Source organism: Eschscholzia californica, unplaced genomic scaffold (assembly GCF_041429995.1).
Source record: "Eschscholzia californica isolate CP2 unplaced genomic scaffold, dmEscCali1.0.p SCAF_1, whole genome shotgun sequence".
Lineage (NCBI taxonomy): Eukaryota > Viridiplantae > Streptophyta > Magnoliopsida > Ranunculales > Papaveraceae > Eschscholzia > Eschscholzia californica.
The window spans coordinates 73311690-73381257 of record NW_028238198.1 but is presented as its reverse complement, the minus strand read 5'-3'; the positions used below and the strand labels follow the sequence as shown (position 1 = coordinate 73381257).

Below are 69568 nucleotides of genomic sequence, written 5' to 3'. Positions count from 1 at the left end.
CTAGTAATTTTAGGATTTTTCTTCTACTGATTTCAGGGTTTAGGATTTTTCACATTGAAACCCATAACACATTTTGAAGAAATGGCTAGCTAGGTTTGAGTTGGTCATTTTATAGTTTTTTTTTTTTTTTTTTGTTGAGAATGGTCATTTTATAGTTGACTAAGTGACTGATTTGATCATGTGAGTTGTATGCTTAGTATTTTAATTTTTGAGATTTTATTATGAACTTTGAATGAGAAAAGAAATTGAATCTGATTTGAGCATTTTTTTTTTTTTTTTGTTGAGGGAATCTGATTTGAGCTTGTGAGATGTTATTATGAACGTTGAATTTGAAAAAAAAAACGGAATCTGAATTTCACCATTGCATTGTTGAAAGGAAGTTTTTGCAGCTAGGAATGAATCCGATAACTCTCCTCACGTCCCTCCGAGGCCCTCTCTCTCTCTAAAATCCCACCGGACAAAGTGGGGATGAAGGAGATGACGTGGTATGGAAAGAAGAATGGAATCTGTGCCTTTCATGTATGATCCGCCCAGATTTAATCAAATATTCAAACAAAGTGATTGTCATGGTATTCCGTAATAAGATTTCGTCAAATTGCTACTTTTTTTTTTGTTGAGGGTCAAATTGCTACTTGAACGTAGCATTCCTGTTTTTTTTTTAATACAAAAAATGGTGATGTTCAAATTGAGTTTCTCAAAGAGGGTCTCAAATAATGAGTTGATTTTGAGACATCTCAAATCAAACGTTGTCACATCATTTTAAGATCCAAATCAAATTTTGTGATGGAGGGAGATTCTTTTTTTAACTCTGAAAATACTAGGTAAATTGAGTCTTGCATTGGAGATGTTCTTATCTCGGCCACCATTCTAACTCCCTTTCTCTTTTTTATTTTTTTGTTAAGATTTCTATCTTCCTTTCTCAATCTTGATACATTCATTCAACCCAACCAACTACCTCATTTAATTTAGGGCAGGAATCACCAGACTTTTTGTGTGTCTTTGGACATGCACTGTTATATAGGGCTTTATGATTGAAGGAGACAGGTTTGGTGTAATAGTCAAGTACTCAAGTAGGATTTCAACAAAAAAAAAAGTACTCAAGTAGGACTTTTCATTTTTTTTTTAGAATTGACATCGATGTACGATCAGGGCCGACCCTGATTTTATGGTGGCTCGAAGCGAAATTCAAAAATGTGGCCCTCTGCGTTATACACGAATTCAGATTTCCTCTTACGCTCTTCTGAACCTAACATTCGACACTAAGCTCATCCGGTGAAAATATGTTTGTTTTACATCTTCCAGACTCCATTTCAAAATGCATATATAATGTCATTCCGGTATCTAATTTTGGATAAATTTATCACAATAATTTGCCAGGGAAATTTGGATTCACTTTTTGTGATGCAAAAACAAGATTAGGGCATATTTGGTCCTTTATGTATTTTGTTTTCCAAACCCCTTGGTTTAAGCACCATAACATTAGGGCTTCATTTAACGACTTGAAGTAAAGAGGTAATTATAGTTCTCATACTGTAACATCATTGTGTATAAAACATTAGTTTTACGTTTTTCTGTCCGAGAAAGGACCAATTCTTTTTTGCTACTAGCCCTTCAAATTTTCAAACCTCATATTATGAGAAAGTTTTGATTGTTCTTAAAGGGTTTTTTGTATTTAAAAGTGTTGAAAACATAATTTATTACTACTCTAATTTGACTGAACTTGAACATAACAAAAGTAACTTAAACACAACAAACAATCATCTATCCATCTAAACATGAAACTAAGTTTATTTTACTTCGACAGTGCAATATAATTGAATTCAAATTATAATAACCTCAAACAATAACAAATAATGAAATAAATTTTAGTTATAAAATAGAAAAAAGAATAAAGCTAGATGTATGTCAAATAGTCATTTTATTTTATTTTTCAAACAATGGTAGTGAACTTTTTTTTTTTTTTTCTTTGATGAAGAACAATGGTAGTGAACTAATATTGTAATACACAACATTATAAAATAAATACCAATGTTTTAAAGGGGGAGAGAGATGGCTGGGGTGAAAGCCAGACACCAGTGGGCTAGCAACATGAATTAGAGTCGGGTGATGGGTGAGAACCGAGTAGGGAGTAAAAGGAGACATATTCAGATATAGGGTTAATTTGTTGATATGTACAAAGTTTTGATGGGGCCCACTCTTTTAAGACAGTGAAAGGAATGAGAGGTAAGCATTTAAATATGGGCCCGACCGTTAATTACTACTGGGCCTAAAGTTGAAAAGCTCAACTACTAAAAATCCTATAGGCAGCCTACATAATATGTGGCCCCAAAATTTGGTGGCCCAAAGCGAGCACAGGCTTTGCTCGCTTTGGGTCAGGGTCGGCCCTGTGTACGATAGTCATTACAATGGCATTGATACATCAAAGATGCGATAAGCACGATAACTTGCCAGATTAAACAAGATCAGGCCTAAAGGCCAACTAAATTATGGCCTAAAACCCAAGTAACTATTGCCTAAAGACCATCCACATTATTTATACCCTAATAACCCCAAATTCAATAATCCTCCTCTTCTGGGATAGAACTCGGGACCTCCAGAAATTTTTAGAGTATATGTCAACACTTTAACCACTTGAGCAACCAAGTGTTGACCGAACTTCACATATTGTTTCAACATTCAACAATTACCAAATACCGTTTTTAGAAATGGTTTTTCATCGCTCAATCCTTTCTGACCAACGATCTGTGACGAATTGACGTTGTAACTATGAGTTGTGTTTAGAGCATCTTTAGTGAGGAACTGAGTCCACTAAGAATTCTTAGGATTTACATTAAAAAGCTAATAGGTTCCCTTCTCCACTAAGGATACCAAGTTTCAAACTTTACCATATTAAAAAATTGTAATCAACATTGTGGTACATCATTACATCAAAGAAAAAAGCCGGTTAATTGCAAAGTCATAACTCATAACTAATCTAAATAACTCATACAGTTATTTTGTTTTAAAATACTATTTTAGTCATTTTATAATTAACCCGAGTAACGCATAGAACACAATATTTAATGGCCACTGTTTTGGGGAAAGCATTAAAATTTTCGGGGAAGACGGTGGAAAACAAAAAAAAGTTAAACCAAACACCCCTTTTATGTCGTCGAAAAAAAGACGCCGGCAACATCCGGTCGGCGACTTCATCATCTTCTCTCTCTTCTCTTTCTCTTTCTCTTTCTCTTTCTCTTTCTTCTCCCTCTCTTTCTTCTCAATGTCTCCTGCGAAGGGGAGGAGCCCCTTCGCCGGAGCTCGTCTGGTTGAAGAACAAACCAGACCTCGTCTGGTTTGTTTCTTCAAACCAGACGGGATCTGGTTTGAAGAAACAAACCAAAACTCGTCTGGTTTGTTCTTCAAGCCAGACCTCCGGCGAAGGGGCTCCTCCCCTTCGTTGGAGATGGAGAAAAAAAAAAGTTCGCCGGAGATGGTGTAGTCGTCGGAGATGGTGGAGTCGTCGGAGAAAGGAAGAAGAAGCTGAAAAGGATTTGGTTGTTTGGGGGAAATAAAAAAATCTAATTTTTTTTGTTTCCACCCAAAACTTCACACCCCGGAAACTATTTAGCTTTCCCCAAAGCGCTGGCCTATTTAATCTACTTTAGTTTTTAGGAATGTAAAGGCAATTAGAGAAAGTCCAGTAAAGGAGTCCCGACTCCCAATTCTAGGAGTCCTTGAATTTTGAAAGTCTCTTAATCTTTTTAATTTTAATGTCGGACTCCTGACAAGTACTTCCTTACCAAATTATGTACGTGTATAAGACTGATTTTAAATTTTAGTTATAAATTAGTTTCAAATATAAAAATTAAATTTGATATTATTCTCGAACAAGAGAGAATTTTAAAAAGAAAAAAAATGGAAAAAGAATTCAAAAAAGAAAAGACTAAAAATAACAAAAAAGTCAAATTTTAGGGCTAGAAGACCGTTAACCGAGTTCCCAAACGAGAGCCCAGCCCTAGACTCCACAGTTGGAGTGCAATGAGCCAAATTTAAATTAAGAGTCCGAACCCTAACACATTAGACTTACTCTTACTGAATTCTGACTTATATAGTGAAGTAAAAAAATTTATAGTGTGTTTGGATGACGGATTCATGAATCTGCGGATTCATGAGTCATTGGAATTCATGATTCCACGGATTCATGAATCCAAGTAATACTTTTTGGTTTGTTTGGCAACTAATAAGAATCTTATGATTTATTATTATTTGAGTATTTTTAAACGCTTCTTTAGAAAAAATATTGAATAAACCTTGTTCTCGAAACTCGTTTTTGCAAATATCGTTTCATTCGAGGAAATATCAGATTTTGGAGAAAAACAATTTTTTGAAGAAAAAATGATTTTCGAGAAAAAAATTATCTTTCGGGGAAAAAATAATTTTTGAAAAAATAATATTTTAAAGAAGAAATGATTTTCGGAGAAAAAATTATTTCCGATAAAAAAATGATTTTCGGGAAAAAAATGATTTTCAGAGAAAAAATTGATTTTTGAAAAAAAATAATATTTTTAAAATAATTATTTTGTCGAAGGAAATATTTTTTTGTTGATTTTAGGTTTGTATTTTGAATAAATTAATCCAAAATCCTAGCAAATCCTAGGGGGTAGGTAGGGTGAGATTTTGGTCCAATACAAATTTTAGAATTAGGAATCTTTAAGATTAAATAGTCCTAGGATTCTTGGTTGTCAAATAGACCACGGATTCATGATTCCTATCAAATTCCACTTTTTATAGAAATCCTACTTAAAAATCCTGCAACCAAAACTATTATTGCTTTCAACCATAAAATGATAGAAAGCAGCATGAAAGTGGAGGTGAACATTTTGGAAAGTTATTAGTTAGCTTCATTTCATGGTGGACTATTAAGGACCACATATATGAGCCCTCTGCCCTTGTATTTTAGTGTGTCTTTCTCACACATTTTGAATCATAACTTCTGTATTTTTATTTTATGTATATTAGAGTTTAATATTTTTTCTGATTGTACCCACCAAAATTCTGTAGTTCTTAAATTCCTAGTTGAACTAAGAAAGCTGATGAACTAAAAGTGACTGTTGTATAGTCCAGTACGATGCTAAGGAAACATTTGATTATAGGTTCTTTGAGTAGGGTAGAGGGACAGAGAGCAACATCAGGAGAGAGTAGAAGAGAGAAGACATGAGGAGACGAAAATTAAAAGACTAAAAACAATCACATGAATTTTTGGACTAAAGTGATGATACAATAACTCCAAAATAACTGCATTTCTCTGAATTGGTAAAGAAAAATGGTTATGATGAATGAATTACAAAGGGAGACCAAGAATGATAATAGTGAAAAAGATTTTCATGATTTGCACTCTCAGCTCGAGGATACATACTTTGTCTGACGCGGTGTGCCACGTAAGCACACTAGAATTGTCGGGAAAACCGTCAGTCACAATATCATTTTTGCTACTAATATTATTTAAAACAAAATTTAACTTAATGTTGCTATAGAGGAGGATGAGGAGCACGTTTGACACACCTTACACGACGACTGTCGTGACAGGATTTTTTGGAGCATTTCTGAGTGGTATTATTATTGTGAGTGTGGAACACCATGGGGATGGTGGGTCTTTCTCGTCCGCATTTCGATGGATTCCAGCTATTTATAGTGTAAGTTTTCTTACATTTAGATAATAATAAATTTTCTACCACTTATTCTTATATGGAAACTCATGACTCCTATTTAAACAAATGTAGGAGCTGTAGGATCAACTTTTGTCATTTACTCTGATGACTTGGTGCATCAGAGAAAAGGGCGGACTTTATTTATCCATATTTATTCCCGTTATGTTCTTGTTGGTTGCCATTCTTAGATGGTTCCTACAAAATGAACTAATATTCCATGGTAAGTAAGTAAAGAAGACTTCAGAGTCCCCTCTTAAATTATAGCTTTTTAATCTATAACTAAGCACTAACGGCTAATAAATGTTATTTTCAGTTTGTTAATAGCAGTATTGATTTTATTGAGTTTTTCATTAGTCTAGTGGATGTTGTTGAGGGAGCAACGACAACGTGCCAGTGAAGAAGAAGGACATCTCCGACGCATGGAATATATCATATATATATATATATATATATATATATATATATATCATATATCACATATCATATATCAAACTTATTTAATAGTTTTAAGTGAAACAATAAAAATATTTGCCGTTCTTACAATAAAGTTAATTTTTTTGTCCTTCTTAACTTAATTTTTTTTTGTTTCCACAATTGCCCTACTTATTCGTTTAATGTTGACCTGGTTGACGAATAGATTAAGTTAAAGATATAAAGAAACCATACTTAACTTAATAGAAAATAATAATAAAACTATTTTTTGTTTGTTTCTGTAATATCATTTTCGCTACTAATATTATTTAAAGCAAAATTTAACTTAATGTTGCTATAGGGGAGGGTGAGGAACACGTTTGACGGACCGTACACGACAACTGCCATGACCGAATTTTTTGGAATATTTCTGACTAGTATTATTGTTGTGAGTGTGGAGCACCATGGGGATGGTTGGTATTTGTCGTCCGTATTTCGATGGATTCCGGCTAGGGCTGGGAAAACGGTCCGAGACCTCGGGGTCCGGCCCGTTCGGCCTGGACCGTTAGAGCCCGCTGCCCGTAGCCAACCCGAGCCTGGCTACCCCGCCCCATGAATCGGGGTTATTGGGCCGGGACTCGGACATAACCTCAAATCCGAGTCCCGTCCCGTTATACACGTCCGTTACCCGAGCCCGACGAAGTCCGCCCGCTACCCGAGCCCGAGTGCCCGCGATCCGTGTGAATTCATTTAGATCCAACGGCTGAGATAAGGCGTCTCTTCAAATTCATTCTCAGCCGTTGGATATATCTAACCCTTCAACTCTATCTCTTTTTGCCTCTCTCTCTCTCTCTCCACGAATCCAACTCTCTCTCTCTCCCTGCCTCCATCAATGATCAAACCATGGTAACAAAACTCCATTAAACCATGATCTCTACCTGTGGGTTGAAGATAAGATGAAAACCGAAGCCTTATTTCGATTTGTGGTGTTATTTGTATGATCTAGTGATTCCAGTTTACTGTTTACAACTATGATCTCTACATGTGGGTTGAAGATAAAAGATCGTTAATGGGTATACGCAGATGATCTAACGATCAAATGACGCGGTTAAGCCTTTAACTCATCTTAGAAAATAATTAAAAATATTTATATTATGTAGTTGTTGTTTTTTTGAAGGTTTTATAATAGATCTTGACTCTTACGAGTCAAATTTGTTTTTATAATAGATCTAGGTTTTACAATAATGTTGTAGTTTTGCTATTTTCTTTATGTGTTCTTGTTTGATAAACCAAACATTTGAGATGTTTTTGTTTATTATTTTGTTGTAATTTTGTTTAGTGTATGTTTAGTTTAGTTGGTCCTGTTTAGTAATGTTTATGATTTGTTATTGTTAGTTGATTTGTTGCTAGGGTTAGTAATGTTTCATTTAGATGGTATAATAAATTAGGGTTTCATATTTACAGAGAAGATTTGTTGCTAGGTTTGTAACTTGTTGCTAGGTTTAACCTCCACTGTAATTTTTGTTATTATTTGTTATTGTTAGTATGATTTGTTGCTAAGTTTAGTAATGTTTCATTTAGATGGTATAATAAATTAGGAATTCATATTTACAGGAAAAATTTGTTACTAGGTTTGTAATTTGTTGCTAGGTTTAACCTCTATACTTTTCTGATTTGTTATTGTTAGTAGGATTTGTTGTTAGGTTTTGTTAATTAATTCTATGTTTATGTTTTTTATGTTTCTTGCAGGTGAAAGGATGAAGATTTGGAAAGTTGGGACTTAAGATTTGGAAAATTCACCCATTAATTAAATCAATGTATTATTTTTTTTTATTTATGTAACTTTTTTTGTTTATTGTTTTTGTAAATTTTGTTTTGTACAGTTACTAGTATTATAAATGAGATTAAATCAAATACTTTTTTTTTAACAATATTATCCGAGCCCGTCCGGCCCGAGCCCGTTGGGACTTGCTCGGGCAGCCGGGCTCGGACGGGCTACGGGCACCTATACTGAGTGTTTGGTCCGGCCCGATCCGCCCGACTCCCTATCGCGGGCTCGGCTTAACCGAGCCCGATCCGCCCGAGCCCGGCTCATAGTTGCCCGAGCCCGTCCGCACCCGCCCCAATCCCACCCCTAATTCCGGCTATTTATAGTGTAAGTTTTCTTACATCTGCTACATTTTAGATACTAACAAATTTTCTACCCCTTATTCCGATGTGAAAATTGATGATACCTATTTAAATAAAGGTAGGGAGCTGTAGAATCAAATTTGGCCGTTACTCTGATGACTTATGCATAAGAGAAAATGGCGGACTTTATGTATGTATATTCCTGTGATGCTCCTACTGGCCGCCCTTCTTAGATGGTTCCTGCAAAATGAATTAATATCCTTTGACAAGTAAGTAAATAAGACTTCAAGTTCCCTCTTTATAGCTTTTTTTATTTAAAACTAAACACAAACTACTTATAAATGTTGTTTTCGGTTTGCTAATAGCAGTATGGATCTTATTGAGCTTTTCATTAGTCTAGTGGGCGTTAATGAGGGAGCAACGACAAGGTGCCCTTAAACAAGAAGAACGTCTCCGACACATGAAATATCATATATCGCATATCACATATCATATATCAGACTTATCTAAAAGTTTTAATTGAAAAAATAAATTTTGATGCCCTTCGTATAATAAAGTTAATTATATATCATATATCACATATCACATATCAAACTTATTTAATACTTTTAAGTAAAAAAATAAATTTTTTTGGTCTTCTAAGTTCTTATAATACAAACGGGTTCAGCCCCTTGTCGAGTGCCACCTTGTTGTCAATCTGCATTACGGCATGCAGTATTTGTACTCTAATCATGAACAAGAAATAGCGACTCAAACTCAATGGACCAGCGTGCTGGACAAGTAGCTGAATAAACGTCTTAAGTTGAATAAGACGTTGTTGAAAAGCGGTCATAAGTGCACTACAAGATGGAGAATGGTGGCCCCCATTACAGTGAGATGTTGCACTGTCACTCTTCTTGGTGGATCAGAGAAAAGGGTGGACTTTATGTATTCAGTCTTGTTATGCTCCTACTGGTCGTCTTTCTTAGATGGTTCCTGCAAAATGAACTAATATTCCTTCGCGAGTAAGTAAATAAGACATCAGAGTTCCCTCTTTATAATTTTTTAATCTAAAACTAAGCACTAACTACTTATAAATGTTGTTTTCAGTTTGTTAATAGCAGTATAGGTTTTATTGGGCTTTTCATTTGTCTAGTGGGCGTTGTTGAGGGATCAACGACAACGTGCCCTTGAATGCGAAGAACGTCTCTGACGCATGTAATATATATCACATATCATATATCAGACTTATTTAATAGTTTTAAGTGAAAAAATAATTTTTGTTGTCCTTCTTATAATAAAGTTAATTATATATCATATATTGTATATCATATATCACATATCAGACTTATTTAATAGTTTTAAGTAAAACATAATTTTTTTCTCTTCTAATCAGGGACGCAACTACAGCTTGGTCTGGGGGGGCCATGACCCCCTCGACCTAGCCGTAGTGATATGAAGTACATCCGTAGTTTATAAGGTTTATAGTATTAGTCCAAGGAATACGTTAAAAATAACAAGAAAGTGTTGGAGTTTCTTTGGTCGGATTGTGTTGTTATAACCTAAGTGACCCGAGTTCAACTTCCCAGATAACTTATATTTTAAATTTTAAGACTTCTCTGTTTCTTTTTGAGTTTGGCCCCCCTTGGTCTTTACTCCTGGTTCCGTCCCTGCTTCTTATAACACAAACGGGTTCAGCCCCTTGTCGAGTGCCACTTTGTTGCCAATCTGCATTGCGGCATGCAGTATTTGTACTCCAATCATGAATAGGAAATAGCGATTCAGACTCAATGGATCATCGTGCTGTACAAGTAGCTGAATAAACGTCTTAAGTTGAATAAGACCTTGTTGAAAAGCGGTCATAAGTGCACTAACAAGATGGAGAATGGTGGCCCCCATTGCAGTGGGACGTTGCAGTATCGCTCTTCTTGGTGGATTAGAGAAAAGGGCGGACTTTATGTATATCCAGTCTTGTGATGCTCCTACTGGTCGCTTTTCTTAGATGGTTCCTGCAAAATGAACTGATATTCATATGCAAGTAAGTAAATAAGACTTCAGAGTTCCCTCTTTATAATTTTTTAATCTAAAACTAAGCACTAACTACTTATAAATGTCGTTTTCAGTTTGTTAATAGCAGTATTGATTTTATTTGGTTTTTCATTAGTCGGCGTTGTTGAGGGAGCAACGATAAGTGCCCTTGAACGCGAAGAACGTCTCCGACGCGTTGAATATATCATATATCACATATCATACATCACATATCATATATCAGACTTATTTAATAGTTTTAACTGAAAAAATATTTTTTTTGCCCTTCTTATAATAAAATTAAATTGTTTGTCCTTCTTATCTTAATTTATTTGTTTCTACAATTGCCCTACTTATTCGGTTAATGTTAACTTGGTTGTCGAATAAATTACGTTAAAGATAGAAAAAAAACCATACTTAACTTAATAAAATAATAATAAAGTTAATTTTTTTTTGTTTTCGCAACATCATTTTTTATATTAATATTATTTAAAGCAAAATTGAACGTAATGTTGTTATTAGTGAGGATGAAAAACACGTTTGACAGACCGTACACGAAGTCTGACGTGACAGAATCTTTGAAAGCATTTCTGACTGGTATTACTGTTGGGAGTGTGGAGCACCATGGGGATGGTGGGTCCATGTCGTCCACATTTCGATGGATTCCGACTATTTGTAGTGTAAGTTTTCTTACATTCTGCTATATTTTAGATATTAATAAATTTTTTACCACTTATTCCTATATGGAATCTGAAGATACCTATTTAAATAAATTTCAGGAGCTGTAGGATCAGCTTTAGTCTTTACTCTAATGATTTGGTGCATCAGAGAAAAAGACGGACTTTATGTATCCATATTTAGTCATGTGATGCTCTTGTTGGTCGCCTTTCTTAGGTGGCTCTTGCAAAATGAATTAATATTCCTTGGCAAGTAAGTAAATAAGGCTTTAGAATTTCCTCTTTGGAGCTTTTTAATCTAAAATTAAGCACTAAGGGCAAGTCCAATGTGGGGCTCGGACTCCCAATTTTGGGAGCCCCTGAATTTTGGGAGCCCCAGGCTTTGCCTCAATTCCAACGTCAGGGCTCCCAAATCCAAAATATTCAATTATTATGATTAAAATTCATTAAAATTTAATAAATAATTAAAATTCATACATAATTAAAATTTGTACATAATTAAAAGGATCTAATTGAAATAACTAAAATGTATCCCCATTCGCCTTCATCCAATTTGAGACCAATATCCTATGCATAACAAGTTGTTCGGGAGTCATGTTCGAAGTATCTTTGCCCACCAAGTCTATCCCCATTTGCATCACTTTAGCCTTTAATTCTTTTTCTTTCACGACTAATTCTTTTGCTTTCATTTCTAATTGTTTCTTTTGAAGTAGTCGACTTTCTTTTTCCGAATTAATGGCGTCATTGAAAAGTTTATCTCTACTCTCCTGATTCGCATTTATCTCTTTCCAAAACTCAATCGTTGCAGAACTTTCAGTACTTCTGGATTTATCTCTAGCCTCCTTGCTTGCTTTTCTTTCAAGTGGTCTTTGTTGGATTGTAGAGGGAGTTCCTTCGTCTTGGTCCAAAGAAGTTTGACGAAGATTGAAATAAGTTTGATGACCATTTGGGATGGTCTTTCAAAATTTTATAACAATGTTCGAATATAAAATCTTTGTTCCTATTGTATTGTTTAAACAGTAGTTTGCGGAGTTTAACTGCAAAAATAAAAATTTTAATTTCAAATTTGTGTAAAAAAAAAAACCATAATGTTGTCAACATGTAATAGTAGTAATTACCCGACCATTATCATTTTCTCCGTTTTTTAGGTTCCTTTGCAACAATGACAAATACCCACAAAACTTCGCGCATTGCTTGTTAGATTCGCTCCAACGACATTTACGACCCTTTGCTACACGATTTTGATTTGTACGCTCGTTGAAGTGTTCGGTAATCTTGTACCAAAAAGTACCTGCTCTTTGATTATTGCCAATAATCGCATCGGTGACAATATGTAAATAACCATTAACGAGCACATTATCATCTACTTGAGTATAACGCTTAGGATTTACAGACGACGTTGGCGTTTCGTTACAATCAAAATTTTCTTCAACCACATCATTCGATAAATTAACTTCATCATAAATGAAATCGGAGTTTAACATTTCTACATAGCCAAAATTATTGAAATCGGGATTTAGACTATCCATGGAAGAAAAAAAAATGAATTGAGGAAGAGAGATTGAGAGAACTTGCAAGAAATTGAGAAAGAAAGATGAAAAATTGAGAGAGAAAGATGATGTTGAGTATTGGGGTGGATCCCCTTTAATAAGGGATCGACCCCAATAGTTGGGGTGGATCCCCTTTAATAGGGGATCGACCCCAATAGTTGGGGACTCCCAACAGTAAATTTTTGGGACTGGAAGCCCACCAGCCCCACCGGGAGTCCGGGGCTCCCGGGTGTGCGCTGGTGTCTGGGGGCTGGGCTCCCAAAATTTGAATTTTGGGAGCCCAACCCCCATACATTGGATTTGCCCTATCCACTCTAAATCTGACTGTTGGAGAGTCGCAACAGTCAAATTTTAGGGATGGGAGACCCTCAACCGAGTTTCCAAACGAGAACCCAACCCTATACTCCCCCGGCTGGAGAGCAATGGGCCAAATTTAAATTAAGAGTTTGAACCCTAACACATTGGACTTGCTATTACTGAATTCTGATTTATATAGTGAAGTAAAAGAATTTATTGCTTTCAACCATAAAATGATAGAAAGCAGCATAAAAGTGGAGGTGAACATTTTGGAAAGTTATTAGTTAGCTTCATTTCATGGTGGACTATTAAGGCCCACATATATGAGCCCTTCTGCCCTTGTATTTTAATGTCTCTTTCTCACACATTTTGAATCATAACTTTTCTATTTTTATTTTTAGTATATTAGAATTTAATATTTTTACTCATTATACCCACCCACACATTTTTCTAGGTGATTACCAACTCTCGTTTTCTAATTTGAAAATAAGGAACTTAATATGCCATGATTGGAAACCCTCTGTATTGTAGAATACGAGGTCTAAGGCCGATAAAAGTTTTTGATTGTTATCACGTTGATATGTGGTAGCTATGTTTTTTTTTTATGATATGTGGTAGCTATGTTGATCAGTGATATAAAATTGCATTAAATCGATCTCATACCGGTGGTGAGACAAAGTGTTGCGTTCCTCTTAAAAAGTTAAATACTCTTTCCTAAGGAGACCTTATAAAACTGTGAGACAGAAGTAACAAATTTGACAATATCGCTAGCATCCCAGAAGATTGGTTTGAATCATCATATAACACTTTACCAACACAATTCACTCTACTGTGATGTGATCTTGGGAGGATGTATTGTAAAGCAATCTCACATCAGTAGTGAGACGGATTGTGGTGCTTTTCTTAGAGGTTAAACACCCTTCCTTAGTGAGACCCTTTAAAACCGTGAAGACTAGAATTGCTAAAACGGACAATATCACTAGTTGTCTAGAAGGCTGGTCCGCATCTTTTTAAAACATAATATAATTTTTGTTGATGTGGTAGATTATAAATGATGATCATATATTCTAAATGATAAACACGCTTGGTTGTTGGTTTATGAGGAGCTATTTGTGCATTTACTTTTCTTAATTGACCCTACTTATCAATGGTATTTGATAATCCCCCTCAGGGTCGGCCCTAAGTTTTGGAGAGAGAAACAACCCTTCTGACTTGATGGTAATTTTGGGCGAGAGTTCGGGGAAGGATACATGGATTATTTTTTAGTAAAACAAGGGGTAAAGAAGTACTTTCGTTGAGTGGGTTTTTTGTGAAATAATATTCAAGATTGGGTCTTGATTTCTAATACCACCCATATTTTGGGCTTAACAATTACGGGCCCTAGAAAACCAACGGGTGTCTTAAAGAAATTGGGAAGTCTAATACCATTGACCAAAGTCCAAGTTAGATTAGTTTTTGGCCTGCCTATAGATATACTAAGAGCATCTCCAATTCTAGTCTGTTTTAGGCCGAAAAAACCATTTTTTCACCTAAAATTATTGGCCTCAGCTTAGCCTCTAAAATTCAGCTCCAGCCCCAGCCTCTCTTGAGGCCGAAAATTTGAATTTGAAATTTCTCAATTTACTAATAAAATTCAATTAAAAAAACATCGATTACAACTAATATTTGATTAAAAATTTAAAACTACTTAAATACGACTAAACAACACTAGAAAAATTAATTAAAAATAACTAGAAGGGGGTTCTTGGGTCTCGTGGTGCACCGTTGAACCAAGCGTCTCGCGCCGCTAAAAGCATTCGTTGAGCATGTTCGTCGAGAGACCTAATATCAATCTTCATTAAGTTCATCCCATATTGTCGGTTCGCCAACTCCGTTTGCACCCGTAGAAAATCTTGTTGCACCTTTAGGGTCTCTTGTTGAACCCGTACTGCTTCACTCAAACTTGTTGATCTTTGTTGGGATTCTTCATCTCTTTTTTCCCAATATCCCTCATTGGGAGTTTTTGAAGCGGTAGAATGTGTGGATGGTTCGCCAACTCTTGCATTTGCTTTGGCTTGTTTACGGCCAATTGGTCTTTCTTCCGATGGATTGGTATTAGAATCTCTTTTGCCGGATGTTGACTCTCTTGGCATGTCTGCCATCCACTTGTTGTGTGTCATCAAAATTTTGTAAGCATGTAGGAACCTAAACCCTTTACCTTGATGATTTTTTTTATACAATTCGATAGCTCTTTGTAACTGAAATAAACAAAATATATATAAGTGTATATTATGAATGAAGTGAAAAGATAGAAAAAAGAAATTAAAAAGTTAGAAACAATTACCCGGTCATAATCGTTTTCTCCGCTTTTTGGAACTTTATTTATTATCCTCAAAGTCGATATAAAACTTTGACATTCCGAGCTTATCTCACTGAAACGAGATTTACAACTTCTAAGTGTGCGTTGAAACTTTGCACTCGCATTATATTCATCCGATATTTTTTGCCAAAATACTTTATATTTTTGGCTATTTCTGACAACCGCATCAAATGTGATTCTCAAATAACAATTAGCAAGTAAAATATCTTCATCCGGCTTATACGGTTCTCGTTTAGTTATCTTTGTCGAAGTCGTCCCTCCTTGCACGCAAGAATCCTCACATACTTCATAATCATCAACTCCTAATTGAGCCGACGGGTAAGTAGAATTAGGGGACAACATTTCCATATAACTTTGGTTATCGAATTCGTTGATGTCTAATAGATCCATTGACGAACAAATGAAAAGATCAAAAAAAAAAATTGAAAGAAAGAGAGATAGAAATGAAATGGAGAAGATGGAAGTTGCAAGAATGAGAGAAAGAAAGTGAGAGATGATAATGGGTCCAACCCCTATTTGTAGGGGTTGGATCCATTTCTAGCCGTTGGAGCAAATCCAACGGCTAGGGAAATTCCCCAAGTGACCATTGGGGCCCCAACGGTCACTTGGGGCCTCCCTTCAGTCGCCCCTAACATCAGGGGCAACTGAAGAAGGAGTCCCAGCTTCCGCTCCAGCCTCCAAGCTGGTGGGCTTGGAGCGACTGGCTGAGGTCAAAATTATGGCCTCAGCCTGGCTGGGGCTCGACATGCTCTAAGAGCCTATAGTAAAGTAATTTCCACGTCAAAATGGATAAGATTGTATCAGAAGGGTATTTCGTGTAAATTAGGTAACATTTCAGGAAATTTGCTGTAATTTTGCCACAAGAGACAATCTTGCCTTCCCTTATACACCACCTTCTCTCTCTCTCACTACTAACCACAACGAAAAGTCTAATTCTCTCTCCTCTCTCTTTGGTGTAACAGAAACAATTTTTTTTTTTTTTATCATCAGCATTTTCCGATCAATCAGATAATCGGATTCACCATTCAACCTTCTAATTCATCCGATCGATCTCATATTCTGATCATGTTTGTTTCATTTGATTTGTAAGTCTTCTCTCTCTCTCTCTCTATATCAAATTGTCATCGATATCTAGTTCTTAGGGTTTCGATTGATTGTTTTTCAATTTTGATTCTGCACAAATTGTAAATAGATCATATTTTCTTTCAATTTTTCTACGAGGTTTAAGCGTTCTAAGTTGATTAACCTATTAATCCCAAAATGTTGGACATTTATTTGTTTAGTTTCGGTTGATTGTGTGAATTTGATATTTATCTGTGAAATCAAGTTAGTTTTAATTTGTGAATTTTATATTGATATGACTAATTTCTGGTTCTGGTAGTACGTTCTAGGTTCTGTTCAAAGGAAAAGGTATATATCTGAAGGTCATTTTAATTGGATGATGATATGAAAGGATGTCTTAATCAAACGTTTTTTATGACCTCGAATTAGTACCAAGAGAAAACCAAATTTTCTTTTCTTTTTTGAGTCAAAAGCATTAGATGGATAATTTAGGTTTTGTGAATTGCTAGGAGAAAAGTTGACACCAAAAATCGCTGTAAGCGCTAATATCTAGATATTCAAATGTCTTATTGGCCCTTTAATGTATCTCTATTAATAGAAGAATTTTTCAAGTTTCAATAAGATTTAAAGTAAGCTTCGCTTATCCTTTTTTATGTAAAGATAGTACTTAGTGCTAAGATGAAATGAAAACTATCGTTGTGATCTTTGGCAACTAATAAACGAGCACAAAAACATAAGAACTGTTATTTATTTTATGTGTGCAGTTAATTTGATGATAATTACTGAGGGTAAAAAGAAGTTTGTCAAGTTCGGCCAAAAATATGATTATATGCAGTTTATTTGAAGTTTCGTGCAAGCAAACACCATGAGTTTTTCGGTTTTTATAAGTTCTTATATTGTTTTCACTAATATTAATATTTTGTGCTATCCAAAAATGAGAAGCTTCAGCTTCATTAAATTCTATCTTTTGAGGAAAATCTTCTGAGACCTATTCATTTCACTCTATGTATTGACAGATTAGTTCCAGTTTTTGGTATCTGGAATCCAATATGAGAGGATCAGGCACGTGTTATGTTTGGGATTTTCTACGGACTAACTTGAATATTTTGCTTACGGGAGCTCTACCAGAGTTGTTGGAGATTCCCCTGGTTGATAGTAGATGATATTAGTTGGTTGCAGCTTATAGCGGCTGCATTTAAGCATGTCGATCAGCTTCTCTGGTATGCTTAATTGCTCATACTTGGAAAAGTGGACTTCCTACAACATCTTCTACTTCATGCTACACTTAAGCAGTGATTTCAACTTACAAGCAAGTAAAAGGCATTATATTGCCAGTATAAAGGCCCCCATCTGGAGGTTGCTAGAAGTTCATTGAGATAGCACAATTCATTGGTTACAATTTTAATAATGGAAAGGTAATTCCATCTAGCTGAAATTTCTCATAGACTCATATACTTCAATTTGCTTGTGTCACGTACTTCTTCTGTGTAACAGTCTGTACTCTATTTCAGATATAAAGTTTTGACAGAGGTTGGAGACGGAACATGTGGAAGTGTCTATAAGGCACTCAGTTTGGAAACAAATGAGACAGTAAGGAACTACCCTCCTGCATCTCAGACACAATTTAATAATTTCTAGTCTTCAATTACGATGAAGAGAAAGTTAATATGTTACATCTTGCAGTGGTTAATATGTTGTTATCTGTAATAACCAGATTGAAACTTGCTTTTACATTATTGTAGGTAGCAGTTAAGAAAATGAAGAGAAAGTTCTACTTTTGGGAAGAATGTATGAATCTGAGGGAAGTAAAGGTATCTTTAAGCGTTTCCATTCCGATGTATTACCTTGTTATTATCAGTAATGTGATGCAGCTAACATTTAAAATTGTACTCAAGAGGTTGACCTTTTGTTTGCAGTCCCTCCGTGAGTTGAATCACCCTAACATTATCAAGCTAAAAGAGATTGTTCAACAAAACAATGAGCTCTTCTTTATCTTTGAATACATGGTGAGGAACTGAGGATCCTAATATTCTTCTCCCTTCATATGCAAAACTTTGTACTATCTGCTAAATTCTAATCTTATTTTGCACATTAGAGTCCTTTTATGTGAAAAATACTGCTTGCACGTGTCTTATTTTGTTTACTGCCTGTGTAGTAAGAACCCCGGAGTTTTCATTAATATTAATTGCAAATCATTATTAAAATTCTTGTGGTGCTCCTTCGGTTATTCACCTCACGTTTTTTGCAACTTGCGGCATTCAATTGCATAATGTCGTTTTATGTTGAAGTTAAATCTTTAGAACTGTAAGGCTAAAATACACATTTTGCTTGAACCTGTATCTCGTTGTTAGATGCTTGGTTTTGATTGCTTGTGGAATATGTGTATCTAGGAATTGAATCTATACGAACTAATGAGGAAACGGCAGAACCCTTTTCCAGAAGCAGAGATACGAAATCTTATGTCTCAAGTGTTGCAAGGACTTGCGCATATGCATTCAAATGGATATTTCCATCGGGATCTAAAACCCGGTAATAAGAAGAATCTGTATTGGTCTTTGGCTTATCAATAAAATTTTAATTTTGCTGTTGTTTAAGAAAGCACAATTGAAATACAAAATACTAATATACTAAATGATGGAAATTCCTTTCTGCCTTTCCAGAGAATTTGATGGTGACAGGTAAGATCATAAAAATTGCTGATTTTGGTTTGGCAAGAGAAGTAACATCAAAGCCTCCATATACTGACTACGTTTCAACACGATGGTGAGTCTATATCGACTGGTGTCGTAATTCTTCTCCAAGGCCTTTATTGTTTATCCAAGGAAATGTGGTTTGCTATTCAGCATCCACTTGTTTAGATGTTAAGCGTTATATGATATTTGATTCTGACGTTGTCTAGGTACCGAGCACCTGAAGTCTTGCTGCGATCTTCATCTTATACTCCTGCAATTGGTATGACATTGGATTGCCTTTATCAAGACAACTTGTTAAGCGGCATATCATCAATCTCAAATATATACTGTAATTTGCCTTTCGTAATTAAAAAAACAAGAATGTGTTTAAAGAATTTTACAAATATGTGTGTGGTCAACGGTCACCCAAGCCTTCACGATATCGAAAAACTAAATTCTACTTCACTATGTGGAAAATATGCATGTGCAACTTTTTGATTTGTCTAATCTCTTCATGGACTTAATATCTGTCATTGATCTAGTCTCAATGTTATCAGAGTTAAGGATTTTGTTCTACAGTGAGCGGACTGCCCGCTGTTTTGTGATATATTTCGTTAATAACACAGTTACGCTTTTCTTTCGGGTAAACATATGATGAAAGCTTTTCGGGATTTCGTTTTCTGCCTAATTAGAGGACTGCTTGTCAAATGTCTTGCAGATATGTGGGCCATTGGTGCCATAATGGCTGAGCTATTCACATTGTACCCCATCTTCCCAGGGGAAAGGTAAAATATAATTTTTCAGTCTTATGTTAATCCCCTAGCAAGAAAAAATATCGATAACTTCATTTTTCACTAAAGTTTCTATTGATCATATTGAGCTTTTGACTTACGCGTTGCACATTTACAGATTGAACATTGAGTTGTGGAATTAAGAAATATCTAGACATGGCTTAGATGTTCCTTAGAATCAATAGGTTTATTTGAAAGCAGAAGTTAATGATCGTATGCTCATATTATAGGCTGCTTGTTTGTTTTTATTTACTACATTAATTTGACACGTGTACAAAGATAATGGCGATTTAGTCAAATTACTAGTTAAGTAAATCAAAACATGTGTGGATGGTAATATTCCAGAAAATCACATGGACTTGCATCCTGAACTTCAGATAACAGGCTGATATTTTTGTCTATTCTCAATAGAAGATAATATGATTTTGCATTGTGACTTATCAATGTTTCATATGCTTGGACCATGAAATATTTGTAGAAGGATTCATTTGAGTGTGTTTATCGCGGACTTATAACACTTCAACAGATTCATAAAATATTTTGAAGTGATAAAGTTTAGTTGAACCTCCAATAACTAATTTTCTTTCTTTAAATAATTATTGTAAATGAGCTACATTTACGTCTATTGCTTTCTGTGACATCGTCAACCATCTCTAAATGCCTCGACCTCTTTGGTGTCTAACTTGTTGACTCGTGAGCAGCGAAATTGATCAACTTTACAAAATATCCTGTGTTCTCGGTGCGCCTGATTGGTCAATGTTGCATGAAGGAATGAGCCTTTCACAGTTGTCCAATATTAGTTTTTCAGAGGTATGATATCAGCTTCCACAATTTTGATCTCCCTGCATGTGTAGTGATCACGCTTTTGATTGGATTATTCATATACTGGTGATGTTCTTATCTTGTTACTTTCTCTCTCGTGTAGATTGTGCCTGCTAATCTTTCAGATATTATGCCCTATGCTAGCTTGGAAGCCATTGATTTGATCATGGTGGGTGATGTTTCTATTTTCGTGTTGAAAATATAATTTTATTTGGTTATGACTTACGACACCTAATATGGGTGGGTTATTGTAGCAACTATGCTCCTGGGACCCACAAAAGAGACCAACGGCGGAGCAAGCACTGCAGCATCCCTTCTTTCATGTAATGTACTTTCCTATTCAAGTTCGCAGTTCTCTAGGTACAATTTGCTCTACTAACTCTATTGATGGAACAGGAGGGTATTTGCGTTCCTCGTCCACTGAAGGATCCTCCCAAGTCCAAGGCAAATCATACAGGTGAATTCCTTATAAGTGAATTATTTAATGTACCTCAGATGATTTGCTTTCAGTAAAGAGTACTTTTGCAGAAAATAAGTTTTCCTCTTTATCTCGACTCAGGACGACAGCCAAAGCTTGAGTTGAGTCTATGGGACTTCAGTACTGAACCGGATGACTGTTTTCTCAGCTTGACGTTGGCATTAAAGCCTAGTGTTTCTGACTTAGGTAAACTCGATCTGCGCGGTCTAGCTATATATGGTTGTCATTTCATTTAGGATGATATTAAATTTCTTTCTGTTTTATCACATGAGGCTCAAAACCACTTGGGTATTATACATCAGAGATTATACTAACAAATAATTACTGAGTAAATAAATTTAGTTAGTAATAATTTATGCGAAAGCAAGTTTCCGAAAAATCATCAAGTTGTGGTCCTCTTCAATGTGCGAGCTTCACGAAACTCCTCTCCGGTGATTTAAATTGATCGATTATGGAATAAGCACCATTTTTAAGCAAGATAATTGATTGTGCATGATGAAATTATATTGAAGTTACTGAATGGTCGCGCCTACAAGAGAATAATGTAGCGGCCATCTTAGTGCATCATAAGAACTGATTTTTGAAGTTCTAGTTTCACTACTCTTTGTGTTCCTTTATAAAGGCTATATTCTTGTTGTTTCTACCCTACATTATTACTTTCGCACGCTCATATTTGAGATCCTGGGGCTGTGAAGAACTTGATTCTATTTCATCTAGACACATCGGTTTTCATGACTTCTTCTTCTAGATTATCTAAACATCTCTCTCCGGAGGTAGAAACAGTGACCCACGCAACTTTGGCACTTCCGCTGCTAGTCCCCTAGACTGATATTTTGGGCTGTCTAACATATCTAAGGTGACTATATTCCTTGAACATTTCAGTATATAATCATTTATTGCTTTATCTGCAGAAATGGATCATCACATACCTCAAAATGAAAGAGAGGTGAGTTCATTGTGCACTGTCCAAGCTATACTTATATATCTATTTAAATTATGGTTGGAGAAAAAAATTCTTGTGAGTTCTGAATATATCTTGCTCCATACGTTTTGAAATGTTAAAATTCTTAATGCAGAATCTGTTATTCTCCTCCGCTTTTCAACATCATTCAGATCATTCAGGTAACAGCTTCGTCTATTCAGTGTCTGAACATCTCTCTCTCCCCCTGTAAATTCTGAGCACCAAGTTTGAAACTATTATGACTAAAAAGATAGAACTAGGCTATTCATTAGATATTTATAATAGTAAATACCACTTGTTCCTTGTTTCCCTTGTGACGGGTTCTCCGACTTGTTTTTCTTTCAGAGTGGTGGCCTCTAATATCTCCAAATCAAAGACAAAATGATGTATCGGCCTTGCCATCTTCATATATGATGAATAGGTAAAATTCTTTCAGCTTCAGTCTCATGATCATCATGTTTTACAAGGTTACTCGACTTCTCATTTCTGGTTGATAAGTGGAAGAACACCATGATAGAAAACTCATGTTCCAGTTCTGTTGCTATTTGGAACAAGTCCGCAAAATTGCTGTGGTGTATAAAGTCCCTTAATTCACTGGGTTGTCATTTATTGACCCGGGATACATCTAATGACCGAATTGTGGTCTCCATCGGATTGATCCCAAACTCCATTAACATGGGGTGTCACTATTTCGTTCGGTTATCAAGCTATATTCATTTTGTTCATGTCTTGTATCTGCCACACAAATGTATGGCATTGTATTCATTGTCGGCGGCGCAACCATGTTTTTTTGTTGAATAATTTGAATTAATATGTGCAGCCATGTTCCATACCCAACAGTAGAGTTCCCTCAATCCGGAGGAGGATTCACTATGTCATCTGTGCAGCCCAATAACATCTTGGACCGACAATTAATGGCGTGCTCCTCCTCACCTTACCATGAGGGTCATTTCTTCCATTAAATGGATGAGTTTATCATCTCATCTAATCCCAGATCAGTCGTAATAAAGATTTGTTTATTCTCTGTACAGTGATCATTTGTTCTTGAAATGGTTAAAAAATGGCAACTGTTCCAATTAGTTATGTATTTGGAAGAATGATATTGACAAAATTTTACTTGTCTCATATTTTGAAACATGTATTCAGGCTAAATTGTTAAGCATATATTCCGATAAGTTCTTTCTATTCTTTCAACAAAAAAAAAGATAAGTTATTTCCATTAGTTAGTAGCCCATCTAATTTGGTGGAATAGAGAGAGCTTGGCCGGGCTTTGAGATAGCTCAGGACTTAATTTGGTTCTTTCTATTCTTTCAACAAAAAAAAAGATAAGTTATTTCCATTAGTTAGTAGCCCATCTAATTTGGTGGAATAGAGAGAGCTTGGCCGGGCTTTGAGATAGCTCATGACTTAATTTGGTGGATACTATGTATCGGGTACAACCACAGTACTTACCAACTCCTCTCAAAGTTAAGCTGGTAATCATGTAACGATTGTTCAAACTCATTATTTAACCTCTCCCCTCTCTATCCACTCAGAGCCAAGTCCAACTTAATTCAGTTCCAACCTCAGTCTGTTGAGGTCTTAAATTTGAATTTGAAATTTTCCAATTTACTTAATAAGTTCGATTAAACAACATTGGTTACAACTAATAATTGATTTAAAATTTTAATCTACTTAAATAAGACTAAACAACAATAGAAAAAGTAAAAATTTCTAGAAGGGGTGTATTTGGTCCAGTGGTTGACCGTTCAACCAAGCTTCTTGCATTGCCTTAAGCATTCGTGCACCATGTTCGTCGAGAGACTTAGGATCAATCTTCATTAAGTCCATCCCATATTTTCGGTTCTTGTTTTCTGTATCTAGTTGTAGAGCCTCTTGTTGAATCCGTATAGTTTCTTTCATTGATGTTACGCTCCGTTGCGATTCTTGATGTCTCTTTTTCCAATATTCCTCCATCAAACTATTGACCTCTTTGTTTTTAGAAGAACCAACATTACAAGAACGCTTTCGTGTAACATTCTTTTTCATTTCTTCTAACATTCTGAGATCATCATCATCCCTTTCTGCATCCCATATGTTTTCTTCAAACATCATGTTCAATAAAGTAAATTGATGATTCATTGTAGAGAAAGATAGAGGGTATAGAAAAAAGAATATGAAAGATGAAGTACACCAAGTTTGTAGAGAAAGAAGAAGATAGAGTTTGATGTGAATTTGTAGAAAAAGAGAGTTGTATTTATAGATAAAGAGAGTTTGTAGAGAAATTTAATATAGTTGTTGGGGTTGGTAGAGATGAGGAAAATTCAAAATTCAAAGTTCAAATTCAAAACTAAGGCTGGAATAGAGGCTGAGACTGGAGCTGAATTTTTAGGACTGGAGCTGAATTTTTAGGACGGAGCTGAGGCCGAAAATTTTGAGTGAAAAATTGATTTGCTGGGCCTACTTCCTCTACTGAAAGTTATAACCCTGAAGAAAAATATTCGGAAACCCTAGTTTCAAATCTTGTCTGACTTTCTTGTTCGATTATCACCACCAAATTTCAGTTCCGCGCGTTTTCTCTGTCTAACCAGCTCTCTCTCTTTCTCTTTCTAAACTTTTTTGTTGATCTTGAAGTTCTTAGTGTGTTGATGGACTGTTGTACCTCATTTAAAAGAATCCCCGATGCTTTTCCCATTCTGGTGAAGTTCCAAAACCATCACAAGATTTTCCCCAAGTTCCATTTTTTCTCCAATTCGTCTCGCAAATTTACCTTTTCTTCTCAGGTTTGCTTTCAATCTATTGCTGTTTAATTTCGACTAGTTTCATACCCAAAATTTACAATTTCAGCTAGATATCAAAAATTTGGTATTTAATCATTAATTGTCAAACTTAGATTTTCAGGGCACAAATTTGATTAGAATTCTGAGTGACAGATCAATTGAGCTGATCTATTTGTGTTATTTTGTGTTTTTAGGGTATCCTTAAGATATGTGGTGGTGGTGTTGAAGGTCATAATAAGAGGAAGGTTCAACCATTTGTAATTTCATCTGCAAGAGCAGATTCTAGTCCTTGTAATTTCATTGCTATTGATACCCCCCTTGAACCTAGGTCATCAGCTGGCAAGTTTTTAAGCAATATATTGCTGAATCATCCTCATCTGTTCCAGTTCGCAGTAGCTGAGCAACTCGACGAATTGGTTGATGAAAGAGATGGGGCAGTTGCACGTAAAGACCGAAGCTTGGGTTCTCCAGAATCTTGCCTTCACAGGTTTGTTTTCTTAAATTTTTCGGTTTCCTTTCTCCTATGCCTAAATGTCACTTATAGATCTAGCAGGCTTTAAATGAATTCACTTGTGGGTTTTCGGTTAACTTTTCATAGTTTTTAATGGTTCTTAAAAGGGAGATTTTGACATTGAGCGAACCCCCACGTTAATACCAATATTAGGACCACACCCTGTTCTTCTATGAAACATCGAATATATGAGCAAATTTTATTAGTCCCGTTAAGTGGCCTCGTCTTAGTGGTGCATGATGAGAACACCCTCCCTCTTTACTTATTATTTCCTCTTCATTTTTCACAAATAAAACCTTAATTTCTCAAGCTTCTTCCCCAAATTCATACTCCATTGTCAAAGGTCTAAGCTGCCAATAAATCCGATCATTCTGAGAATTGATCCTCTTGGTCTTTTGCCAAATGCACCACAATGGATTGGAAGGATCTTCGTGTTATGAACTGGATATCAAACTTTTGTTCTGAAGCAGGGACCTACATTAGACCGGTACCCCTTACATCTGAATTAAACCAGATCCCATGTGAGAAGAGTGAACATATTTTAGTTTGTTTCCAACTAAATATGCAGTCCAGTAATTCATCAGAATTCAAGTCTCATCGCGAGAAGAGTCCAACTTGGACAAAAGTGGGGTTTATGTCCAACAATATAATATATCTAGGGCATTTTTCCTCATTGCTAATTGGTTTAAGTTGGATGGCAACAAACTTACATGATATTATAGCTAGCCCCCTAGGGCCATACACAATAATCCCAACAGTCACACAAGTTCGACATCGTTGAAACAAAAGGCGTCTTTTAGGTTTGGATGTTTAAAAAGTTAACATGGTATTATAGCTAGGCTAACACATTATATGCCCAACAGTCACTCATGCTCCGCGTCACTGAAACAAATGCCACACGTGAAGGGACGAGTGGGAAAATTCTCACATTGACAAAGGGAAATCCACAAACTTAATACCCATGGATGTGGTTTAGTTTTGAAAAAGCTGATATTGGTCAAGCCCCAAGGGAAGGTTATGTCACGGTTGGAACAAATAACAATTGTTTTATACTCTAGAGACCATTACGCTTTAGTAACTAAACTTTTAAGCTAACATGTGTTGAATAGTATTATAACATGATAAACAGATAGTGTATCAGTGAAGTATCAGTTAATACTGAAATTCTACTTCGAAATCTTGTTCCTTGGATCTGTTTACTCTGTCATGCCCTATTCAGAAACTTTGTGTTACAAGTTCGTAAAGGTAACAAACTAAATATTCTTTTGATATTGTTGAATAACAGGAGGGTTGCCGAAATGAAGGAAATTGAGTGCCAAGTTGCCGTAGAAGATGTGATGTACATGTCAATAGTTCATAAATTCTCTGATTTAAGAGTTCCGATGGTTTCAAATATCTCGACTTGCATCAATAATGGCAGACTAAAGATATTGCCGTCAATGGAAGGCACGCTCGAGTCGTTTCACAGTTTGGAGGTTCAGGAGATGATAAAGGAGCATCTTGCCACCATCCTTGGTTGGAGGTGGAGATCTCATAAGACAGGCAACAAAATCACATACCAGACTAACAGGCTTCAACTTGGTCGAGTTTACGCAGCTTCCATCATGTATGGGTATTTCCTAAAATCTGCCTCCTTGAGACACCAAATGGAATCAAATTTAGCTTTAAACCTTCCATTTGTATTCTCCGAGACCGAGGTCTGCTCACAAGGGTTGAAGAACATCGCCTTTCTCGATCAATCTACTGATAAATTGTCAACTTTACTGTGTGAAGAATCGTATTCCATGAAAAAGATTGGCAACTTAAAGAATTACGTGTTGGGTTTTGACACAGAAACCTTGCAGAGATGTGCTAAGCTGAAATCTCAAGAGGCCGTGAATCTAATCGAGAAGCATACATGGGCACTTTTTGGGGGTGAGAAAGCATGTGAAGGCGAGACTTGCGGTGAAATTATTGTTTCGAATTCAAGCATGAAGAGGTTGGTTTTGGAAGCTGCTGCTTTTGGTTCCTTCCTCTGGGATGTAGAGGAATATGTGGATTCTGTGTACAGGTTGAAGGACACTTCTTGTGTAAATTGATGGAAGCTAGTCAGATGGAATAGGGGCTTTGGAGTTGAATGAAATCTTCTTCTATCTCTTCCTTTTGCATTGTGCAAGTAGGAGCCCGAAAGACCTCTTCAATTGAGCAATTACCTTACTGATATCTCTTCAAACCAAACCCTAGTTCCAACAATGTAAATTACTTACTGTGAGCAAATATTATAAAGAATTAGATAACTGTTCTTCACAATTCTTATTCTTCACTAATATCATAATAATTTCATTGATATTGATTAGTTATTGGATCTACCTATTGATCCATAATGGTAGTTAAATACCTACTCATCTAGCTATCTCATGGATTTCAAATTGGCCTTTTTATGTTAAAAGTGCTAATTATGAGTTTGAATTAGAAGTTGATGTGACATCTTTGACACTACATATTTTATAACTCATTTCATAAAAATCTCAGTTGAGTTTATCACAAACATTACAAAGGTGCATTACAAAGAAGCAAGAGAAATAACATGAACTGGGATCAAACAAAACCCTTTTAAATGATTCCTTAACCCACAAAATACAGAAGAAACATAAACTCTTAAATTTTAGTTTTCGAACAAAAGAAAGAACTAAAGGAATGATGAACCGTTTTGTTTCTCTTTTATCTAGTCCTTGTATTTCATTTCAGACATAAGGAAGCCGGGCATTTCAAAGGAGGATGAGAACTTCTCGACTGCTACTTTCAGATCTTCTATATCTTTGTTGTTCACTAAGCCCTTGTTGAAGTCCTTCAAGAGCTTTCCATGTTCCTTCTGAATTTTCAGAGTGATAGTCACAGCTTGGTGGAGGAACTCGGCAATCTGCTCAAAGTCCTTCTCGACCAAACCTCTTGAGGTCATGGCCGGGGTACCTGTCACACAACAATTTTCACAAAGAGAGCAATAACTTAGTAATAAACACCATCTCTACTGCATTCATTCTCCGCTTTCTATCTCTTTCTCTTTCTCTCCCTCTTACTGTGTCAACAGAATTATCCTGTTGGACAATGTTCTTGCCAATTCGAACAAATAAATGTTGCTAACTTATTCTACCAATTCGAACAGAAAATGATGCTGAAATATTCTTACCAATTCGAACACCTCCAGGAGCCAAAGCACTACTGTCTCCAAAAACTGCGTTCTTGTTAACTGTGATGTTGCACAGATCGCAAAGCTTTTCAACTTTGTTTCCTGCAATCACATATAAGAAATAGAATAAACACATGAAAAGAGGCATATGAAAAACTAAGGGGTAAAGTCAAATGAGACAGTTCGCCATTTACCAGTCAAGCCTAGAGGACGGAGATCCCATAGAACAAGATGGTTCTCAGTTCCACCAGTAACAAGCTTGTAGTCCTTGCTCATCAGGTAGTTCCCGAGGGCAACTGCATTAGCCTTTACTTGCTTGGCGTAGGCTTTGAATCCTGGACTCTTAGCTTGCTTCAAGGCTACAGCCAAAGCACCGATTTGGTGGTTGTGTGGACCACCCTGGAGAGCAGGAAAGACAGAGAAGTTGATCTTGTCTTCGAAATCATACACGGCATTCTCAGGTTGACCCTTCTTGGCGGGTTTCGGGCCCTTCCTAAAGAAGATCATACCAGCCCTGGGTCCTCTCAAACTCTTGTGGGTTGTAGTTGTGACAACATCACAGTATTCAAATGGGTTGGCAGCTTCCTACAGAAACAAAGCAAAACGACATGAGTTGATATTAGTCTGAACCTCATATGGCTGCATTCGAAAACCTGAAGTAGTTACAGAGAGAATAAACAACAGGCATACTAAACATCGACCTTGGGACAAGATCACAGCCGAACTAAGGCCATTTCAGCTACGGTGCTAAATTGACTAATTAACAAAAACAAACATCTGAAATCTGAATTGACATTCAATTCAGATTTCAGATCTGAAAAAAAAAAAAAAAACAAACAGCACCTAACTCTAAGAATTGATTAATTAGTCAAGGTGCGAAAAGAAACTCTTTCAGAGATGATACGTTTGCTCCTCAAAGGCTCAAGTCAAATATTAGACGAATATGAGACATGATAGTAACTGTGAAATAGAAAACAAACTGCAAATAACATGAATCCACCTTCCCTCGGCTAAAATAATATCTGCACCAAAACAAGATTTTGATAACCTCGTCGAATTTGGACAAAATCACTCGTGTAAATCAGAATCAGACAGTCCGCCGTTCAACGTTCAACATGTGAAACTAAATGTTCTTTTAGTATGGATCAAGTTCCAACCAAGTATCCATTAGGAGCTCGGAGCACCCTAGCTTATAATACCAAATTAATCCAATAACCTTCTCCTATTCAAGTTCACAATCACAATACTAACAAATGAAGATCTTCATTTACTCAAATTCGAAGCTAAACACATACAAAATGAACCAAGCAGGCACCAACATCTTGTTATAGAATATAAACAGATGAAACATGCAGCTTTAAAATTCAATTAAAATCCATAAAGTTGGATACAAGAAAACTAAGCAAACCAAATGCCAATATCTTCATCTTCGGAAATCTATATAGTCTGACAATGATTATTAAATCACAAAAAACACATAGATCAACAGAATCCTATTAAGGAAGAACCAAAACCCATTTCAAATAACAGATCAAATACCCAAATTACAAAATTAAAATCATGGAAGAACAAGTTGTTTGTTTGTTTGTTTTTTTACCTGAGCAGCAACAAGACCACTAATATGAGCCATATCACAAAGCAAAAGAGCACCACATTTATCAGCAACAGCCCTAAATCTAGAATAATCCCAATCTCTTGGGTAAGCACTACCACCACAAATAATCAATTTAGGTCTGAAATCCAAAGCTTTCTCTTCCAACTTATCATAATCAATATACCCAGTAGTTGAATTAACCTTATAAGGCAAACTCTCAAAGTAAATTGAAGTTGCAGAAATCTTTTTACCACCAGATGTGTAATACCCATGAGTTAAATGTCCACCAGAAGGAAGATCAAGTCCCATAATACGATCATGAGGGTTTAATAATGCTGTATATGCAGCAAAATTAGCAGGACTACCAGAATAAGGTTGAACATTAACACCCCATTTCTCAGAATCAAGATGAAATACTTCAAGAGCTCTTGAACGACATAAATTTTCAATTTCATCAATGAATTCATTACCTCCATAGTATCTGTTACCTGGAATTCCTTCAGAGTATTTGTTTGTTAAAGCACTTCCAAGTGCTTCAATAACAGCAAATGATGTGAAATTTTCAGATGCAATCAATTCAATTCCTCTACATTGTCTTCTCTTTTCTTTCTCAATCAAATCAAAGATCTCTTCATCTACTGTTTGAAGATTTGAATTACCCCAAACATTAACTGGATCCATTTTTTTTTGACAAAAACAGGGGAAGGGGAGAGAGAAGAAAGGAATAGTTTTTTAGGCTTCCTTCCAGGGGAGGAGGGGAGGAGGGGAGGAGGGGAATTGAGGGATTTGCGAATAGGAAGGTATTTGAGATTTTAAAGGGTGTTTGTGAATGTCATGGACATGACTCATAGTGATGACATTACTCTTTTTAGGTATACCCTTAGTCAATGGTCTCTATTAATCTAAACTTCTAAAAACACCAACATATTTTACAACTTACTAAAAACATTTTGATTTTGTTCTTTCAGTAGATCTGTCTAGATTTGAAGAGTCTCAAGATCTAAAGTGATTATTTAGAAATACGAAAGGATAAACATTTGACGTAAGTTTTTATGTTACAGTCTTGTGTGCACAACATTTCTATAATCTAAATGATCACGATTTTATTTTAAAGTTTCATTTAAACCTTTCATATATTTGTGGTAGTAAGGGGAGACTCGTGTTAAGGCGAGATAGGAGAGACATTCCTATTAAGGCGAGATACGATCAGTTTCCACAATTTTTTTTGCATCCACCTAGTTTTTCGTTTAAACCCAGTACGGCTTGTACAACTTCTTCTTTGTCCATGAAATGAGAAGATTATGGCTCATTTTTTTAGAACATGTGACTCTATTGTTGTAGGTGGGGCCTGGGGCCATCACCTCCAAGGACTATGATCTACTAACAACATAACTACAACATCTTTCAAGTTTCACCTTCTCAATACCATGCTCCTCAATTCATGACCTCCCACGTGGGTCACGTGACTTAAACCATTACCAATTGCATTTCATTAGTACTAATCTTGGGAGAATTATCAACTCTAGATATATTAATATTACTCTCGTATTGAATATCACGTCCGTCTTCTCACAAATAAAAAAAACTCACAATTCAAGGTTCAAGATGTCATGTTAAGATGTAAGGATTGAAGAAATTATGAAGTTTTATGACTAATCGATAGTATTATTGAGTTCGTTAACTATTAATTACCAGTGTTAGTCTATGTTTCGCCAACGTTAATAAAAAGAAATGTCGTCGTTAATTATAAATTACCAGTGTTAGTCTATGTTTCGTCAACGTTAATAAAAAGACACGTGCTTATGTTAGAACGACCGCAAGTGTACAAAAATTGATGTCATTGTGTATTTTTTTTGTTACTTTATGTTTTAGTTTTTAACATGTCATTCTTTTTTTTTTGAATTGTTCAGTGTGCCTCAAACCCTTGACCTCCTAGGTGAAAGACTATACTTCTTACCACTCCAACCAAGTGTTGTTGGCACTTCCAGCACGTCATTCATTCATCTTGTTTCTTGAATGAAACAATGAACTTTTTATTATGCACCAACCGAAGACGATTAATTAGTCATACTATTTGCCAGTTTCAAAGTACTAACTCAATAATACTATCGAAACTGCTAAGAAAGTTTGAGTCCAAGACATGAAACTGTAAGTTTTTCTGTATTTTGTTGTAACAGGAAGATCGACATGGAAACTGCCTACAAACATGGAAAAATCAACCTTTCTTTGACTTAGGAAAGAAATTTTACACCACAATTTGCCAGCGACCTCGCCTACCACCACCACTTTCTCATCTCTCTAACATACAACTACGAGCATCAAGATTCCTCTCTACGAAATTTTGCGCCTCCCCGAATTTGCACCTAATAGGAAAAGTCACACTTCCCTTTCCCTTGCGACTATTAAAACAATGGTCGCAGTAGTACCAACATACGGTTAGAGCCATCTGCGATATACTATCAGAGTCATCTGCAAGTATACTATCAGAGCCATCTGCAAGCATAACTTCGTTTCAGTGACTAACCTGTCGATAAAAATATGTACAAACGTTGGTATAATGGTATTGGCAAACTGTTGTAACATCTTACCGATCGATGAGCACATCCGTCCGTAGGTGGTCACCGATGCGCCATTTAGTGTTTTTTCATCTTACCGATCAATGAGCACATCCGTCCGTAGGTCGTCACTGACACGCCATTAACCACCAGTATTTGTCCTAACCTCCGTCACCACTACCACAATTATAAAAAAATGAAGTGTGCCTATAACAAATTTCTTCACTAAAATTCAGGAGTCTTGTTCTTCTCTGCAAAATTCCAATCTTGAGAGAGAGAAAGAGAGTTCAATTCTGTAAAATTCTCCATTTTTTTCATCTGTAACAATGGCGTTGGTAGTTGAGAAAACATCAACAGGTCGTGAATACAAAGTTAAAGACATGTCTCAAGCTGATTTTGGTCGTCTTGAAATCGAACTAGCAGAAGTTGAAATGCCTGGTTTAATGTCTTGTAGAACAGAATTTGGTCCATCAAAACCATTAAAAGGAGCTAAAATTACTGGATCTCTTCACATGACAATCCAAACAGCTGTTTTAATCGAAACCCTAACTTCTCTTGGTGCTCAAGTACGTTGGTGTTCTTGCAACATTTTCTCAACTCAAGATCATGCTGCTGCTGCTATTGCTCGTGATAGTGCTTCTGTTTTTGCATGGAAAGGTCAAACCCTAGAAGAATATTGGTGGTGTATTGAAAGATCTCTTGATTGGGGTTCTGATTCTGGTGGTCCTGATTTGATTGTTGATGATGGTGCTGATGCTACTCTTTTAATTCATGAAGGATTTAAAGCTGAAGAAGAATTTTTAAAAACTGGTAAATTACCAGATCTAAATTCTTCTACCCATAATTATGAATTTCAAATTGTTCTTGGTGTTATTAAAGATGGGTTGATGATTGATCCTATGAAATATCACAAAATGAAGGAAAGATTAGTGGGTGTTTCTGAAGAAACGACTACTGGTGTTAATAGACTTTATCAAATGGAAACTAATGGAACTTTGCTCTTCCCTGCCATTAATGTTAATGACTCTGTTACCAAAAGCAAGGTTAGTTTTCTAAATTCTCCCGAAAATTAGGTTTTGGATTTTAATATTGATTTTATGATCTTAGGTTTAATTTGTGTTGTCTACTTTTGGATTTGTTTTTGTTCTTTATAGTTTGATAATCTTTACGGATGTCGTCACTCTCTTCCCGATGGTTTGATGAGAGCAACCGATGTCATGCTCGCCGGTAAGGTTGCAGTAGTATGTGGATTCGGAGATGTCGGAAAGGGTTGTGCTGCATCTCTTAAACAAGCTGGAGCTCGTGTAATCGTGACAGAAATCGATCCAATCTGTGCTCTTCAAGCTTTAATGGAAGGAATCCCAGTCTTAACCTTAGAAGATGTTGTATCGGAAGCTGACATTTTCGTAACAACAACAGGTAATAAAGGTATAATAATGGTATCAGACATGAAAAAGATGAAGAACAATGCAATTGTCTGCAACATTGGTCATTTCGATAATGAAATCGATATCAATGGATTAGAAACTTACCCAGGTGTGAAGAGAATCACCATTAAACCACAAACAGATAGATGGGTATTCCCAGAAACTAATAGTGGAGTCATAGTTTTGGCTGAAGGAAGAACAATGAATTTAGGTTGTGCAACTGGACATCCGAGTTTTGTGATGTCTTGTTCATTCACTAATCAAGTGATTGCTCAGGTTGAGTTATGGAATGAGAGAAATTCAGGTAAGTATGAAAAGAAGGTTTATATTTTGCCAAAACATCTTGATGAAAAAGTTGCAGAACTTCATCTTGGAAAACTTGGAGCTAAGCTTACTAAACTTACTAAAGATCAGGCTGATTACATTAGTGTTCCTGTTGATGGACCATACAAGCCTGCTAATTACAGGTACTAGAGAGAGGAAGTTGTCTACTTACGGACTTTTGAGTTTTTGTGCTTGTGTGTGTTGGTTGGTCGGGGCGGAGTGCCGGAGTCAGGAATTTACGTAGGGATACTGTCGTCTCTTTACGAAGAAATTCTAAATCCTTCATGTATCATTTTTTATATTGATTATATATAAATTTGTCCGAAGTATTATAAAAAGAATTGTATAATAGATCAAACCGTTCATAATTTAAACCAAAATAGTAATTACTAACTAGAATGACCACAAAAGAATTTGAACGTAATTAGTTCGTATTATACCTTACGGCTTACACCGAGGTTCTTCATCTAATATGGGATCAGCTCTTCGACAAAATCCAATAATACCCTTTGACGCCCGTCTCCTGTTTCATTTCTGCCCGAAACGACACTGCAAGAGTCAAAACAAAACTTAATCAGCCCCATGAGGCAATTTTAACGGTTTCTGTTGTAACTTAAGCTGATATTCTAAGGTGAGATAGTAATTTTAATGGCGAATGCATGGGTCACAAGATCAGGAATCTTACTTGTACTTTATGGTGCATATGGAGAGCATATGCGAAGGAAGAGTTTTATAGCTTTCTCACAGAGTGAGCTGCTCCATGTCTTGTTTGTTTCTCCTTGAATTCCCATGCTCATTATTCCTCTGTTCTTGCTCATTTTCCGGGTTTGCCCTAATACTGGAGCTAGCTTTCTCAACATCCGTTGCGCCTGGTCTTTCCGTTAGAAACTGTTCCCAGAAAACATCGTTTACCCTACCCTTAGCAGCTCCAGACCCATGAATATTACTAACTTCGGTCGCTTGTTGTGATGATGATAAAGTCGGATAATCATCCGAAAGTTTTCTGTTGGTAGAAGAAACACCAAGTTCAGCTTCTCTGCCATCACTACCACTAGACCTCAATTCATTGGAAGATATAACTTCTTGACCTAAACTAGGAAATTTAGCTGGACAATGATCGATATTGCCTTGCAACAAAGAGGATGAGGCAAGTGTTAGGTTTAAATGGCACGACATAAGGCGATGACCTTCATCAATGGAACTGAAATCATTTACTCTAACTGGTTCTGAGACTGAGACATCCTTTCTCACAGCAAAGGATATACCCATACCCAAAGGCTCTTTCATTTCCGGTTCAGAAGAAAGACATTCTCTCCTTGTACTTGAATCCTTTAGATCTCCCTCAGATGTTCTATTTTGCGGACTTCCTCCATCTCCACTAGAGCTTTGTGAACTGACGGAAACCATATTAGAGTCAGATAATGCTGGTGATAGCTCAAGCCTCAAACTATTAGAGAAATCTCGGCTAAACATATGTCCGGAATCTAGCTTCGAACTACTACTGTCCACAAAACTAATGTCTGCAACTTCTTGTACAAAATCAGATGCGAGTAATCGTCTTTTCTTGTGAAAAGCAGATAAATCTAAATGGGATCCAGCCATTTTAACGAAATGATCCATAAAAGTGGGGTTCTCGGCTGCCTTCACTAACAAGTTTGTCATCTTAAGTTGTTCTTGTTCCATGTCGTGTATCTTATTCATCAACTCTTCCACTTGTAGTTTCATTTCCAATTTTTCTTGTTCGAATTTCAAAAGTTTGGTCCGAAGAGTGACCTTCTCTTGCGTAAGCTTCTCAATTTCTTCTTCGAATGCGGATCTTTCTATATCTCCTAATGACGACCCATGGGGTTGTGAGTGGTTATGGATAGGTTTCTTCCTATGAATGTTCTTAAGTAGATGCTTTTGGCCTTTGATAAAATCTTCATTAGCAAACTCCCACCTCTTCTGATCTATCTTTCGGAATCCCTATTAAACACTTGTCAATTAGTTTTATTTTCGTCATATACCCAATTACTATAAATTCATGCTTTAAATCTAAATTAACCAGATCAGTAATGTTGAGAATTAGAAACCCTAATTGAAGTAATCACAATATGTATAAGAAGAAGAAGAAATGAATTGAAATAAAAACAAATGAGTTGGTGGTTACATACATATATATTGAGCTGTCGAATGAAACTTGAGAAATTATTGTGTTTGAAGTGAGAAGGTAAAAGAAGACGAGCAAATTCTAATGAATTCCAAACCACAAAACTGTTTTTATTATTTGGATTCCAAGAAACAATATCATCTGTTGATGAATCATCTATCATTTCGTATGTTTTCACAAGAAACGGAGCTGCTCCGTCAACGCCGCCGGAACTGCTCTGATGACCACCAACGCTATCCATTTCCGATTCTCCCTCTCAATATCTCTTTCTACAATCTAGTAGTCTAGAATCTGTCAGATAGGGGGCCGGAGCCGCTGGAACTTTTCTGAAACCCTCGGAAAGAAGAATGGTGGTGTTCCAAGAAGTAAGAAGATTCTAGAAAGACGGAAAAAGAGAACAAAAGCGCAGACAATCAAAATCAGAGAATGTCCAGTTGGCATTACCATACGCGTCTATTATTTTTCTTCGGAGTAAATAGAAATACCATAAATAGTAAGATCTTACAACGTTCATCAAATACAACCCATTAACTAACGACATAAAGTTAAAGGATCACTTAGATGTACCTTCTCCAGAGCAATCCAGAGTGACTCCGTAAATAAATTAATTAATAAATTTAGGAAAGATTTTTTGAAAAGACTTTTGGGAAGAGATTTTAGAAATTATTGTTTGACAATAAGTAAGATGATTTACATAAGGGTTATTTCCCTAATGGCCCCCTACTTTGTGACCAGCTTCCCGCGTGGCCCCCTACTTTACGAAAAATACCCATATGGCCCCCTTCCGTTATAACACCGTTACTCTCTCTCTTCACAATCTTTTCTCTCTCCTCCACATGTTTTCTCTCTCTGCCACCTCGTTAAAACAAGCCACATCATCGTCTTCTCCGACGGGTCGCCGGCCGGCCAAATTCCGGCCGGCGACCTTCAAACTTTTTTTTTTTCTCTCTCTTCTCTCTCTCTCTAAAAAAAAAAAAATTTTTTTTTTTTTAGATTCTCTCCTCTCCCTCTCTCTAAACTCCGGCGAAGGGGGTTTCCCTTCGCCGGAGTAGGTCGAAATCGACCTTGAACAGATCTGTTCAAGGTCGAAGTGACCTTGAACAGATCTGTTCAAGGTCGAAGTGACCTTGAACAGTCTGTTCAAGGTCGAACTGACCTTGAACAGTCTGTTCAAGGTCGAACTGACCTTGAACAGATCTGTTCAAGGTCAGTTCGCGACCTTGAACAGATCTGTTCAAGGTCATTTCGCGACCTTGAACAGATCTGTTCAAGGTCACGACGACCTTGAACAGACTGTTCAAGGTCACGACGACCTTGAACAGATCTGTTCAAGGTCACGACGACCTTGAACAGACTGTTCAAGGTCGACTTCGACCTTGAACAGATCTGTTCACGGTCACTTCGACCTTGAACAGATCTGTTCAAGGTCGATTTCGACCTACTCCGGCGAAGGGAAACCCCCTTCGCCGGAGTTTAGAGAGAGGGAGAGGAGAGAATCTAAAAAAAAAATATTTTTTTTTTTTTTTTTTAGAGAGAGAGAGAAGAGAGAGAAAAAAAAAAAAATTTGAAGGTCGCCGGCCGGAATTTGGCCGGCCGGCGACCCGTCGGAGAAGACGATGATGTGGCTTGTTTTAACGAGGTGGCAGAGAGAGAAAACATGTGGAGGAAAGAGAAAAGATTGTGAAGAGAGAGAGTAACGGTGTTATAACGGAAGGGGGCCATATGGGTATTTTTCGTAAAGTAGGGGGCCACGCGGGAAGCTGGTCACAAAGTAGGGGGCCATTAGGGAAATAACCCTTTACATAAATAGGTTAATAAGTTTAAGAAAGATTTTTAAAAGGATTGGAAGTGATTTTAGAAATTACGTTTTGGAAATAATTTACACAAATAAGTTAACAAATTAAGGAAGATTTTTCGAAAAGATTTTATGGAAATGGATCGTTTATGAATGATTTTGTTGGGCAGATCTGTTTGAAATTATTTTTTCAATTTATCTATGAAATTTTAAAAAATAAGGAAGGAAAAAAAACGGGCTTTGACAAGCTTTTAACGGGTCGGGCCTGGCCCGTCGAGCCCAAACCATCGGCCCAGCTAGGGCCCAGAATACAACCCGAGTTGCCCTGGCCCGTTTTCCGTACGGGTCAGGCCTGTACGGAACTGGCCGGTCCCGAGCCCAAACCCGGCCGGGCTCGACCTTTATAACATTCACTAAACGTGACACTTCTCGCGGACAAGTCCCCACGGGACACGAACTCGGCTACAAATGCAACAAAGTCGAACTACAAGTCAGCATATACGACTTCAAACTACTCTCTAAGTTTCTGCACTCCGTCAACTTAGAGAGTGGGGGACAAATTGTATGGGCCAAAATACGTCACCAGGAGTGCCCCTAGAAGTCCACGATTAATGGGCTTACACAGTGACCAAGCCCATGATTTAATGGCTAACGGATCCAACCCATTCATCTTCGGGCACCCGGAGCAACACCACACTACGCAAGCACTTCTAGCCCTGGGTAAAGAGGTTTGTCCTCACCAGTAGACCTCCCTCCGTATATCCGTTAGAAAAACGGTACTGTCGTTCAATGTGACAATATCCCGGATATACCCGTTAGGGGAGTTACGATCTTCGTATTTATGTTGACAACTCTATGCGTTACCGCTTTAAAGAGACAACCCACCGCCAGGTGACAGTCGACCGAGACACTATAAAATGAGCGAGAAGAAGATGATACAAACCATCTGGCAATCAGCGAATAACCCCACTACGTTCTCTCTCATACAGAGCATCATCCAATTTCCGCCTAAAACACCTGATCATCTGGTAATTGGCAAATATATCGAGTACAGGCTTAAACATCATCTGCTATCTAAACCTCTGAACCACTTTCTCTCTCATAGAATCTTGTTCTTTGGTCGAACTCTCGCTTTATCACATAGTCCTGCTTTCTTCCTCTGATCTAAGTACCGGTCTTACATTCGGATACAAGACCTTATCAAGTACAGTCCACTGAAGGTGCGGGACTTTGTCAAGTATTATTTACAGAGGAAGCAAGACCTAATTCACCAAGGTACCAGACTTATTACCTAGTACAAGACCTTGAGGAAGCAAGCACCTACTTTCTCTCTCCTGACAACCACGTGTGATCAATGGTTTGCCTACTTTATCAAGGGTTCGACCACTTTATCAAGGGTTCGCCTACTTTATCAAGGGTTCGACCACTTTATCAACAAAGATTTGCTTATTTTATCTCTCCTAAAGGTCAGGCCTTTGACACATCTCCCACGTGATTGTTTAAACAAGGTCAGACCCTTGAACCTCTCCACATCACACGTGATTACCCACATATAAGGTCAGACTCTAAAGATTCTCATTTATTTACAGTACATATCTCTGGACAAGGCAAACCTCTCCAGGGTTATCTCATCCATAAGACAGACCTCATAGGCTGTCATAATCTCTCTCCAAACAAGTCAGTCCATCCGTAGACATCGAGCTCCAGTCACTCTACGAGTCGTGCCTAAACTCCGACCATTCTCCTCAACGGTAACATTCCAGGGATAACATTTACGCATTCATTACTTCTCTTGCAAGCTTACAAACTTGACCTTCGAAGCCTTCTTAGGCGGGCACCATCCCAGTGTCCCAGGGATCTTACGGTCACATGTGTTTTGTCTCTTGTCACATGTATAATCCCAAAGATGTCGACGGTGACCCAAAAAATATTAAACAGGTGAAGGTTCGATTTCCGGTCAACGACCCAGTCCTCTTGACGATCTTGATCCGCGATTTCGTACCCTCACAACCCTAAAACTAGATTTGAAGCTTATTTGAAACTCCATAAAAAGCTTCATCTAAAATAGATAGAATGAAATAAATCCATTGAAGAATAATATAAGATTATGATGGAAGATAAAAGATAGAACATATTTTGAAAGAAATAGAAGAGAGAAGATGAGGGCGTACCTTGAAAGAGAAGCAGCTCCTGAGAGGTCTTCCGACGGGATGCAATGTACAGTCAACAAGGTTAGAGAGAGAATAAAGAGTTTTTTTATTCTGAGAGAGAAGATAGAATTTTTCTGTTAGAGAGAAAATGAAAGGAAATATATGATGAAAAATGGATTAATAGGTAAGTATATATATAAAGGTAGAAAGGGTGTTAACATAAAAATAGACTGCCTCGAGATGGGACAAACATCATAGAGATCCGTATTTGGGTTTGATTTCAATTATTTCTCATTTTTTATTATAATGGGTCTAATTTCCTATTTGGACTCATTTCTTGGGAGTTTCACCGATAAATCTAAACTCAGATTCAGTATCAAATCTACAAAATCTACGAAGACAAGGATAGTATTTAATTTTATGGTATAAATATACTCATGTTCATTGGATGTTGTGGAATTGCAGGAACGGTGTTCACTTTCGAGACGAACGACATGATCTCCACCGACTATAGTGGAAATTAAAACTAAAATTCCAAAGGCAACCAGATTTCGCGCAAGTAGGTAACTTTGAATCTTTTTTACAGATCGAAGCTTGGTATCGTCCAGAGTATGAAATGATAAAAATAAAAGTGGATGGAGCTTTATGGTCGACTAGTACAGCAGTGACGACGTAGGCAAAAGATTGGAATGGTGACATAGTTGTTCAACTCTATTCAACATTTTCCCCAGTCTCGACTCTCCACAATGAGATGAAAGCAATACAGTTAGGGTTAAAACGTGGGGAAAGACTAAACATTATACTCTTAATGTGTTGAAAACTGATTCCAAAACCCTAATCTCGCTCCTACCCGACTGTGACGAAGAACCCCCTTGGAGATTAAGACACAACATAGAGGCTTTACGTGTCATCCTCAGACCTGCCAAATTTCACTTAACTTTTGCCCCTGTAATTCAAATTCAACCCCCCACTACTTGGCGGCCTCTATAATAACCTAGCGAAGTGTGCTTTGAGTGAATTTCATATATGTAAAGTTTATTTTCTTTTTCTTTTCTTTTTATTTGAGAAATCGACTATGATCTACGTTAGTCGTTACAAGGCATTGATACATCATGAAGACGTGATGAGCACGATAACCACCTAATTCAAACATGAAAGAGGTCTAAAGCCCGATAACATGAAAGAGGCCTAAAGCCCGACAACATAAAAGATACCTAAAACCTGACAAATTTATTATGTTATTTACTTTATATCTTGCCTAAATTATATGAGATAAATCTTGATTACAAACTACTTTCACTGAGACTCGATCTCACAACTCCATGGGCTTTAGAGGGTGTGTGCAATCGCTAAGGATGGGAATCGGACCGGACGGACAGTCCGCGGACAACCACCCTCCCGGTCCGGGTGGAACGGACACCCAAACCTTCCCTCCCGGTTCGGGTGGAACGGACACCCAAACCTTCTAACCGTCACCACAATCGGGCGGACTCGGACGGTCACTTAACAAATTTCATGTGTCCATTGCTCGTCCGAGCCCGCCAAAAGGTCGGGCACGACGGGTTCCGGACAATCGGGCGCCGGGCAAAATATTGCCACAACCCAAAGCCCAACCAACTAAAAGTGCCCATATAGACACGTCCTTTACACTCGACCCACTCTTATGTGTTAGAGTCTTAGACATGAGGTTTGGTTTATTTATAAACTTTCCAAAACTCCATCTAATGTTTGGCTCATCAGTGTGGGACTAAACAAATTGATCCCCATTCCCTTTACTTGGTTTGGCTTATTTATCAACTTCACAAACCTCCAATTAACGTTTGCCTCGTCAGTGTGGACTAAACTAATTGATCCCAATTCCCTTTGCTTGAGGTTTGGCTATTTATCAACTTCTCAAACCTCCATCTAATGTTTGGCTCATCAGTATGGGACTAAACACCTCAACTCCCATTTCCCTTTGCTTGAGTGCTCAACACCTCAACCTCCCACATGATTCCTACTTCTCAATAGTTTATGATCCCACACTGATGGCAGAAGGACACTTAAACATGTATATATACAAAGGGTATATAGATATAAGTATTGATTGCACGAGCGGGTGGTCGGATGAACACTTAAACGGTCGGACTCAAACGGTATGTCGGATAAGCTGTTGTGTCCGTGTCCATCCGCCAATTTTTGTCGGTCGGTCGGGTAGTGTTCGTCTTAGACATCGGGCGTCCACGGACTTAGCCGGCCTCGGGCGGATTCGGGCTTGCGGGGTTTTTTCCCACCCCTAGCAACCCGGGTAGTGTTCGTCTTAGACATCGGGCGTCCACGGACTTAGCCGGCCTCGGGCGGATTCGGGCTTGCGGGGTTTTTTCCCACCCCTAGCAACCGCTGTACCAAATGGTGGTGGACAAAAGACAATGGGACATAACTTTCGCTAATAGAATTTTTTTTTTTTTAAATGATTATTTTGCGAAAGGGGCGTAGATAAGTACTGGGTTTTGCGAAAGGACAGGACTATTTTTTTTTTTTTTTTTTTGAAACCCTCGAAATCATATTTCAATCATAAGTGATACAATCACAAATTACAGGGGTGAATTGTTATCCCTCTCGGCCAGATACTTGAGAGTTACATTCATAAGTAATTTCGCAGAACTTCGAATGTAAAGTGCCTCATGTATTGAGAGAAATTGGACTAGACACTGACGAAAAAGAAAGGAGAAAGATGAGAAGATCCCAAAGATCAAAGATGAAAGGACCCTAAAGGTCAACAAAACATCACAAAAACAAAAGAAAAACTAAATTTACAACCCCGTCGCTTTCGCCGGAAATCCACCAATGTCACCGGAAAACCACCATTGTCGCCGGAAAACCGTCGCTGGAAAACTGCTTTCATAGTTGGAAGCCGTCGCCTTCACCGGAGAACCGCCTCCACCACAGAAAACACAACACCCTTGAAAGCTTTCAATATGCAAACCTTCCAAACTCTCAACCCTTTAATTAAATCTTCAGACCTTTAGATCTTCAAACTTTCATTCTTGAGAAGAAAAACACAACAGTTAAAATTGGGTAGAAGGATCTTAAACATAATATATTACCCATCTACGATTTTCAATCGATTCGACCTCTTCTGTCTTCATCATCTTCTTCAAATACCAGTCATGTTCATCATGACAGGGAGAACGAGTAAGAAGGAGAGAAAGTACCTTTGGGGTTAGCAACTTTTTTTTCCATATTATCTTGAACTCTTTGTTACTCCATAAAAACTTAAGGTTAGATCTAAAAAGACAAGAGGAAACTAAAAACATGAAAAGAAAAAGAATCTTATCCGGTGAAGGGAGATCCCTTCACCGGCAAAAACCTTAATTTGAGGAAGTTGACTGATTTGATTTGTTGAAGGTCGGGAGAATGGTTTGTAGTTCTAGGGTTTCTTTGTTAGAGGGAGGTTGTGTTAGGAGAGAGACAGAAAGGACAGGACTATTTATTATTTTGCGAAGGGGTCGTAGACTAACATTGACCGTTAAATAAATGTTAGATTTAACATCACGTTACATGAATAGTTAACATCATTCATCTTCTTATTTTTTTTCTCTCCCACCTTCGATTTTCATCGGAAGTTGAAAGAGGTGTTGTCGATTGAGTTTTACAAAGAGATTGTGCCGACAAGAGAAGAGTTTAGGTTTTTGATCCTTTAAAGTTGCGATATTCGATTCTGGTACACCTTCAAACCCTAGGGAGGAAGATGAGAATCGAATATCGCAACGTTACTTCTAACCTATCCAAGAGCAGTAACAATTAATCTTGTTAGATTCAAAGAAAATGTAGAAAAGATTAAAGAAATGGGTTTTGATCCTTTAAAGTTTACATTTGTTATAGTTATTCGTACATTAGCTTCAATGAGTAAATCTACTTGGGAAGCAAAATTGAATGCTTATAGAAGATGGGGTTGGTCCGAATATGACATTAAGACAGCTATTGTGAAACAACCACTTTGTATGACAACATCTGAGAAGAAGATAACTGCGATAATGGATTTCTTATTGAATCAAATGGGTTATGATCCAGTTGTTGTGGCTCAATCCCCAGGTGGTTTTGCATATAGCTTGGAGAAGACTAATCTCCCTAGGTATAGAGTTATTAGAATTCTAATCTCTAAAGGTTTGATTGATAAAAATATTAGCATCTATACTGTAATTACGAGAACAGAGAAGTCGTTCGTAGATAAATATGTGGTTAGATATGAGAAACAAATTCCTGAATTGTTAAAGATATACCAGGGTCAGTCGGAATCTGATCACAAGTAGTAGTTTGTTCTAATTGATTTATAACTTTTCACAATCAGGTTCTTGCTTTTATCGGGATTATTATACTCTAATCATTTCAAGTTTGCTCCATACAAAGAGAACCCATTATAGAGGCAGTCGAAAAATACCCATATACTTCATGATTGATTGTTGAAGCTCTCTTATCTTAAGAATTTTTTTATCAAATCTCAATGATACTCAGATGACTGTGGGACTTGAAGAGAAGTGTTAGTGTTATAGTTTATTATTTGATTGTTGAACCTCTTTCATGTTAACAAGTAATTTTTTCTCGGCCGGTGCTATTTACAGAGCTACTAAGATCTATTTAGAGAGTTGGCTATTTGTAGATACACTTTTGCTATTTACAAATAGTTTGATTTTATCCCAACTTATTAGGTATTTAGAATTAGACCTTTATTTTACAGATAAGTCATTCTCTCCATCTAAAACCCTTGATCTCCTCCCTCCAAAAATTCTTAAAGTCATTCTTTCAACTTTTATCTTGATGTATTAGGGTTTCATGGCTTCTTTAGGTAGTTTTCAAAGAAATCTTATTGTAGATTTATCTTGAATTATATATACTCATGGAAGTAGATTTCCCTTTAGTTCTTTAGGAAGTTTTCAAAGAATTCTTGTCAAGAAGAAGATGAGATTTTGTTGCCATATTATTTGTCGGTTGTTGCCGAAAAATTTCGGTGGTTCCTGCCGAAAATCCATCTTTTTTTTGTTGCCATATTTTACTTATAGTTTTTGTTGTTTTTCACCGAAAATTGTTTGATAAAAAACGTCTTTCTTGCCGCAAATCCATCTTTTTTTTGTTGCATATTTTGCTTATAGTTTTTGTTGTTTTTCACCGAAATTATTCAATAAAAAACGTCTCCATAAATTTTCATTGTTTTAAGCATTATTTGACCGAAAATTTGTGTTGTTCATAAAAGTGAGGAAAAAATGTTGACCTAGAAATCTAAGTTTTTATGTGAGTGCAATGAAGAGTTGTAGTTGAGTTCTTTAATATCAGCTCTTCCATTAATGAAGCTTCTTGACCACCAACCTCCCCCATAAATGTACATTCTTCATTGTTAGTTTCTTCCATTGCTAATGTTTCTAGTAGGTGATTGTGAGTTGATTGTTCATAGTCATGGTGGTGATTGTTGGGGTGGTGGTGATTGTTGGGGTGGTGGAAGGTGTTGGTGGTGGGGTTTAAGAATGAAAAAGATAAAATATCTTCTACTTTATAATCAATATATATGTTTTTTTTCAGTTTAATCTTTATCAAAATTGGTTTTAGTCTCTATGTGCTTTGTAAATAGCAAAACCTTATTTACAGAGAAAGTGAAAAGATTCCAACTTTTGGATTTTGTAAATAGCCAAAGTAGCTCTGTAAATAGTTTTGGCCTTAAAAAAGAAGATCGTTAACATTAGGGATTGAACTCGCAACAGTAGCGCGATGTGGAGCTAAGCCGAAGCTGCTATGTTGTGGGTCGCTACTGTATGCGGGAATACCACACGCAGATGTCTAGCACAACCACATACTTCTTCTATGTCCCGTTGGACTCTCTAAGGAATAAACTGATCTATTTTCCCACAATATGGAGTCAGTAAAATTTCTTAGGAGCACGGGGATGATTGGCACCCGTGACTAACAATTTAAAGTCTATATTTTTGGTTTTACATAATTTTTCTGAATTTTATGCAATAAATCTCGAAAATAAGCTGTGTTCACCAAGATTTGATTCCAATTAGTAATGGGCTTGGGAGAGAAGATGTCGTACAAAAAGGTGGTGAGTTGGTCAACTTTTTAGTAGGAGGTAATATAGTTACGAGATTTAACATAAAAAAAATCGTTTTACCCCCTCCATCACGAGGTCCAAAGTTCGATTTCCAGTGAAAGTGAAATTCATGATTTATTGAACTTGATTTATTAAAGGTATAAATAGTGTAATTAGATGGGCTTTAGGTCATTAGTTTAGTTGAACTTTAGACTATTAATTTAGTTGGATTTTAAGCCCATTTCTTTAAGGTTTTCATCGACGCTTGTCATACTTATCATATCTTCTTGATGTATCCAGGCCCGGTCCTGACATTTTTGTGGCCCGAAGCGAAATTTTTGAATGTGGCCCTTAATTTCACATATGATGTCTTCTAAAATAATTTCTGACAATATATTATGTGTTCTCTGTTTGAAATATTTCAAAATTTTAAAGAAGACCCACTCATTTTATATTCATCTTCATCTTATCTTGTAAAATAATTATTTTTGTTAGAAGCGTCCCTTCTTATCTTCGTCTTTATCTTCTTCACTACCATCAACATGATCACCGACCATCACTGATAAATTGAATATAACGTCTCTCTATCTGTTTATCTCGGTCTCTGATTTTTCTAGCAACTAGATGTGTGTGCAGGGGCGGAACTAGGGGGTGGTTGGAGAGGGCAACGATCCTCTCTAGAATTGGGTTAATAAAGAATTAATGGTAAAGGCACTTGACTCCCACAAATTTTTTATGTATGATCCTATCTATTAGACTTCACCTTTACCCTCTCTAACACTATTTTCTGTCCGCCCCTGTGTGTGTGTGAGGGAGAGAGGGAGGTAGTCGAACACAAAAGTTGAGCAATTAAGAAAGAAAAAACTTGATGAACGTAAGCGTGAGAGAGAGATAATGATGGTAGTGAATTAGATGAACACCACAGATACAAAAGATACTATCAATAAATAAATAATCTTTAAGATGGGCTGTCTTTTAACCCAATGAATCAATGGTGTCAAATTGCAAAAAAAAAAATTGTGCTCTTAATGAAACTATTGTATTTGTATCAATAGCCCTGTCATATTAATTTAATAGTATATAACTACTTTGAATTTGTTAGTATTAAAATTGTAACATAAAATTTTATGTTTACAATAGTATCAATAGTGATATGTTACTCAGGATGATAGCGAGAACAATAATAAAACTAAGGATACTATATATACAGAACAAATCAAGGATAAAAAGTCAAAAGAAGAAACATAGGAGAGGATGAGAGACCGACATGGTATTAATGACTTTGTTTACTTTGTTGTGGGCCCCGTGTAAGTTCAACTCACCTTGTTTTGGGCCCAAATATGCCGAACTCACGATTATTGTGGCCCTTTTTCTCTTTAACAGGTTGTGACCTAGTGAAAATATAAAAGCACCTCCAGTTAAACTCCTCCTAAATGTGGCCCTCAGATTTTGGGGCCCAAAGCGACGCTTTGTTCGCTTTGGGCTCAGGGCCGGCCCTGGATGTATCAATACCATTGTAGATACTATTGCGGTCAATTTAGAGAAAAAATAATACACAACCACCCCCACTTCCCCACAAATTGCCCTACTCGGCATCTTCATCGCCACCAACCACCATCTTCACCGTCTACTACATCTTCTTCCTTCATCATTCATCAACACCAGAATGCCATCGTCACCACCAGATACCATCATCACTACTAAAAACACCATTATTTTTCCTTCACTTCCATAAATAGAAAATCTGGGAATTCTTTGAGTGTTTTCTCCCTTCGACTAAGGGAGCCTTCTTCGATCGAAAGGTTCTTCCATTGTATTGGAGAAGATGACAAAGGAGACAAAGGTTTGGGGTTGAGAAGAGAGAGATGACTAAATGTACAAAGATGACATTTTCCGAGTTTAATGTTTAAAAACACACATTTTTTAGTTAAACGCGTAAAGATGTATATTATAATGCGAGCTAAATGTGTAAATAGGCATAATCCAGGAACTAATTATGGGTATAGGCTTTTGTCACTTCACGTATTTACCCCTTTCTATCTCTAAGTTCGCTTCTCTGACTTAACATTGTCTACTCCACCTCTATAAGGGGCAGATCCATGAGGGGTGTGACGGGGTCCATCCTCCCGAAAAAAAAAACATATATATATATATATATATATATATATATATATATATATAAATATAAAGGTACGTATAATTATGTATCCAATGATGTATACAACATGAAGAATGTCTTTTGGTTAAGGCACGGGTTGCTATTTGACATGAGCGTAAGGTCATGAGTTCGAGTCTCTGTTTGAAACACATACTTCAATTCATCTACCATAAACCTTATAGAATTCAATTCATCTACCCTAAATCTCTACAAATTTCAACTCATCTACCATTAAACTCCTACAAACATTAACTCATCTACTGTAAACCCTTTAAAACTCAATTCAATATCTATCCTAAATCCTATAAACTTCGCTTGAAAGAGAGATAAAGCTATGAAGCATATCATTTAGTTTATTTGCTTATCACTTAGTTTATTTGCTTATCACTTTAGCACTAACTTTGTCGGTTGCAACTGCCTCCATTAAAAGAGTTTTTCAGCTATGAAGCTAGTTAAAACACGCTTAAGAAACAAGATGAGTGATCTGTGGCTGAATGATAGTTTAATAGTCTTTATTGAAAAAGAAGTTTTTAGTGAAATTGACAATGAGTCGATTATGAGAACATTTCAAAATATGAACTTTCATAGAGGTCAATTGCGTTTGTAATCGTTGATGTATTAATATAATTAGTGAATATAAGTATTTTGTTAATTACTGTGTTTGGAAAAAAAAATTATTTAGGTATATAAATCCGCACCTTCTAAGTGAAAATCCTAGATCCGTCCCTGACCTATCGTCCCTTCAATTTGAGTAGGTCCCGATCAATCAGAAAAAGAAACCCTATGTTATCAAAGGGAACAACAATTCAGTTAGAAAAAATTTTCCATTCTTTGATTGAATGATATTCAAACGAAATACATTTTTCTTTTCTAGGTAACACTTGAGGAGGGCGAATGTCATGGCCATGGTGTTAAGGGGTGATGATGGCGATATGTAGAGGAGATAGAGATTGCGGGGATGGGGTGGTGAATATGAGAAATTAGACTTTTTATTAGGCGCCTCCTCTAAGTTACCTCCGTCTAGTTCGACAGATTTTTTTTTGTGTGTTGACCACTACATTCGTGTCAAAGATTATATTCCGATTAGTTATCTAACCCTCAAATTTCTATTTTTTTCTTTTTCGAAATTCTCATATCTCTCTCTCTGTAATCCCAAGGATTTCATGGAGTTTCAGTGGAATGAACTCCATGAAACCCTTTAGGTTGTGTTTGATATCAGGAAAATAATTCCATGGAAAGTCTTCCACGGAATTTACTCCGTGAAAATAAGAATTATTTCGTTTGGTAGTCATTTATTGTTCCGTGGAATTATGAACTCTGTTATTTGGATCACAACTGGCTTCTACGAATATAATATTCAATAAAGAATTTTTATTTACTCTTTGTGTAGTCAAAATTACATTTTTACCCTTATGCTTCCAAAATTACATCTTCATCTTTATGTTGTCCAAATTACGTTTTTACCCTTATATTGTCAAATTATATTTTCGTCCCTATGTTATAAAATTATTTAACTTTGTGTCACTTTGCTAACTTAAGAGTAAGAATGCGAAACTGTTAATAAAAGAAGATAAAATGTAAATTTGACAACGTATGGATAAAAAAGAGAGTTTACTAATATAAAAAAATTGTCATTTTAATATAAAAGTGTAGACATACCATTTTTTACAAGATAAAAGTAAGAATGTCATTCAGTCTACATAAGGGTAAAAATGTCATTTTGGTATTATATGAGAGTAAAAATGTCATTAGTAAAATGCCAATCTGATATTATAAAAGGGTAAAAATGTAATTTTGGCTATATAAAGTCAAAACGTCATTTTGACAAATTGGTAGACATGTCATTTGGTAAGAAGGACAAAAATGTCATTTGCCCAATGTATAAGTAAAAGTTTATTTTGCTAAAGAAGGATAAAAATGTCATTTTGAACATATATGGAGATAAATATTAGGCTTCAAGTACCCGAATATATTAAAATATTTAAATTTTGATTTTCCCCGGAAACTAATTTCTAAGGAGAACAAAGAATTAAAAGTGGATTATTTCGTGGAAATAGACTCCTTAAGGAATTAAAGCCATGGAACTACACTTTGCATCAAACGGTGAAAATATCTATTTCCATTGAAATTCTTATATTTCCATGAAAAGAGGATATATCAAACACACACTTTCCAATGCATCTCATTTAAGTTCATAGTAGCCCTAGGCTTGGCTTTCTCATACACACTCATTTGTATGACTCAAGTGCACCTAAAATGCAAGGGCTAACCTGATTCTGCCAATTTATTGTTTCATTCCCTGCCGTAATAGCATCTCCAATGTAAAACTCAAAACAATCTTTATTTATCCTATTTGTCGAGTTCTAATTAAGATTGGGTTAATTCCGTTTTGGCCCCCGATTTGTGACCAACTGGCCGTTTTAGCCCCCATAAGTGTCCGGCAGTTCGTTTTGGCCCCAAAAAATTCTTAAACGGCCCCAAATTTTTTTAACCTCCCAATTATACCCCCATGGCATTTCTGTAATTTATTTTTTTTCTTTTTCTTTGTCCACCTCATCTAACAATTGACACATCACTCTGTCCACCTCACCCTTCTTCTCCGGCGAAAGGTTGCCGGCCGGAATAAAAAATTCCGGCCGGCCACCTTTACCAAAATAAATTTTTTTTTTTTTTTTTTATTTCTCTCTCTTCTTCATCTCCTTCTTTCTCTCTCTTCTTCATCTCCTTCTTTCTTTCTTCTTCTTTCTTTCTTCTTCTTTCTTTACCTCTCTCTTTCTCTAACCCTTCTATTTCTCTCTCTCTAACCCCTCTCTCTCTCTCCCTATAACTCCGGCGAAGGGGCGGAGCCCCTTCGCCGGAGAACCAGACCTTGAAGGTCTGGTTGGAAACCAGACCTTCAAGGTCTGGTTTGAAACCAGATTCGGTCTGGTTTCAAACCAGACCGAGATCTGGTTTCTACAACCAGATCTCGGTCTGGTTTGAAACCAGATCGGAATCTGGTTAGTTGAAACCAGATTCCGATCTGGTTTCAAACCAGACCGGGATCTGGTTGTAGAAACCAGATCTCGGTCTGGTTTGAAACCAGATCTCGGTCTGGTTTGAAACCAGACCGAATCTGGTTTCAAACCAGACCTTGAAGGTCTGGTTTCCAACCAGACCTTGAAGGTCTGGTTTCCAACCAGACCTTGAAGGTCTGGTTCTCCGGCGAAGGGGCTCCGCCCCTTCGCCGGAGTTATAGGGAGAGAGAGAGAGGGGTTAGAGAGAGAGAAATAGAAGGGTTAGAGAGAGAGAGAGGTAAAGAAAGAAGAAGAAAGAAAGAAGAAGAAAGAAAGAAGGAGATGAAGAAGAGAGAGAAAGAAGGAGATGAAGAAGAGAGAGAAATAAAAAAAAAAATTTATTTTGGTAAAGGTGGCCGGCCGGAATTTTTTATTCCGGCCGGCAACCTTTCGCCGGAGAAGAAGGGTGAGGTGGACAGAGTGATGTGTCAATTGTTAGATGAGGTGGACAAAGAAAAAGAAAAAAAATAAATTACAGAAATGCCATGGGGGTATAATTGGGAGGTTAAAAAAATTTGGGGCCATTTAGGAATTTTTTGGGGCCAAAACGAACTGCCGGACACTTATGGGGGCTAAAACGGCCAGTTGGTCACAAATCGGGGGCCAAAACGGAATTAACCCATTAAGATTCTCACTCCTAAGTGACGAAAATAAAGATCCTAAATTTTTGTATGTCTCAAACGCAAAGCTCTAAGTTTTTTATGCTACTTATGTGACATGGTTATTTTTGTAGAAAAATATTGGAAATATACGAAGACTTTGATTTCTATTGGTTGAAATTTAAATATTGATGAGATAGACAATTAGAGATATCTCAAGAGGACACTCGACCTGAGATATCTCTATTCAACCCTCGACACATCATATTTGAGATTTTAGTTTAGTTTTGCATTGGAGATGATTTTTTAGGGCGGCCATCATCATAGTGGGCCTCTCGGCCAGAGTAATAGTGGGCCTAACGGCCAAGTCGCCACTTAAATCCGCATTAGTATAATTACCAGGTTTGAGTAATTAGGGTTTACATGTTTTACTATTTTAGTATCTTAGCAATCAAGGAAAGTATCTCTTAATAGTTATCTTCTTTCTTTATTTGAGTCTATCTAGGAGAGTCCAATCTCTATATAAGAGAAGTCCAGCCTGTCTTGTCAGGTATCGAATTGAATCATCAAATACAAATCAACCTTGATTGCATCTTCTTCTTTAATTATTTCAGTTGTTCTTCGTTTATTTATCGTTTAATCGGTATTTCATCAGCTTTATTTCATTAGTTTAGTTTAATAACAATGGTGGACTCCATTACTTTTACGCTTCCGCAACAATCTACATCAGCTGGTATTCAGAGCCTCAAGAATCGGGGAACAAATAAAAAAAATTTAGATACTTTTCATCTTGAATGTCGGAAAAATCTTCCACGTTTAGGTTGGGATCCTTTTAGAGATGCACAACAACTCTATGTTGATCGAAAAGATCAAAACAAAATTAATGTCGTTTCCAAAATCCCTATGTTTGATTGTCAATATCATATAGATTTTTGGATTCCACTGATGGAGGATTGGTTTATAAACCAAGAGGTTCTTGATGAAGATAAGGTTTTTATTCTTGAACAACACTTGTCTACAAGAGTCTTTGAAAAATTTAACGAGATGCAATGGAGACTCATTAATGGAGGAAAATCGTTCGTAGATGATTGGAATAAAGTGAAAAGTATTTTTTGATATGCTTTTCTCCCTTTACATGAATACTTATCTTATATAGAATCTCAAATCCAATCGAACAAATTATTATCCGAAATTCCTTCGACTACCATGGTCAATATTATTGAAGGAGCGGTTCTTGATAAAAAAAATATCCTAGTTTTTCAATAATGGAGGAAGAAAATTTCGATGAGACAGGTAAAGAAGAAGATATCCAATTGGATAACACAAGCTCCGACGACTTATTTGATCCGTATATAATCCTGGGAGAAGAATTAGTTGTTTCGAATCATAAAATACTTCTTCGTCCATCTTTATCTTCATTGTTCTCAACGTATGACTTGGTCCATAATCGTCATAAAATTCTTGATATGATGAAGAAAAAATTTGATGAAACGAATAAGGAAGAAGACATTGAAGTGAATAACACAAGCTCGGTTAATTTATTCGATTCATATCCAAGTCTGGGAGGAGAAATCCTTGTTTCAAACCATAAAATCTTTTCGCGTCAATTCATATTTTCATGGGTTTCATCTCCTAAATCTCAGACAAAAATAGATTTTCGGCTAGTTCAAAGTTTTTGTAGTCCAAAATTTTTTCAAAGCTACTAAAATATCTCATCATTAATCCAACACCTCTACGGCACTACCCACCTCCCCTTGGCTCCGCCTACCCACCAAACTCTGAACCCCTCACCATCACCAACAAATTTCTTTATTGTTCCTGAGGTTATAAAATTGATTCATTCCCAAGAGTATTCTATTGGATCTTTTAAATCGGATTGTGTACTTGCTGATGTTATTCAACATGAGATAACAATTTATGCTCATGGTGAGCTCCTTGGCCACTTACCTGGGATAATGGTTGATGTTTCAAACCATAAAATCTTTTCGCGTGAATTCGTATTTTCATGGGTTTCATCTCCTAAATCTCAAACAAAAACAGATTTTCAGCTAGTTCAAAGTTTTTGTAGTCCAAAATTTTTTCAAAGCTACTAAAATATCTCATCATTAATCCAACACCTCTATGACACTACCCACCTCCCCTTGGCTCCGCCTACCCACCAAACTCTGAACCCCTCACCATCACCAACAAACTTCTTTATTGTTCCTGAGGTTATAGATTTGATTCATTCCCAAGAGTATCCTATTGGATCTTTTAAATCGGATTGTGTACTTGCTGATGTTATTCAACATGAGATAACAATTTATGCTCATGGTGAGCTCCTTGGCCACTTACCTGGAATAATGGTTGATGATATTTTATACCATGAAGAAATTTTACTTTATCAACTTTACAAGGGTTGCCTTAGGATGAACGGTCAAACACTAGCAAACCTAGAGATTTTTGTCAACATTGATGATGGTCCAGCAAGTACCTTATATAAATATGTTGTCACCTGTATACCAACGTCTGCTAACGGATTTTCAGAAACATGATTTGTCTTGGGGTAATTTCTAGAAAGGTCAAAATAATATTGAAAATGAGTAGAAAAGCACAAAACATTTGAAAATTATTATTCAGGTCAAAAAGTGTGCAAATACTAAAATACTCATTTTTGTCATTTTGTGTAACTAAATTCTTTTATTTTTCTTTAAATTTTAAATTGAAATAACTTTCGTTTGAGATATCGGATTTCTATAAAAATTATATATTTAGAAATGATTTTTCATTAGCTTTCTAACAAGATCCACTTTCAATGTTTGTTTTCAAAAAAAAAAACCAGAAAAAAACAGCATTTTTTTTCTTTACGTTTTTCTGCAAACGTGTTTGCAACAATCTGTTACGCAAACGTGTTTGCAAAAACCTGTCATGCAAACGTGTTTGCAAAAACCTGTCATGCAAACGTATTTGCAACAATTTGTTCTTCATCGACCGACAACTGATATCTTCAGCGATCCCATCGATTCACAGCCTCCCTGGTTCAAGAACACTAAGAGCTTCATGATAACTATTTTTCATCATTTTTGAAGCCACGTATTGTTTTTTTTTTTTTGCAATACAAAGCAGGATTATCAATACAAATTTGAGTTATAACAAATGATGATTCTTGGTAACAACAACTCTATCACTATATGAACAATGACATGGGAAATTAAAAGTAGTCACATTTAAACATCTGGTATTCAACTGATCTTTGAACCTCTATCACCTTCTGTCCAGCTTTCTCTATACCAGCTTACTCTTTCGCCTTGGGGAAGATTTTTTGTTGTACAAAGGAAGCTCAAAGAGGAATACTGCCTTAAACCATGATGGTAGGTTCCCATAGACGATTGTGGGCAATGGAATTAGAGGGCTAGTTGTTCTCTTATATTGTTTATATTCACCACATTTTACGTACCCATTAATCATACAACTCCAAGAAATTTTGTTCAGGCACTTCATCAAACAGTTTCCTTGCCATTTCAAATAAACCCATTTTCACATTCATAGATACGACTGAATTCCACAAAGACAAATCCGATTGAGGAATTTCATCAAACACCTGATCGGAAGAATCAAAACACACACAGGATGAATACATATTGATTCATCCAAAACTATATAACTTGGAGCCTTCAATTTCAAAGAAATCAAAACAAAAAATCATAATTCATTCACGAATAAGCTAAATTCGAAGCTTAATTGAATGAAAAAGGAAAAGTGAGGATTACCAAAATGTTTGAGTTTGATAGGATGAGAAGACTAGGAATACCACAAAAGTCGGATTGATTTGTTTATTAAAGAGATAGAGAGAGAGAGATAACTGCGATCCTGAAAAATTTCGTCATGGAATCACCATGATTTAGCAACAAAGAAGAACAATGAGAAAACCCCTAAAAAAGATTTGAGATTTTTTGGGAAAGAAAATTAGTATTAGTAGGAGGGTATTCTGGGAACAAAAAGAATAAGAAATGACCTGATTAGCAATTTCTGATATTATTTCAAACTTAATGTACCACTAACCATAATATTTTGGTAACTTCTACTTAATAGGAAAAGTTCTAGGTGTTTTTAGTTATTATAATAATTTGGTAAACCTAAATAGTCATTTTCTCATTTGTCTTTCATTGAAGGATGTACGAGAGCTCAATAACATACTTAATGTGGTTGAAAAATTAATCCAACAGCCTGACATATCACTTGTTACGAGTCAGTGTCTGCGACAGCTTCCTTACCTAGAGAGATTAATCGGGCGGGTCAAAGATTTTGTTTATTCTTCTGTTGGTCCTGAGTATTATGTTGAAATTTTGGTTTTTGCTGATGTGGGTCGATTTCAACCGGGATGTTCAATTTATGTGCATAATAAACTGTTATCTAATGTTGGGCTTCTCCAAGACAAGGTTGATTCAATGGTATCCGTTATGAAATTCGACACAGATCTATTGGATTATTATGCAGATATATGTTCACAAATTCAGGGAATCGAAGAGACAGTGGCTTTTTTCAGACGAAATATGTCAACTGTAACGATGGGTTTGAATGATGAATTAACTCAGGGATTTCATACCTTAACATATTATGATAGAATTTTATTATATAAACTTCATGAAAATGAACGTGGGAAGGTAGTTTTTGGGTGTCACAATGAAGCTGCATATTTCCATATCTGTACCGTAATTGAAGTTGGTTTCTTTCATACTTCGATTCTTGGTGAAGAATTTTTTAGAATTGTTGCAATCAATCTTTCTTCACACTTGTTCTTGTTACTTGACTCCTTGAAGATTGTTAAGTGGTAGATTCTACCATGGGAAGATGGCAAGATCGACATTGTTCAAGATGACCGCAGATTGTTCAAGATGGATGTGGTATTTTCACTTATCTTGTTCATAGATGGTGCGAGATGGTATTTTCAAGTTGTTATTAAATACTACAATTTCATATACGTACTAGATAGGAGAATGACATCCATGGGTTTCCAAGAACGAAGAAGGTAGTAATTGTGGTTTCTTTCATCAAACTAAAAGATGACGGGTGATCTCGCAATTTATTGGACTTTTATGCACTACTACTGCTTTTGCGAGTATCTTGGCATCATACGATTCCGATTATATTTGATCCTATGGTCCTTGTTGTCTTCTTCACATTTCCGGCAAATTTCGCGCAAAATGGGAACTAAGGATTGCCTTCAAACTTGTCGCCGAAGTTACCTTCCACATCGCTGATATATATCTGCATTACCTGGACGATCCGCTTTATGACGACACCAACTCCGGGACAAGTTTTTCCTCAGCGGGGGAGTATGATGGCGGCCATCATCATAGTGGGCCTCTCGGCCAGAGTAATAGTGAGCCTAACGGCCAAGTCGCCACCCAAATCCGCAACAGTATAATTACCAGGTTTGAGTATTTAGGGTTTCCATGTTTTACTATTTTAGTATCTTAGCAATCAAGGAAAGTTTCCCTTAATAGTTATCTTCTTTCTTTATTTGAGGCTATCTAGGAGAGTCCAATCTCTATATAAGAGAAATCCAGCCTATCTTGTTAGGTATCGAATTGAATCATCAAATACAAATCAACCTTGATTGCATCTTCTTCTTTAATTATTTCAGGTGTTCTTCGTTTATTTATCGTTTAATCGTTATTTCATCAGCTTTATTTCATTGGTTTAGTTTAATAACAATGGTGGATTTCATTACTTTTACGCTTCCGCAACAATCTACATCAATTTTTTTAAAATAAGTTTAGAAAATCCTATGTGGCACTGGAATTTCGAATGGCCATTTTTACCTTAATACAGGCACCTCACCCTTAGAAATGCCATTTCTTCTCAAACACCAATTTCTGAGACCTAACTTATTGGCCAGATAAAGCAGCAGTAAAGATCTGATAAGAAATCCCCAGCTGAACCCTAACATATAGCAGAACCAGATCGTGTATAAAAGGAAAACTTTAGAGCTCAGATGAATGATGAACAAAGCATTATCATTCATTTATGATAATAAAACAACAAATTGATAAAAACATAACTCAGAAGCAGAACCTCGTGCAGCCGTGGAGTATAGAAAACCCTATTTCTGTAGAACTGTTCAATACCCATAAGTTTTATGCTTATATATAATCTCCATTGCAACTGACCCAGTTGAATAGAGTACCACCCCATCTACACCCAACTCTATCTTTTACTACAAAAACTAAAACATCACCCACTTCCCTTCATCGATTATTTCTGTGACAACTTGATTTTAAGACTCTAGCTTGAGCACGAGTTTCCTTCGATGTAATAAACACATCTTCTGTATTATCATCAAGTTTTTGCGTATGTTCTTCACCCGAGCAAGTCACTGAATAAATTAGGGTTCTTACCTGATGGGGTTACACCCATCTGTCTTGCTAATGCATCCTTTTCCAAGGAATCCAGACGGTTAGGACCCTTCTTTATTGGAGCAGAATGAGTTCCTGAAATTCCTCCTTGGCCATTTCTAGTGGTGGAATTGGACAACGCAGATATGAGATTAACAGCTTCCATGTTAGTTGGCGCTGGATTTATACTTGCAGGTGCATCAGTATAGAGTGCCATAAGATCAGGAGGCTTACTAGCAGAAACCGTACTAGAATTCATGTTAGACGAGACCTCGGTTGGTCCAACGAGCTCCTCTAACTGCTTAAAAGGATCCAAAGATGAATCTCCACCTGATGTAGTTGGTTCCCCCAAATCAAGTAAATCAGGAGGTGGCGAAGATTGAACAGGAGTCCTTTTTTCTTCAGCAACTGTCTCTACTTGAAGAGGATTGCCGGCTCTGGAGGTCTTATGAGAGGATGCTTTCTTCTCGGGTTTCGCTAAAGATCCGCCAAATAAAGAAGCAGCAAGTTTTTGCTTTTCAGGAGAAATTTCAATCTGTGCCTTCTTTGAATTGAAGGAAGTATCCCGTGTTTGCGAGTTTATCGTGGTGGGCCCTTCATTTTGAGGAATCCCATTAGTGGGTTTATGGGAACTAGAAGAACCTGAGGTAGATGGGGAAGGAGATGAATAAGTTGGCTTTCCCCATTTCTTTTGGACCCCATCAAGCCGGAGTTTTAGTTCCATTTGCCCCACATCAGACACGGATGATAATGATACAGGTTGTTGGATTTCATTTGCATAAGTTGGCTCAGATACTGGAACGAGATCAGTTGAGGGCGAAAGTGGTGATGCAGGAATCCTTGTAGGTACTAAAGATTTTGGAAGCTCATAAGCTTCAAACCTGAGAGCATGAGTAGAAGCTTCGTGATGATCTTGGTTTCTAAAATTGCCCAAATCAAAATTTCCAGAGAGCTCATTGTCTGGATCATAAGGCCGGGCTCCATTTTGAAGGGACTCCTGAACATAATTATCTAGGAATGAGAGGGTTTTGTCCACCTGAAACGAAGAAGCAAAACCAGTCAGCAATCTGGTTTATAAATAACCATGTCAAGAAGCAGATGCATTAAGGAGTGAATGTGTCATGATGCAAGTTAGACCTCAATGTCTTCACAGCTTCCATCAAAAGGTAATATACTGGCAATAGTACGAGCATCCAAGCCCAAGACTGTTTGAAGCTCATACGCGCGCTGCTGTAAATCCGTTGAATGTGATGCGGACAACTCGTCAATCAGAGTTTGACACTGCAAGAAATCAAATAGGAATGCTAAGAAAGTTTGTTAAAAACAAGTTGAGTTCACCAATTAAACGAGAAAGAAGCGCACTAGTAAAAAAGAATGATAAAAATGGAAGGACCCTTCCATATGAATAATAAAGTACTACCCATATTGCTGTAGTTACTGAAAATTAGAATGCTGTATCTTAAATGCTCCCATGAGAAGGAAATTAACACGCTAACTGATAATGCATGAAGAACTCACACATCCTCTCTAGCAACTAAAATGATATCGAAGTACATAATCACTGAAGAAACAAAAATAGTAACCAAAAAATTAAAAACTGAAGTTCGTACCTCGGGCAATAATTCAACTCTCCTCCCTGCTGCAATCTCAAGCGCATATATCTTCATGATTGCTGTCACTGCATATGCCTTCCAGAAGAAAAAGACGTAACATATTAGATATCTTTGCCAATGCTATTTCTTCTGACACGATTAAAGAGGGGACGCCAACCCGACACTCAATGAGTTAAGGAAACTGGAAACCATTTTCCTGCCCTAACACATATTTTCCAGACAAACCTGTAGTCCGACTCCTATATTCAGACTATGGACAACGGAGAGAGGCATCAAAGTTTAATGCCACCAAAGGATTACATTTTATTTTTCTTTGCTCTAGCAAAGAGGAGCCAACTCAACGATTCAAAATGATGAACTCTGGATCAACAATGGCTAATACAAGTCACTGGAAATGTTTAGACCAAACTCTGTCTAGGGTGGTTTAGGACCATAGCTACCTAGAACCAATAGAGAATGGAGATACCTTAACAGTGTCATCGTTCAAATGGGCCTCTGCCACATCACACAATTTTCCGATTATATAGGAAGCAGAAAACTTTCCATCTGCCGTTCCATACTCCCCTAACACCCAACAAATAACCTGGAAATTTTCACAGTTAAATTAGATCGAGAGAGCTAGAATATGTTCCAGCACTGGTGGCAAGAGGAATATACATGATACAAAATGAATTGCTAAGAGAAATAGATGAAGTACTTGCAGAAAGACAGACGGCAGCTTGGGTTCCCCAATAATACGTGTGTAGGACTCCACCTGCACCAAATTACCATAAGTATAAGTATCTTTCCAAAAACGATGACCAATACAAAGAATATCTGATGAAGGTCATAGTAACATTAAAACAGAAACAAGAAGCTTCTTTTGCAATTAGATTGAAATATACAAGTCTATTGCGTTTCAAGCCCTTGCAAGCGAGTATCAAAGTATACAATATGTTGCCACTCGAAGTATCAGATAACTTTTTTTTTTGAAACTATCCTATACTTCTCGCCTTCTCGGTAACCTTCTGTTTTGTTAATCTCAGCGGGAAGCTAGTCGGCCAAGTGGGAATGGAGAGCAGCTCAGATTACTTGGCCATATATTCTATACATACAATTGCTACAATATTATGCAGACACATGTATTACCGCACATCACATTATCATGTAGTTGGAAATTATAGTTACTCGGTTATACTAAATTTACTAAATTAACTTTATGGATTGTAGACTCGCGAGTATCCGGGGAGTCTTCTGAAGTACTCTGGATGCGTAATAACACAACATACATGACCCTAAATTTTTAATAAAATGATGTACTAGAAAGTAGAAAATACAAGTATTTCCCGTTCACGTCATATCTGTAGCATATTATCTAATTATATCATAAAATGCCCATTGAAAATGGCGAAGTATAATGTGAAGGCTGAAAAAAATTAGGTGTATTACGTACAGCGGAGGATCGTAATTGACTGTCTGCACCTTCATCTTCCTCTCCAAAACCCTCAGCAATTAATCGCATTAAATTGTGTGCAACTTTAACGTTCACAAGATCACCTGCGTGCTCAAAGACTTTATTCATGGTCTGTGGAGAGCATGTCAGAAGTTACTGATTAGTAAGTGTTCCAAGAAAATAAGAGGAACCTACATCTTAAAATTGGATCAGCTGGCCCATCTGAGTGAATGACATAAGCCGAAGTACAACTCACCTGGATAAACCATTGGTTACTTGGAGCAAACTGCTCAGCAAGTTCAACACATCGAGACGCTATTTCTGTCTTGTAATGATTATCGTGAATGTTAATCATGTACTCAATCATACGATCAACTATCACCTCTACATTGGAGGACTTGGTCATTTTGTAAAGCAATTCAAATGTCTTCCTCTTCAGCGTATCATCAGGATCCTGTATTCAGCACAAAAAACATATATAGATAATACAATTTGCAAACAAAATCGAAGGTTGCTTCATTATATTCGAGTCCCAAACACGAGACTAAAATAAAGATTTATCATTTATTTGTATAGATCGTACATGCTAGTGCTAAGGATGTATCTAGCCCACCTCCTTAAAATGGGTGCCCTAGCTCTAGAAGTTCGAACTTGTAGAACGAAGGTTGTTCAATACGGAGCAATACAATTAGGTTGAGGGTTGAAAGACCGTCTCTAGCACGAAGATCAGAAAAAGTCCACTTGCTAGGACAAAGGTATAAGAAAACTACCTACCCAAAGGCGAGGGAGGTTAGGATTGAATAACCCACTATAGTTAATATAGCTACCTAAATATTACATTAACAATTCGTCAAGTCTCTTTGCAGGCTTCATGTTTTAGAGAAAGCTGTCGAATGGAAGTCAGTATTCGTACTCATGAATAAAACAAGTGAAATCACAGATAAGCTTGCTACTAAGAATTCAGCAGAACACTTAGTGAAGGTTTATGTCTTACCTCTAAGCAATCAATCACAGCAAGCTGGTGTTCTTCAGCAATGTCTGGATTTATCTTTATCAGTCTACCAAGCGCATCAATACCCAAATATTTTAAGTTATGGCTTTCGCTCTGCTCACGGAAACAAATGAACAGTAATATAGCTTTTACTTTTATAACGAAGTGGGGAAGCAAGAAAGATGAGCACAGAAGTACACAAATTTATCTTGCAGATGACTACACAACAGATGAACTCAAGATCAGCAGAATGTAACCGGAAAACAAACCTTCAGGAACTTGGAAGTAACTTCAGCAGCAGCACCTAACAATTTCGGGTTAGGGTGTATAGACGAGACACAACAGATGCACTCATACAAAATTGCATTTCCTATGTTGCTAGATGAATCACCCTTCCGAAATATGTCACCCAGCACTGTATACATGCTTTCACTAGCACGCTTGTCGCCACTGCCCAGCAGTGCCAGAATTTTCAGCAATCTGATCTGCAAGAAATAAAGGTGTCAACTGAAATAGAACATGGTGTAGACTAGACTGTAGACCCTTTCCTAGTTGAAGCATTCAAAGGTACATTTAATCATTTAGAGAAGTTCTTTTCAGGTTCAACAAGATGCAAAGATTTGACAACTAAACTCCTACATACGACAATATGATGACGGTCACAGTCACAAAATGTTCCTTTTCGATTAAAAGAAGTTTTTACGTAAACCTCTCTATCATGAGCAAATCTTTGCATATTTTCAAGGTTTCTGTTTTTTCCTTTATTGACTTACCACCCAATAACCAAAGCCATTTGAGAATTTTATCTTGAACAAGAACTCCCAAAAGTAGGGCGTCCCATTTGGAAGTTAGTACAACACATGATCTTTTGGGGTATTTGGATAACTCGCAACAAAGCCATGTTCAGGGGGAGATTGATGACAGTGAACTTGATTATTCATTTGATTCAGAGAACCCTCTTTCTCTGGTCAAGGGAAAAATAATGGGCTACATTCTTAACTCTTGACGAGATCACAGTGTCTTGGGAGGCGAACATTGTAACGTTGTAATCCTCAGTTTTTTCACGGGTCTTGCGTACTCTAGGAAGATTGCCTGACTTTCTAATTCTAGGTGGATTCATGCTTACTAAGGTTTCTAGACATAAGCCTGAAACAAATGAACAGCTTATCTAATCAGAGAATGAACAACTAGAAAAAAGGCATAAATAAACAGAAAACCAGGAAAGACATGAGATCGGCTGCAAGACACAGCCGATGGGTCATCGTTGTTGGACTTGGCCCACTTCGCATCAGTAAGATTATCCCCTCCATAAAAGCCATGTGTCATCTCCATATGCCCTCTAAAACAATCATGTCAACTAATTCCCCAGTGCATAGTTGACCAAGACTCGTGCTCCACATCCCTCATGTTGAAATGTTTCTTGCTGAATTTCACACAATTTTTGTGTTTCCTAAACTAAGGTAATTTTAAATCTCTTAATCTTACCAAGTGTTAACTTGAGGTCCATGGTAAAAGGATTATCGAAGATGTTATTTTTTTCCTTTCCTTTTTAAAAGCTTTGAAGTGCTTAACGCTAGTTGTAGGTGACAAATGAGAATGGAATATACAGTTTCAGAAGTTTCTCGTTGAGAGGCAGAAATGCTCCGAAATGTTTCTTTGCCATTGCTTCATGTTTAGGCTCTGCTTTTTAACCATATTTTCTTGCTTATTAAATAGTAGAACCACATGCAAGGCCAGGTAATCATACATGAGAGGCCTGTGGTTACTTCCCACCAATTATGTTCACCACCTTTTTCTACTTTATGTTTTCGTTTGGAACCTAATTCTATTTTTCATCCCTTGTTTATAAATAAAGATTTCTCCCTGCATTGTTACCACTTTGTAAAACCCCAAATACCAGATTCAATTTAAATGACGCCGAAATACTGACCTCTATGAATGCATTATGGAATTCTAGATAAAACCAATACCTAAACCATTTAATCATTTTTTCTAAGTTTCAAAAAAAAAAAAACCATTTAATCATTCTTTATAAAAGCTACTTAATTAGCAATATGAAACCTATAATGGCATAAATTGAAAGAGCCTACAAAAGAATTAGGACATTGGGAATCTACTGCAGTTGGGTTTTGACCCAGCTATTTTGTTTTTTCAGGTATTGATTATGTTCCATGTAGGCGTTGCTCGTGGATTCAATTTGAAGGTCTCAAATCTTCAATATCAAGGCAGCTAGCCTAAGATTTGGGATTTGGGGCACTACAACTGTTTAGTAGTTTATTCCCTATAATATATGCGAAATATTTACACTTCATGAGATTTTTTTTTTTTTTTTTTTTTTTTTTGCATCATCACTTCATGAGAATTTAAGGGTGCTTCATATGAAAATTTTAAAACTATAATTATTACTCAAAAAATCAAACCCATAACTCATAAATATAAATTTAAGATGCATACCAGTAGCTCACAATACCGCCAAGTAGAAAATTTTCTTACTTCGTTAATTCAGCCAGAAATAAATTCATAGTTATTGTTTAAGCTCAAGTGTAACCAATTCCACTTACCTGAATAAATGGGGCTGGCATTTGATGATAATCATAACTCTTCGGCAACTTGCGTTCAGCTACTTGCTTGAGAATGCTTACAAAGGTGACAATTAGATCCTTATAAGAACTTACATCTACTGTGATTAGATCTGAAAGAGGGCAAAGTGTTGCACCCATGACTCCAGGGTCATTATCACACAGCCTCTGCGACAAATGCAATGACGACATCAGACAAGTTGTTACTTAGTTAAGTTATTAGTTGCTAAGACTATACAACACACTAGCACAGACACTAAGGAAATCAAGCAAAACTTTTCGATGTTGCTTGATTGGTTTTGGAGAAGCTCAAGATTGAAACTAACTTTCACTCACGAGGAAAGATAATTAGATGAAGTATTGAAAATGGAACTTAAATATAAAGGATTAGAAAACCATAATAACAATAAAAAGGAAGTGGATCTAAACACAGTAACGTCCTGATAGGAGTGGTCTAAGAAACTAGAACAGAGAACACTCAAATACAATGAAACAGGAAAACTGTCGCCATACTAAAACGTTGAGTCTCTTATAATCACCTTCAAATCAAGCTGGAATTCTTTGCAGATACCACCAACTAAAAGATAGTAACTGTACACAAATGATCCAATAGACATCTACTACTACACACTAATATCTCCTAGCACTCTCATCTCTAGTGCAACTTAAGTGTGAGTGAAAGATCAGAATTCCAATTTAATTGTAACCAGCTCTCGGGCTAAGTAGTTGATATCGAGGCTTTACAGGGTGAAAAGGTGAAACACTGTCATTGGTTATATATCAGCCATATATTGCATACTCTGCAGTCCAGTAAGGGGCAAAAAATGATATATCACTATATCAAGCACCCAGATACTTTCAGTTTTTGTAGCCTAGCCAATTTATAGTGTCTTTCACATTTGACCAACAATTTCTTAAAAGCCACTGAATCCAATTTCTTTGCAGTTCAATTGGAGTTGCAACCACCCTTTCCGTTAAAGAGGTAGCCCTAGGACGTTTCGCTAATTATAACTAGTAGCAACTACCGAAATAAGAACTTCCTCAAAGAAATAAAATTGGGACTTCAAAAGCTTCCAAAATTCGTTTCTTTGAAGCCACCCATGGATTGGTCAATCCTTATAGAGGGACCATTTATGTATTCTTTGTTCATTCAACTACTCAAGTTAAAACAAAAACTCCATCCCCAGCAATATACTATTTTTTTTTCTTTAACTCAATTCTAGTATGCTAGATACTTATCAATTTAGTCCAAGTAATGAATTATGCCATTATTTGTTCATCATCACTTCCCCATTCTAGTGGGCAGATTTTTGCAGAATTTTGAATGTTGTAACTTGTATGAATGCCAAAACACTTGAATGAACAATTCTAATATTGAAAGAATTCATGAAAGATAAAGAGTAAAGAACACACCTTTCTGAAATTAGAAACCAAATGAGAAACAGATGAAGGTGCACGCTGATAAAACCTATGCAAAGCCATAATAGCTTTCTTCCTGACAGCTTCTTTCTGATGCCCTAGAAGTTCAACCACTTGAGGTAATACAGCAGGAATAGTCTCCTCATTGATCAATTTACAGACAGCAGTTAATGCAGCACAAACAACAAGATAATTATCTGATTTCAAATCCTTTTGAATTGTATTAACAATTAGAATAATCAGATCATGATCTTCATTAAGGAAAAGAGTAACAGCTAAATAACCAGTTCGTTTGAGAAAAAGAGAATCGTCGTGTGTCATTTTTACAGCATGTATATAACCAAAAGATGCATCATGACCTAACATTTCAACATAAACAAGTCTAATTATATATTCCTTCATCTTTCGTTTTGGAATATCTGGTTCAGTGATTTTCCTTTTTAAGATTTCAATTTCATGCATTACGATTCGATCTTCTTCAGCTTTGGATCTAGCTTCACCAATTGACTTAACTAGATCTAGAAATTCTTTGGATAAACCCCATCCACCTTGAGAACCAATAGCTAGCTCTCTTCCAATTGTTTTCAACTGCTCCATCGAACAATTAGGGTTCTGGAGCAGCGAACACAATTCTAATAGGCTCAGCAGTTCCAACAATCACCAGAGGAACACAGATAGATAGAGAGAGAGAGATCTGGAAATAAGAGTACTGGAAGTGTGAAGATCTAGAGAGAGAAAGAGAGAGAGAGAGAGACAAGGTGAAATTAGCAGTGGGCGACTGATGGGCTATTTTTCTAGAACTAGAATTGAACACTGTAAATTCTGTAATAGGAAAACCATTTGAGAAACCGTCGGAGAGACTCGGGTCGAGCCGTCGGGGCTGTACTTTTCCAGCTTAAGAAAATACAACACTTTGTCCTCAGGTGCCATTGTTTTGCTCGTGGTACATTGCAAATAGGTGTCAGTAGGGCTCCCTGTGTAATCTATTTGGATTGAACTACACAGATACATATACTAGGTGTCACCGCGCCAGATAGATCTTTTTTTGAATTGTTCAGCGTGTACCTCGAACCCTTGACCTCTAGGTGGAAGATTATACCTCTTACCACTCCAAACAAGGGTTGTTCAGCGTGTGCGTCGAACCCTTTTGACTACGCCATCGTGTCTAGAATGTGAGGGAGAACGTACTCATCGAGATCAATTACGTCTCATTGGTGTGTGTATACCAAGATCGTGCATATACACAGACGTGAAAATTACTTCCATAAATTTTCAACAAATATGAGATTTTCAATAAATAGATATATTTTCGCTTGTTTATTTTGGATTAAACACATATTTAGTTAGTAAAATAGTTTAACATACATTATTGCCGTGTTTGTAAATTTGACTCAGAGTTAAAATTCAAAATTGTTTGTTTTGCGTAACTCAATAGGTCTGAATTGAGAGGAAAAAATACACTATTGATGAGTCCATATTGAGGTTAACACATTTGTTGTCTAAAATAAAAGCCTACCCTTTAAGGGGAAACAATGTAATTTCTTGAATGGAGGAAGACTCTCAGAGTACCAAAGATTTATTTAAAATGAAGACCCCTAATCTTTATCTTCTCCATGTGCTGCACAAGAGAGATCTCTGTCGTCCGTATAGAGGGTAAGAAGAGTGGAGATAGAATGAGAGAAGAGTGAACATTTGGTGGCTTAAGACATTTGGAATCAATCTTCGGGATAGGTTGTTTGTTCTAGGTCCCTTAACAAGATTTCTTGTAGACAAATAAGATTGAGAAGAAAAATTTACCATCTACATAGGAAACTCTACATATATTCGAATGCTCTTCAAGAAAGTACTTCTCTGCATGTCAGGAGCATAACACACAACATGCAGTATTTTGTAACAGATTATATACGATGAAAGGATTTTGCCTCTATCATCGAAACCACTGTGGAGCTAGCCTAATAAGATCTTTTGTAGGGTTTCAGGTTTTATGAGATACTATGTTCAGAACCTGCAACGAGTTGAGCCTAAAAATGTTCTTACCTTTTATTTGACAGTTTCATGACATCCCTTAGCTGGCCTGGGAATACGAAATCTCCTTTTTATTTTATATCACAAAGTAATACAGAGGTTGATTAGATTAATCAAACAATAAGATTCGAAACGCAAGCTTTTTTTCTCCACAGATCTACTTGTAAAGTTTGCTGATTTCGTCACTGTATCGCGCAACGACTTTGTCCCTTCTTATTTTCATAGTTGGTGTCATCAAACCACCATCGATCTACAACACCAAAAAACAGATACCAAGCTTATTGCCACACAGCGACACTCGTATACTCTATTAGTAAAATAGTAAGTATAGACAACTGTGGAAGTGTGAATTTCCTCAAAGATTGCAAATATATATGTGTACCTAAAGGGTCATGTCATTGCATGGAGTCTGACATTGCTTAGGGAAGCCTTTAGACCTGGGATACTGTGTTTGTTTTCAACTGAATCTAACTCAAGGGCTGAATAGATTTGAGTCAGATTTCAGAGTGACTTGTAATCTGACTGGCAATGTATGACTCCTCTCAATGACTGATTTGGGTGTTTTCCCTGACGAGCCAGATTCATACAATGAAACAAACAAACACTACCTTACAGTTAGCAACTTGTCCTAGAAACTGGCTTGGTCTTTTGGGTAGATTTTATATCTAAATTGGTGGGTGGAGAAGGCGTTAGTGGGGTGCATGTAAGGAAAATAATCGTGCACCATGTAGAGCCTGGCCTAGTGGATCTGGATGGTGCCAGAATTAGGGATGATGTGGTTGATATTCAGAGTTCAAGACGGGTGTTACATCAATTTATCATATCTAATATAGTAGCACCAGGATCAGGAAAACAACACTAAACAAATTTTGGAAGATATTGATGATTTACAAAATTTACCGTAAAAGGTTCATCCACGACTAA

At 36.7% G+C, this 69568-nt stretch overlaps 8 protein-coding genes across 13 annotated transcripts in view; 4 read left to right on the top strand and 4 right to left on the bottom strand.

The window, feature by feature from the left end:
- Positions 1-15979: 15979 nt before the first annotated feature.
- Positions 15980-22987, top strand: MHK (Protein kinase superfamily protein). Its single transcript, XM_086655446.1, has 18 exons — positions 15980-16203; positions 17197-17595; positions 17692-17770; positions 17923-17991; positions 18097-18186; positions 18571-18709; positions 18841-18943; positions 19080-19132; positions 19571-19637; positions 20345-20453; positions 20569-20634; positions 20720-20788; positions 20862-20922; positions 21025-21129; positions 21855-21889; positions 22020-22065; positions 22250-22325; positions 22725-22987. Exons 2-18 carry the CDS (start codon positions 17588-17590, stop codon positions 22864-22866), a joined length of 1317 nt encoding a protein of 438 aa, XP_086511572.1. The 5' UTR covers positions 15980-16203; positions 17197-17587; the 3' UTR covers positions 22867-22987.
- Positions 22988-23913: 926 nt separating this feature from the next.
- Positions 23914-27463, top strand: LOC147568993 (UV-B-induced protein At3g17800, chloroplastic-like). 2 transcript variants are annotated; one of them, XM_086655445.1, is made up of 4 exons: positions 23914-24408; positions 24475-24666; positions 24858-25150; positions 26460-27463. In XM_086655445.1, the coding sequence occupies exons 2-4, from the start codon at positions 24532-24534 to the stop codon at positions 27250-27252; spliced, it is 1221 nt and encodes a 406-aa protein (XP_086511571.1). In that variant the 5' UTR covers positions 23914-24408; positions 24475-24531; the 3' UTR covers positions 27253-27463. The 2 variants fall into 2 exon arrangements, with proteins under 2 accessions (XP_086511571.1, XP_086511570.1); XM_086655444.1 differs by having other exon boundaries at positions 24011-24666.
- Positions 27464-27656: 193 nt separating this feature from the next.
- LOC147568992 (serine hydroxymethyltransferase 4) lies at positions 27657-31015 on the bottom strand. The gene is made up of 4 exons (XM_086655443.1): positions 29938-31015; positions 28535-28925; positions 28341-28442; positions 27657-28123 (listed from the first exon to the last, which is right to left on the bottom strand). The coding sequence occupies exons 1-4, from the start codon at positions 30613-30615 to the stop codon at positions 27879-27881; spliced, it is 1416 nt and encodes a 471-aa protein (XP_086511569.1). The 5' UTR covers positions 30616-31015; the 3' UTR covers positions 27657-27878.
- A 1060-nt stretch (positions 31016-32075) lies between these two features.
- LOC147568990 (heat stress transcription factor A-5-like) lies at positions 32076-36960 on the bottom strand. 2 transcript variants are annotated; one of them, XR_015231156.1, is made up of 3 exons: positions 36394-36960; positions 34926-36205; positions 32076-34789 (listed from the first exon to the last, which is right to left on the bottom strand). XR_015231156.1 is itself a non-coding variant. In XM_086655442.1 (2 exons), exons 1-2 carry the CDS (start codon positions 36628-36630, stop codon positions 34982-34984), a joined length of 1461 nt encoding a protein of 486 aa, XP_086511568.1. In that variant the 5' UTR covers positions 36631-36714; the 3' UTR covers positions 34911-34981. The 2 variants fall into 2 exon arrangements, 1 of the variants encoding a protein (XP_086511568.1); XM_086655442.1 differs by lacking the exon at positions 32076-34789 and having other exon boundaries at positions 34911-36205; positions 36394-36714.
- LOC147568991 (adenosylhomocysteinase-like) lies at positions 32663-34578 on the top strand. Its single transcript, XM_086655441.1, has 2 exons — positions 32663-33532; positions 33644-34578. Exons 1-2 carry the CDS (start codon positions 32816-32818, stop codon positions 34388-34390), a joined length of 1464 nt encoding a protein of 487 aa, XP_086511567.1. The 5' UTR covers positions 32663-32815; the 3' UTR covers positions 34391-34578.
- Positions 36961-44161: 7201 nt separating the features above from the next.
- LOC147568989 (transcription termination factor MTERF15, mitochondrial-like) lies at positions 44162-44626 on the top strand. Its single transcript, XM_086661565.1, has one exon. The coding sequence runs from the start codon at positions 44162-44164 to the stop codon at positions 44624-44626; it is 465 nt and encodes a 154-aa protein (XP_086517691.1).
- Positions 44627-58190: 13564 nt separating this feature from the next.
- On the bottom strand, positions 58191-67694 carry LOC147568988 (AP-4 complex subunit epsilon-like). Of its 2 annotated transcripts, none has more exons than XM_086655436.1 (11): positions 66614-67694; positions 65183-65368; positions 62891-63106; positions 62625-62735; positions 61887-62084; positions 61631-61762; positions 60896-60952; positions 60665-60781; positions 60196-60273; positions 59723-59866; positions 58191-59621 (listed from the first exon to the last, which is right to left on the bottom strand). In XM_086655436.1, the coding sequence occupies exons 1-11, from the start codon at positions 67214-67216 to the stop codon at positions 58551-58553; spliced, it is 2913 nt and encodes a 970-aa protein (XP_086511562.1). In that variant the 5' UTR covers positions 67217-67694; the 3' UTR covers positions 58191-58550. The 2 variants fall into 2 exon arrangements, with proteins under 2 accessions (XP_086511562.1, XP_086511563.1); XM_086655437.1 differs by having other exon boundaries at positions 65183-66362; positions 66576-67391.
- Positions 67695-68634: 940 nt separating this feature from the next.
- The window catches only part of LOC147568987 (putative acyl-activating enzyme 16, chloroplastic), a 21523-nt gene continuing 20589 nt past the window's right edge, over positions 68635-69568 (bottom strand). For all 3 annotated transcript variants that reach the window (XM_086655439.1, XM_086655438.1, XM_086655440.1), the window contains 2 exons: positions 69545-69568; positions 68635-68894 (listed from right to left, as the gene is read on the bottom strand). The exon at positions 69545-69568 is cut by the window's right edge and continues 34 nt beyond it. In XM_086655439.1, the coding sequence (XP_086511565.1) occupies positions 68802-68894; positions 69545-69568 (117 nt within the window). In that variant the 3' untranslated portion in view covers positions 68635-68801. The remainder of the gene's footprint in view (positions 68895-69544) is intronic.

What these genes read in the sequence shown, in the direction of transcription:
- MHK (XM_086655446.1), top strand. An exon ending in TGAATCTGAGGGAAGTAAAG is followed by an intron (nt 17,992 to 18,096) that starts GTATCTTTAAGC and finishes TTTTGTTTGCAG; the next exon opens with TCCCTCCGTGAGTTGAATCA. An exon ending in GTCCAAGGCAAATCATACAG is followed by an intron (nt 20,923 to 21,024) that starts GTGAATTCCTTA and finishes ATCTCGACTCAG; the next exon opens with GACGACAGCCAAAGCTTGAG.
- LOC147568993 (XM_086655445.1), top strand. Translation starts at nt 24,532, where the DNA reads ATGGACTGTTGTACCTCATTTAAAAGAATCCCCGATGCTTTTCCCATT. An exon ending in AATTTACCTTTTCTTCTCAG is followed by an intron (nt 24,667 to 24,857) that starts GTTTGCTTTCAA and finishes TTGTGTTTTTAG; the next exon opens with GGTATCCTTAAGATATGTGG. An exon ending in CCAGAATCTTGCCTTCACAG is followed by an intron (nt 25,151 to 26,459) that starts GTTTGTTTTCTT and finishes GTTGAATAACAG; the next exon opens with GAGGGTTGCCGAAATGAAGG.
- LOC147568992 (XM_086655443.1), bottom strand. Translation starts at nt 30,615, where the DNA reads ATGGATCCAGTTAATGTTTGGGGTAATTCAAATCTTCAAACAGTAGAT. An exon ending in GTGGTCTTGTTGCTGCTCAG is followed by an intron (nt 28,926 to 29,937) that starts GTAAAAAAACAA and finishes TTGTTTCTGTAG; the next exon opens with GAAGCTGCCAACCCATTTGA. An exon ending in CCGTCCTCTAGGCTTGACTG is followed by an intron (nt 28,443 to 28,534) that starts GTAAATGGCGAA and finishes ATGTGATTGCAG; the next exon opens with GAAACAAAGTTGAAAAGCTT.
- LOC147568991 (XM_086655441.1), top strand. Translation starts at nt 32,816, where the DNA reads ATGGCGTTGGTAGTTGAGAAAACATCAACAGGTCGTGAATACAAAGTT. An exon ending in ACTCTGTTACCAAAAGCAAG is followed by an intron (nt 33,533 to 33,643) that starts GTTAGTTTTCTA and finishes TGTTCTTTATAG; the next exon opens with TTTGATAATCTTTACGGATG.
- LOC147568990 (XM_086655442.1), bottom strand. Translation starts at nt 36,630, where the DNA reads ATGGATAGCGTTGGTGGTCATCAGAGCAGTTCCGGCGGCGTTGACGGA. An exon ending in TTCGACAGCTCAATATATAT is followed by an intron (nt 36,206 to 36,393) that starts GTATGTAACCAC and finishes AGTGTTTAATAG; the next exon opens with GGATTCCGAAAGATAGATCA.
- LOC147568989 (XM_086661565.1), top strand. Translation starts at nt 44,162, where the DNA reads ATGGGTTTTGATCCTTTAAAGTTTACATTTGTTATAGTTATTCGTACA.
- LOC147568988 (XM_086655436.1), bottom strand. Translation starts at nt 67,216, where the DNA reads ATGGAGCAGTTGAAAACAATTGGAAGAGAGCTAGCTATTGGTTCTCAA. An exon ending in TTACTTCCAAGTTCCTGAAG is followed by an intron (nt 62,736 to 62,890) that starts GTTTGTTTTCCG and finishes TTCCGTGAGCAG; the next exon opens with AGCGAAAGCCATAACTTAAA. An exon ending in GAAGCTGTGAAGACATTGAG is followed by an intron (nt 59,622 to 59,722) that starts GTCTAACTTGCA and finishes TCTTCGTTTCAG; the next exon opens with GTGGACAAAACCCTCTCATT.